The sequence below is a fragment of the Papaver somniferum genome, unplaced genomic scaffold, assembly GCF_003573695.1.
Source record: "Papaver somniferum cultivar HN1 unplaced genomic scaffold, ASM357369v1 unplaced-scaffold_132, whole genome shotgun sequence".
NCBI lineage: Eukaryota > Viridiplantae > Streptophyta > Magnoliopsida > Ranunculales > Papaveraceae > Papaver > Papaver somniferum.
Window position 1 is genome coordinate 12,026,556 of NW_020622381.1, and position 72,089 is coordinate 12,098,644.

General features: G+C 37.7%; 2 protein-coding genes, 1 non-coding gene and 1 pseudogene across 3 annotated transcripts; 2 read left to right on the top strand and 2 right to left on the bottom strand.

Annotated features, from left to right (window-relative positions):
- Positions 1-27,959: 27,959 nt before the first annotated feature.
- On the top strand, positions 27,960-37,746 carry LOC113332769 (annotated as a pseudogene).
- A 375-nt stretch (positions 37,747-38,121) lies between these two features.
- TRNAR-CCU lies at positions 38,122-38,194 on the bottom strand. The gene has a single exon. It is a non-coding gene; the product is annotated as a tRNA-Arg (tRNA).
- Positions 38,195-38,829: 635 nt separating this feature from the next.
- On the bottom strand, positions 38,830-41,930 carry LOC113332617 (protein disulfide-isomerase-like). The gene is made up of 11 exons (XM_026579139.1): positions 41,709-41,930; positions 41,564-41,594; positions 41,190-41,477; positions 40,902-41,087; positions 40,672-40,797; positions 40,452-40,589; positions 40,246-40,365; positions 40,039-40,156; positions 39,761-39,873; positions 39,394-39,615; positions 38,830-39,127 (listed from the first exon to the last, which is right to left on the bottom strand). The coding sequence occupies exons 1-10, from the start codon at positions 41,897-41,899 to the stop codon at positions 39,400-39,402; spliced, it is 1,527 nt and encodes a 508-aa protein (XP_026434924.1). The 5' UTR covers positions 41,900-41,930; the 3' UTR covers positions 38,830-39,127; positions 39,394-39,399.
- Positions 41,931-52,557: 10,627 nt separating this feature from the next.
- On the top strand, positions 52,558-54,682 carry LOC113332829 (protein FAR1-RELATED SEQUENCE 6-like). Its single transcript, XM_026579335.1, has 3 exons — positions 52,558-53,354; positions 53,475-53,656; positions 54,075-54,682. The coding sequence occupies exons 1-3, from the start codon at positions 52,558-52,560 to the stop codon at positions 54,680-54,682; spliced, it is 1,587 nt and encodes a 528-aa protein (XP_026435120.1).
- Positions 54,683-72,089: the final 17,407 nt, after the last annotated feature.

Here is a 72,089-nt window from a genome sequence, read left to right on the forward strand (position 1 = left end):
GCCAATGAGGCACCTTGGTGATCACCGTACGACACTGTACCATAGGGAGTGATCGGCCAAGGGATGGCCCTCCCATGCGGCCTTCGAACGATCCCTTGAAGATGTTTGAACATGCTGCTATTTTAAGACGCTTAATCCGCGACTTACTCCATTAAGCTTTAATACAGCGATGCTTCATACATATTGATTGTTTTCAATGCATTACATGCATCGAGCATACACGATATTTCATGAATATCAATTTCTTAAATAACTTAGTTATTTAACTTAGCAACGTATGTTATTTCCTGTGGGTCCCACTAGCCACTCATTTGAGACATCAAGCATGTCACAAACTGGGGGATACTTACCGGGGTATTGGTCTGGCGGTTTACCACGTGCAGCGTGCAACACGCCCATTTACAAGAACGTGTCAGGAGGCATGGACGGTTAAGGTGATGAGGTAAGTGGGCCAATATGTGATCATGTAATCACCTACACGACCCCACTACTCCATTACTCAACTTCCTCCACTTCCTACGAGATGAGGATTTGCGCTCAATGACTTGTATAAATAGGACCTTCACCTATTTCCAAACAATACAGACACAGAAAAATCAAGTATTGTCACAGTATCAAGAAAACACCCAGAACTGATAGCTTACATTGTGCAAGCCAGTTCGACGTTCTGATACAAGTCATAAACAGCCAACACCTTCACAATCTCAACGCCTTCTTCGCTTCCATCCCTAAGATCAACCCCATCTCCTTCACGTTATGACCGAAGAAAGTATGGAATGACCATTTCTTGGTTTAGGCCAGAATTTTATAGATTGATATCTCGAATCAAAAGCACTCCCGTGTAGTGCATTTGTTTAGGGTTTAGATTCGTTTCTCGTCCACACACCCAAATTTACCAAAAACCAGTAGAAAAAGTTTTCACCTATAAACAATCATGTACTTGTTGAAGATCCGTCATAGTATTATTACACAACATCAAAGTTTCATTGTATCACAACTTTGACAATAATACCACGGTGATATGTATCACTCCCCCTTAGTCAATACTCCATCTCACATGGAAACCACTCCCCCTTACACAATGATCCGAAAACCATATGTATACGTAGTAGAACTACACATTAATTCTCCCCCTTTTTGTCAATATAAATTGGCAAAGGTACGAAAACTAGTGGGATCCTCATGAAATTTTCACGAAGACACTTCATGACCAAAAGAAGAAAACATATCAACTTTGTTTAGACGATATCAGAGAGTCGAAACTTAGTGACTTCATCAAGGAGTTTATTAAGATACAAGTTAACCCCTACATGTTCCACAACCGCTTCTCCCCTCAAAATATAGCAATTAAGCACAAGTTCAACTAAGAACTCTCCCCCATTAAATGTCATTCCCGAAAGAACAACAAGAGTTACCTTACTCCAGAGATAAGGATTTATATATTGGATTTTAGAAACCCCACAAGGAGATACAAACTAAGAACCAATCATTGAAAGTCTCTCATGAGATCATGTTACTAAAAAATAGAACTATCTCATGGTAATAATACACAATATTTAATCATGAAGATCAAGTATTGTGATCATCTTTCTAAGATACAAACTTGTATAAACAAGAATTGATATGCTTGGAAGGAAGAATAGCCTTTTCCATAAGGATTTACACCAAGAATGGTTACCATAAGAGTATGAAAAAGATTCTTTGACAATAAAAACCAACATCCAATGGTTTTGATTATTGCTTCTAACCTGTTATGCTTAAGAATTTTAATCACAAATAAAGTTAGGTAATTAAGAATCATACGCGTGGTATTTAACCATATTCATATTAACCATAATTAGTTCAAATGACTCAAATGAACTAGTTAGAGAGTTGCTTAGATCTTTGTAATAGACACAATTGAAGCAAAAACGATTTGATTCACTCGAATCGATTCATGAACTTTATAGCCACGGTTTGCAATTATGCATTCCTTAGTTTATATAAGTTTAAGTTCACAAATAATTGTTTTTAGAAAATAACTAACTTAAGTACGCATACTGGTACGCGGACTTAAGTGCACGAAATAAGTTTGTAAATAGTTCACAAACTCCAGCAGATTTTCTCGGGAAGAGAACCTCCGATAGTACGTGGACTGGGTTCGCGGACTCTGTTCCGGTTTTCCTGAAAAGCAAAGTACGCATACTTTGGTTCAAGGAATAAGGACTTATACATGTATGTGTTTCCACACAATGCTTATATCCAAAAATGGTTATATAATCTAAACTCTCATTTCAATCATTGAAACATTCTTAGAGGATGTTATATAGTTGTTATTCACAAACCATTTTTCGTCAAAGCCATTTCAAGTGATTGAAGCATAATATGACTTTCGTCACTAGGTAAAGATGAACTTGGCCAAAGCGAAAGCTTACCAACACATATTTCGAGAAATAGATAAGTGAGTTAGACTCAGCTCGAAACAATAAATTGTTCCTCATATTCAAAAATTACCCAACACAATATGTGAGCCCCAATTCTTTTGCAATCCTTACCGCATTTCCTAGGGCTTCTTGGTGAGGATACACTTCCAACACAATCAGGTTGTGATGAGGTGAACAAAATCTTGCTCACTACAGGTATTCGAAACAAAAGTATGCATGGACCCTAGGAATTTAACAACTTCCTTGAAACTTTCAATAATTGTTCCATACCTTTTTAAGATGTTATCCCTTGTCGAACTCTTATCTGGGAGATCCTTCTTAATAGTACTCGTTGCTTTATTGATCTTCTTTGGTACCCATTTTTGAGTAGCTTTTGGAGCAACGTATTTCTTTTTCTCCCCAATATATTTATGAAATTTCTTGGAGGGAATACTAGAAGAACTAATATTATGAGACTCAGTTTTTCTCCAGTTTGGAACATCAGATCTTGTCATCTTAACAGAATCAGATCTGGTTTTATCTCGTTTAAGATATCTGCAATTCCTTTGCAAGTGACCTTGTTTTCCACAATAAAATCAATGTTTAGTAGAATGGAAAAAGTTATGTTTAGTGTTACATAAATGTGTATGTGCTTGCTTTGGAGCTTGACAGAATTTCCTCTTTTCGTCATCGACAGTTGGTAGAGATAATTTACTTTTGTCAATCGTGGAAGGTTTTGGTTTAGAAGAATCTTTAGCTTTGACAAATTTTACCTCTTTGTAAATACCAGGAGCGTCTATTCCTTCATAGCCCAGTCCTCGTGTATCACGATGAATTCTACATGCTCCCAATATCGAGGTTAATTTTTCTGAGCTGTTATTTCTAGAAAAACTCTCTTTTAAGCTTGAGTTTTCTTCTTCCAACCTTTTGACCTTTTCGAGCGCAATAACTAGATCATTCTTGGATGATTCACATTGAACTTTGAGATCTTCTCATTCCGAATCAAATAATAAAATTAATCTCAATTTTCTCCAAGTTATCTAGCTTTGCTTGCAGAGTAATTTCCCGATCTCGACTTTCGGCAATTTCTTCTTTAAGCATTCGTATTTCGTTGAGATAATCTCTTGCACCACTAGAATCAAGTTGGTCTTGCAAGTCTTTATTCCAACTACGAAGTCTGTCATATTTAACTTTCTCACTGAAAATGGTGCTTTCAGCTTCAGAAGATTATTAGCAACTTAAGAAGATTATTAGCAACTGGATCCACATGGAACACTTCTTCGTCAGAATCAGAATCAGTATCCGAAAGAATTTTTCCAGAAGCTAATGCAATCTCGTCTGCGTACTCTTGGTGATCATAATCGGTCCATCATCAAGAGTAGGCAAAGCTGCTGCATATGCCGATTGTCTACGGCTCCAGCTAGGACATACTGAAGACAAGTGCCCGAAACCACGACAGTTATAGAATTGTACATCATCATAAGGAGATGTTACACCTTTAGAAAAACTCTTTTTCCTGTCTCTCAAGAATTTTGTAAATTGTCGTGGAGTAACATCTTTAGTATCTGGCAAACCAGATTTATCCTTAGAGGTTCAGAATTGTTTGCAGCTTTAAGAGAAATCACCTCTTTTCTAGATGCATGTTCATTATCAAAGATCTTTAACTTTCCAACAAGAGTATTTCTGGAGAGTGTAGAAAGATCGTTTGCTTCTTCAATGGCATGTTTCTTAGACTCGTATCTTGATGGTAGAGACCTGAGAATTTTGCACATAATAACTTTCTCTGGAATAGTTCTTCCTAATGAATATGAGGAGTTAACTATTTGAGAAAGTCTTTGGTTAAACTCATCAAAGGTTTCATCATCAGACATGCGAAGGTTTTCCCAGTCAGAAGCTAGATTTTGAAGCCTTGCTTCTTTCTCTGCGGCATTCCCTTCGAATACGGTTTCTAAGATATCCCAAGCATCTTTAGACTTATTAAACGTAGTCACGTGGTGCTGAAGATCTGGGGTAATGACATGGATGATAGCATTTAATCCATCAGAATTTTGTTTTGCAACAAGATTCTCAAGATCATCGCAATCACCAATATCCTTTGCAACAGTTACACTGTCTACTGTAACTAATAGAGGATTATAGCCATTAACAATACGAACCCATGATTGAAAATCTCGCGCTTGAATAAAAGCACGCATAGAAATTTTCCACCATAAATAGTTCGTGTCATCGAAGGCTGGCGGTACGTGTATAGAGATAACACTTCTGTCCATAGAATCAGATTGCTACAAACACATACTTATGAGGTCTTAGTGTGTTTACCTGCTCTGATACCAATTGAAAAAGCGGGGGTCTAACAACCACACCCAATAATTCGTTTGGAAATCTGTATGGACTAACCCCAATATACTTTCAAGAGAATCAACTAGACAGTCAGACTCAATCTTAAGAAAAGTATATCAAAGAGTTATATCTCAATTTCTCAATTCAATCCGCAATCAAACAAATAGGAATTTGCGAGCCAGATTGAATATAAGAAATAACTTGTACGGTATCAAAAACCAATATCCAAGTGTCAATCAATTTAATCAACAACCCAAAGGTCGGATTCACAATTGATTGAACTTACGTACTACCTGTGATATTTCAATTATTTAAACAAATATAATGCGGAAAAGAAATAACACAGACACCGGAAATTTTGTTAACGAGGAAACCGCAAATGCAGAAAAACCCCGGGACCTAGTCCAGAATAAACACACACTGATTATAAGCTGTTACACCAATTTCCTACTACCTATTCGGACTAGATGTAATACCTGCTTCAGCACTAACAAAACTCCTAGCACAACGCCAATTGTATTTAGGAATTCTTCTCGTAAATCTTCTAGCAAAACCCAAGGCTCTCTTTAGAAAATACAACAACACGATTGATACGATTCAATATTTTGTTTGCAAAAAACACCGGTTTGATTTCCCTTTAGATGTAAATAAAGGTTTTGGAAATCTTGTGTTTATTTTGATAAAAAAAATTACTAAGTAAAAGTAACATCAAAACAAACTTGTAGATTAGGGATTATTATACTCTTCAATAAAGGAAGAGAAACCTAATTATTCTACAACAAGAACAACTAGAATAAATCTAGAGATGTCTTGTTTAAAAACTTCTTAAGGATTTTTACGAGATACCTTAATCGAAGTTTTTTTCTATCTTCCGATTTCGACTAACAAGTGTTGGTATACGATCGGAAACTGAAATCTATCAAAACCTAGGGTTTATGATCAACAACTCTTGAATGGTTTTATATCAGAAGAGAAAACCTTAGAATAGACAATAGGTGAAAAATCTAGATTACAAGTTGTATAATCAATCACGAAGATTAATCCAACTCGGCTTTGTGATCCCCAATACAAAGACTTTTATCTCACTCTTGTTCACGAAGAACAAAAGACATGGAAAACAACCTTACGAAGCTTACACCAATTTTCCAAAAAGGGATGAAAAACGTGTAGCACTCATGAACCTTTTATTTATAGTGAACAATAACTTGGAAGCTACGCAAAGCTATTTTCCTTTTTCAAGACTCTCCTAATTTTGGGAGTCTTTCCTAAGTTACAACTCTTGCCAAAATAACTAAATAAATAAATAATTAGCAAATATTGTATTTATGTGAATAAATCACATTTTAACTTAGGCAGGAAACAAGAATTACTGTATCACAAACACTTTAATATGACAATGAAATATGTTTGGATTAATAGCCATCTTGCCTAGATAAGGAAACATCACCAATTTGACTAAAAAAGACCTCTAGTCACGTAATTGGGCCCGAGTCCGTGAACTGGTAGGCCTCTAAAAAGTGTTAAAAATTATGCGCAATGAAAACGGGGGCCTACAGTAATACCGCAAGTGCACGGTCGTCAGTTGTAGCTCGTGCAAGTACGGGTCGATCCACAGAGATCGGGAGTGTTTTGAGTGTTTCTAGCTAATTGGGTTCCTAAATTGTTGTTGGGCTTTGAAGCCTTTTGGCTTAAATTGGGCTTTGAGCACTAATGGGTTTGATAATAATAAAATGAACTGAGCTTGGGCTCAGTTGGTCTTTGAAGTGTAAATGGGCTTTGGCCTTTGATTGAGTTCAGGCTTTTGGGTTAAGCCCACAACTGATTGAATTGGGCTTTAGCTTTAGCCTATCAGTACACTAGGCTTTGGCCTTAAACTTAGGCTTGGGCTGAACTGGGCCTTTTCTTGTTCTGAACCTATTTCTGGGCCTTAATGAACTAAACCTTGGGCTTTGTCTCTTTGGAATTGCACTGGGCCTTGGGCTTTAAACCTTTGGTTTCAATGAACTGAATTGGGCTCAGCTTTTGAAGTGATCTTTGGGCTCAGTTGGCTTGTATGAGGACCTGGGCTTGACAGTGACAGGGAGGCAGTGAAGTGATGCAGAGGAAAGCAGCAGTGGAGCTGCAGCAGACAACAGCAACAGCAGCAGCAGAAGGGCAGCAGCAGCAGCTGCAGGGGAAGCAGTGCACAGAAAGCAGCTGTACAAACACTGAGTGGCAGGGTAGAGAAGCAACAACAGGGCAAAAGCAATGGAAAAACTAAACAGCAAAAGAAAACTAGACAGCTGCACAAGCAATGCAGTAAACAACAAGATAACAGCAAGCAAAGATGACAATGAAGAAAACAGTGTGAACAAGATAATGAGTAACAAAACAGTGAACAAAAACAAAACAAAAAGGAACAAAGTGAAAGTGACACAAAGGCAATTAGCCTAAGGCATGGAAGATGGTGAAACTAACAGTGATAACAATGCAAGTAGTAGCAGTGGCTCTAGGCATACCAATGGAATGGGAGGAGAATTAGCTTGCTATGAGCACTAATTCCTCCCATTGCTCAATCACAACAATGCAAGAGAGTTAAGCATACAAATGGAGTGGGAAGAAAACTAGCTTGCTCATTGTCACTAGTGAGCACTAGTTTCTCCCCACTGCTCAATCAAAACAGTGTACTGAAAGCTCTAACCTAGCATACCATCACTTCTTGACAATGAATTGAAACACAGTTGAACAATGAAGGAACAAACATCACAAGAACATGAAACAACTGAAATTAAACCTTAACAGACATCACAAGGAACAAACATCACAACTGAAATGAAGGAACAAACAGGATATTAAGAGTAAAACAACTGAAATTGAAAATTAACAGAAAATTGAACTAAAAAACAACATTAACAGAACATGAAAAGTGCATGAAACAGCACAAAACTGAAGAGAAAAAAAACACATTAACAGGACATGAAAGTCCTGGACGCCGGCTAATCCAAGCATAGCTTCTCACACCACACCCATTCTCTATTTATAGTTCACAGACACAATTTCCCTAAATTACAAAATTAGGGTTCTTCCCCAAAAATCAGTTGAATTAGGTTTACCTAATTTCTTTGAAATTGATCCTTGAAATCGTCGACCCATGCTTTGTAATTGCTCCCTGACCTCTTCTCATGCGCCAATTGCAACTCTAGGTTACCTAATTTATCAGTCTTTCACGCCTAGGGTTTCAGGCAGAGAAGCGTGAAAAAGTGAGAAAATAGGGAACTAGAGGGCTAGGGGGGAGATGGGTTTTGGTTGTTGGGTGATAGGGTGATGATGGTGGAGGTGTGGTGGTGGCAGTGAGTTGGTGGCAGAGGTGGAGAAGGTGGTGGCGACATGGTGTCTCTGCAGAGGAAGGGGATGGAAGAGGGGCTCGACTGTTTGGGAGAAGGGGGGTGTTTGGTTAGATGGTATAGGTTCGGTTGCTAGGGTGTTAGGCGGCTTCATCGATTCTTGATGTTCTGTGACTCTGAGCTGCGAGATGCGAAGCTGGTAGGTGGATCGGATGGCTATCCCTGAAGAGGCTGGTAGCGACCGTCGGATGCTTTGATACAACAAAATCAACGGCGAAGATCGAGGTTAGGTGTTGTAGTGTTAACCGGAAGTATCGATATTTGATGAACAGGCAGAGAAGCGACCGTAGGATCTAAATATGATCTAATCTGAAGGCTTGGAATTTAGGCACTATGGTGTTTTGCAGGAGCTTCAGATTTTGATGCGCGATGAAGGAGCGACCATCGGATGCTTCTGAGAACTGATCTGATGGCTGAGAACGGAGGTGCTTTTGTGTGTAGAAAATGAGGTTGTGCGCACCATTCTTCGCGGTTTCCTTGCGTGATTTCTCCCGGCTTTTCACTACTTTTCTGCTCTTTTTGCCCCGCGACTCATCCGAACTTTATTTATTACCTAAAAATGCAAAATTAAGTAAGAAAAATATTTATTCTTGAAAACAATGAAAATACAGAATATGGGATAAAATGTAGAATTAATGCACAAAAGATGAGTTAAATGCCAACAAAAAGGGATAATATATACAATATTTGGCACTCATCAAATACCCCCAAACCTGAATTTTACTTGTCCTCAAGTAAAACAAAACTAAGGAAATCCTAACTATACCACTGTCGCTGGTCTCTCGAATGCATTTAGCGTATGCACTAAGCCTTTTAAACCACTAAGTGTCCCTAGTGGACGAGTTGAAGTCTCGTGAAGGTTTACCAGAGGTGTGCCTACAAAACCTAAGGACAAAATATAAGCTCAGATTCCATCAAATGTGACATGTGCAAAACAGTTAAGCTCACAGCAAAATGGAGATGTCAATCTAGCTATCAAAGGCACAATCCTAGCACTGATAACAAATAAGGACATGTGATAAGAGTGTAAAGTGTATCTACACATGTGTAAAGAAAGATCTGAAGTCATGACTACTAATCACCAAGAGATAGTTTCTCAGGCTAAGAACTGAGGTCGAAATCTAGCTAGCTGTCCGGACTTTACGAGAATTGTGAATGAGTTGGAGGTATTTCACAATTACTCGCGTTGTACATCAATGGCATACACCCTCCTTGCTTATTACAAAAAACAACAAAATAACTCTTTACATGACTCTTATTTACATTGACTATTCTCTTTTATTTTTGGAACAAGAGATGATGGAATTGATAAGTACTTGATTTTTTGGTTTTTTTTTTTTTTTTTTTTTTTTTTTTTCTGAATATATACATCGATTTTTTTTTTTTTTTTTTTTTGAACAAGGAAACACTTTTGATACAAACACAAAAGGAAACAAAAGATTACATGACACTTTGCAAGAGGTAGCCCTTTTGATGCACCCAGTTAAATTCGATGGTTGTCTTTCTTAATGTAACCTCCACCTTCTATCCCAACCAACCAAAGAACAAGCTAGACAAGTTTCGTTCAGTATTCTAAAGTGATTGGCAATCGTAACTTCCTATCAAACACCTTGAAGATCGAGGCCATACATGTATTGGTAGATCGTGCGCGTGCAAATTTCTTATCACTATGTGAATTGTGCTAGAATCAGGGTGCCTAAATATCTAGACTAAGACTCCTAATAATTATACATATTTGCACAAGAGTCAACATTTCAAGGTAAATGAGCTCCATTTTTTATGATTTTTCATTTTTAATTTTTTTTTTGAATTTTCAATTTTCAATTTTTTTGGAATTTTTCAATTTTTTCAAAAAGAAGAAGGAGTTCGTTTTCAATTATGGCAAATTATCATGGTATCTACTCTATACCCCCAAACCTAAACTAAACATTGTCCTCAATGTTTCAAAATATGGAAAGAATTAAAATGCAACATATGGAAAGGGACATGCTGAGTAGAGTAAAAGGAGAGAGAATACCCGATTTCGGCGAAAGCAGAATTAAAACTCCGTTATTCAAGGCAAAAATCCAACATATTTCAGCCGAGATCATATTGGATTAGCAAAATATATACAAAAGGAACAAAAGGGTTTTTAAGAAATTTTATCTACTGGATTATATACAAAAAAATCACCATACACCAAAAGTCTAAAGAGTTGAGGATCAACCCAAAAGAAAAAGTGTAGAGACATGGAAAGTTTCAAAACACTAAAATTGGACTTAAATGGGAGAAAAATAAAACTTTTTTTTTTTTTTTTAACAAAGAAAATAAAATTTGGTTTTTGAATGGGAGCAAAAGAAAATTTTGGTTTTTTTTTTTTTTTTTTTAAAAGAAAATAAAATTTGGTTTTTGAAATGGGAGCAAGCCCACTGTTTGTCCTCTTAAGTAATGGAAGGAAGGCTGCGGCCCACGAAACACTAAGTTTTAATTTTGAAAGTTTAATTTGGCCCAGTTGGTTAAGGCCCGACGTTTGTTTTAAAACTTTGGTTTCGAGGTCTACTCTTGAGTGGAAACAAGCCCACAATCGGTTACAAGCTCAGCTGGGTTTAAACCCAGAGTCCAAAATACAAGTCCAATGAAAGAATTTAAACAAGCCCACACAAAATAAATACAAGCCCACAAATTAAACAACAAGCCCAAAAATAATTAATTACAAACCCAAAATAGAAAAATAAAAAGCCCAAAAATTGGGTTAATTATTACAAGCCCACAATTAAAGAATTGGAAGCCCACAATTCGGGTTCTCTCAATGAATGAGTTTAGGCTTACCTTTTTAGCACAGCCCAGCTGCTCTGATATTGTTGCAAAAACCCAGTTGGGTTTTGGTTCTTTTCCTTGGTGGCGTCCCAGCAGAGGAAAAACAGGTTCAGATCAGCAGGTCCAACAGCAAATGAAGTGAAGCAGATGCAGATGCAAATGCTATGAAATGAAATACAAAATAGCTACGAAAAACACAGATAAAACACAGCACCAATCCCCGGCAGCGGCGCCAAAAACTTGATAGGCTTTGAAAAGGTGTAAAAATTATCCCCGGCCAAAAACTTGGTGGGCCCGGAGATATGTATAAAATTAAAGCGCAAAGGGGCTCGATGGTTTGGGAGAAGGGTGCGTTTGTTTGAGGTGTAGGTGCTCGGTCACTAGGGTGTGAGGCGGGTCCATCAAGAGATGATGTTCTGTGACTCTGAGCTGCGAGATGCGAAGCTGGTAGGTGGATCGGATGGCTATCCCTGAAGAGGCTGGTAGCGACCGTCGGATGCTTTGATACAACAAAATCAACGGCGAAGATCGAGGTTAGGTGTTGTAGTGTTAACCGGAAGTATCGATATTTGATGAACAGGCAGAGAAGCGACCGTAGGATCTAAATATGATCTAATCTGAAGGCTTGGAATTTAGGCACTATGGTGTTTTGCAGGAGCTTCAGATTTTGATGCGCGATGAAGGAGCGACCATCGGATGCTTCTGAGAACTGATCTGATGGCTGAGAACGGAGGTGCTTTTGTGTGTAGAAAATGAGGTTGTGCGCACCATTCTTCGCGGTTTCCTTGCGTGATTTCTCCCGGCTTTTCACTACTTTTCTGCTCTTTTTGCCCCGCGACTCATCCGAACTTTATTTATTACCTAAAAATGCAAAATTAAGTAAGAAAAATATTTATTCTTGAAAACAATGAAAATACAGAATATGGGATAAAATGTAGAATTAATGCACAAAAGATGAGTTAAATGCCAACAAAAAGGGATAAATATATACAATATTTGACACTCATCATGAACCGTTACAAGCAGTCCATGGATTGTTTCCTACTAACGAACTTTAACAATTACAGCAACACTTATAATTGTTACTTTAATAAATCACTCATAACTTCATCGTTATAACTCGTAATTGAGTGATTCTTGGCTCGTCGAATTCGTAAGCTCATTCACTATAACAATAGAACCTTTCCAGGGATAAAGGTTATTGTCACAAAAGTCGTGGCTCAAATAACCTCGAGTATATATACATAAATATACATTTAATGTGATAGGAATTGTTCCATAGAGTGAGCATTTGTTTGGATAGATTAGAAAGGTAGAATTGAAAAAGAATCCAAATGAAATCAATTAACTCATACCTTTGTTGATGAAGTACTTGTTGATGTCTTCTTGTAGTCTTCAATCTTCATCCTTTAAGGATAGCTTCGATTCAATCTTCTTAGACCTAATCTAGTCCGAAACTATCTTTAGTATGCTAAATCAAGAATGCATTTTGGCAACTAAAATTGACAACTAACTTGACATACCAACTCTAGTGGGTTCAACCGAGCAATGCTCTAACAGATTCTAATAAGCATGTCATCCTTGAAGGAAATAACCTTGATACTCTTTCCAGAAGTACTCTTTTGGGAAAGATTAAATTACTTGATCTTGATCATAATACAGTCAGAACTTCTGCATTCAATGTTGTAATCATTCCAAGCAACGCCTCTAATTTGTCATGGGCTGATGAATGTTATTCTAGTCATGTTGATTTTAATAAATCACTGATAACACAAAAGATCAAGGATATGGTAATGAAAAGCAAAAGATGTGTGAGATTGTCTTCTCTCTCTATTGCTTCTGATGATTCAAGTCAAGAAAAATCTCAGTGTTACAATGGGTTACATACTACTGCAGTGTGTACGGGAAGTTCAGCCTTTTCGGCAGAAGTTTCTTGTGATTCAAACTCCAGTTTGAAATGCGAATCTGAACTGAGATCCTATAATTTCTGGATAAGTTTGAAGAAATTCACTAGGAAAATATTCAACTAAAAGAATTGTTGAATAAACTTGAGTCATCACTATAGGTGAAATCTCCTGAGAATGACTGTCTTAATGATGAATTCACCAAAACCCTATTACTAAAGGAAAAAGAGATCAATTCTCTCAAGCGTGACCTGCAAAGGTTGTCAGGAAGCTCAGACAAAATTTCAACAATGGTATTTGGTCAAAAAGCTTTCGGAAACACACAAGGTCTAGGGTTCAAAGGAAAGACTGTAAGTACAACAAACTCGGTTATTCCAACCAGCTTTGGATCAATCAAACCTGAGCGTTGTGATAAACCGGTATCAAATATACAAAGCAAATCCTCTTTGATCTGCTCTTTTTGTGGAAGTACAAGCCATGTCCAGAGTAAGTGCTGGAGATTCAAGAGGAACTGTAAAAGAATTACCAAACTTCAAGATGACATGCAAATGATGAATCTGACTATAGAGAAGCAGTCAGAGACGTCTAGGTACAAGAAGAAATCTAAAAGAATCAGAGGCAGACGAGGTAAGTCCGTTTACTCAACAAACCTTGAAATGTCACCCGGTGACACAAGATGTGAACACTCTGTTCACTCTATTACTATCTAAACCATAGTAATAAATCGTATCCTTATTTTGGACTTAAAAAAATAAGGATTAGTTCAAGGTTGATTCAAGTCTTGTAAATCTTTTGTTGATTTTTCTGTTCTATATTGAGCAAGTAAATATTTTATTGTTAATATTGATAATGGATCATTTGTGAACATCACTGTTCTTTACCGTGGAGACTTTTTCAAGGTCCTTTAGGGTTTTGCTATCCTGAAGTTTATTTATGTTCATTTGTGAACATCACTGTTCTTTACCTTCTTTTTTAAAGATACAGTCTCATGGCCCCTATAACTAGAGGTACCACAAAAAGAGATGTTGTAGAAGCAGTTAATGTGTATCTGTGTGAAGGAATTGTTTCTTCAAGAAAAGGGAAGGCGAAAAACACGGCTGATGATCCAGGTTCTTCCTCTAACTGCCTATTGTCTGTCTGTCATTCCGATAATAACTTTAGGGCTATGGTGGAGGATTTCATAAAGAAAAGAAATAGTTTAAAATATCGAATCATTTCTGCTACAAGAGATATCTCTCACTATGAACAAATGTTGTCTCTAACAAAGAACACTCTGCGTGAACTGAAAAGAGAACTTAGTGAGTTAACTGATATTTCTGAAGATTTGGAGGAGTTGAATGATCCCATTATCAATAGCTTTTCCAATAATGAGAAGGAATTCTCTGTAGATTCCCTGAGAAAGCTCTACAATGTCTAGTAAATCTTCTTTTTATGTTTTTAGAAGAATAACTAGGTTTGGAATAGCCATTATTGTGAGTACACATAGTTATGTCCAACGATTTTCATCTTCAATGTTTTTAGATTTATTTATTTAAATTCTAAGTTTTTGGAAGATGATTTTTGCAATTTTAATCTTTATGATTTTATATATTGCAAACGGTTATGGGATAAGTTGTTTACGTCCGCGAACCAGTGACTGTCCCATACTTGTTCAAAAGTTATCTCTATCGTGTCGGTATGAATGTATTGATAGAAGATAGAATGAAATTTTGACATTACAAAAGTTAAAGCCTTTTATGTCATTGTTTTGATGGAAGAAAGGATAAAACTTTTGTTTACCGGGATTGAGTTTATTATATGTCAGTGTGCAAATAGTGATGGAAAATAGAATGAATCCTTGTTTATTCCGCAGTATTGGTCGATCTCCGGTCCACATTTTTGTGCATATACTGTGTTGTTCCATAAGTTTTCTTATGTTTGAGCATAACCAATTGAATTGATCATTCTCTTGTGGTCAGTTTAGTTGTTTCTTCGTAAGTTCTCTTATGTCGAGCATGACCAACTGAATTGATCACGTTGTGGTTAATTTAGTTGTGTATTCCAATTAAATTAATCGTGGGTTTTCTTGTGATTAATTTGGTTGTATTTTTCGATTGGATTAATCATGAATTATTTTGTGGATAATTCAAATGAATATTTTGGATGCAAATTCATGTTTTCATGTAATTTGAGTTATCCAAAAGAAATCCTTTTTTTCCTGTAAAAGCAAGGTCGCTTTTGTTGTTCTTTCGGGAATGACATTTTATGGGGGATAGCTCATTTTGAACTTGTGCTTAATTGTCAAATCTTTGTGGGGAGTGCGGCTATGGAATATTAGGGGTTATCTTGTATCTTTATAAACTCCTTGATGAATGCATTTAGCTTCGGCTTTATGATGGCATCTAAATAAGTTGATATGGTATTCTCTTTTGGTCATGAGGTATCTCTGTGAAAATTTCATGAGGATCCCACTAGTTTTCGTACCTTTGCCAATTTATATTGACAAAAAGTGGGAGAATTAATGTGTAATGTGATACTACAAATACATATGGTTTACGTATCATTATGTAAGGGGGAGTGGTTTTCATGTTGAGATGAAGTATTGACTAAGGGGGAGTGATACATATCATCATAGTATTGTTGTCAAAGTTGTGATACAATTGGAATCTGATGCTATGTAATATATTATGACACTGTATAACAATGATTGAGACATTTTGTTTTCTCATTGTTATCGCTACGGATCTTCAACAACTGTGATGTTGAACTTACAACCTTTAGGATCATGGAGTACTTGGAAGTGACGAAGATTTCGAGTCGGGTTAAAGATGCCAAGGAGATTAAGCATTTGGATGAGAAGCTACAATTTCTATCTATTTTGTAATCCATATGCATTGATAGTTTTCTCACTAAAATTTACAAAGGGGGAGATTGTTAGAGCATTGCTCGGTCGAACTCGCATGTGTTGTTATCTCAAGCATGTTTGTCAATGTTAGTGATCAAAAATATAAGTCTTGATTTCTAGCCTATCTATAGATGTCTCGGACTAGGACATAAATAGTGTAGTTGAGCTTAGATTTCAGAGTTCATCATTTGAAGACGAAGAACTACTAAGGGGAGCTTGTGGAATTTCTTCTACAAAAGGTATGTGGAGACTTGAACTCATCTATCACTTGGAAAGTCTATTTCTACTATCTCCTATACTAAGATATGAGTCGTGTTAAGATATATTTTTCTCTATACACATTTGAGATTTCGAGCTGAGTATATCTCGCTTACATATTTCTCGAAATATGTGTTGGTAAGATTTCGCTTCGACCAAGTTCATCTTATATCATGAGAAAATTTCCGAGTAACATCTTATATGGTTCGTGTGATACAATCATTTGATGTAGGCTTGGAATGTTTCGATAATGATTATTTCAATATCTTGAAAATTGCTTTGATGCTAATAGTGTGTGAAAACGGCTACTGTCATTATAGAAGAATGTTTGAATGATTGAAATAAAGAGTTGAGAATGTAACCATGTTTGGATATAAGCATATATAGTGTGTTCGCACATTAGTGTATAAATCCATAAACCGGGAGCCAAGTGTATGCATATGTGTGTAGACGAAATTGGTGAAGGAGTCATGTTAAGTATGCCTACCCGTACGCATACTGGCGGAAGTTTTCGAACCGAAAATTTCTGCTGAGTTTGGTTTTGACAAAACTCTTAACTAGTCACCTTAAGTATGCGTACACGTACGCATACTGGCGGAAGTTTTCGAACCGAAAATTCCTGCTGAGTTTGGAAACTAAACAAACTCAAATCCGGTTGCTTAAGTACGCATACCTGTACGCATACTTAAGCTGGTTACTTTGTCAAATCGGTCAGTTCATGAACTTAAACATTTAAATCATAAGGAATGCAATCTTTGGAAACTGTGGCTATAATGTTCATGATTGATTCAAGTGAATCAAACCGATTCGGTTTCAATTGTGTTTTCAATTGCAATTGAACAACTCTTTAATTAGTTTCATTTGAGTCATTTGAACTAGTTATGGTTGAGATGAATAAGGTTGATATGAGAGTAATCATATGGCTAACCTCGGTTAAATATTTGTGAACCAACATGGTGTACACGTTTAGGTACGGTTACATAAACCTAAATGAGGGTACATTTCATTTGTGTGTAACAAGCTAAGTTCGATCTAACGGTTGAAAGATATTAGCTTGGTTGAATCAGATTTTTCATCTAACGATGATTATTGAATGCTTTGTTACCAACGTAACTTGGATTGCAAACCCTGATTTGAAAACTATATAAAGGAGATTTCTAGCAACTGGGAAACCTATTCCCCACACCTCCTGTGTGTTACTAGTTGCATAACTAGAGTCGATTCTCATTTAACCTTAGGTTTCTTCTCGAGACCCTGTAGGTTAACAACTTGAAGACTTCATTGGGATTGTGAAGCCAGACCCAACTATTATCTTTGTAGTTGCGTGATCTGATCTTGTTGTTTCTATCGTGTTGAGTACAATTGAAATAATTGGCTCGAGATTTTATATCTCCGATAGGCAAGATAGAAAAGTAATCACAAACACCTTCGTCTCATAACTTGTTTCACTAGTCGATTAAGTTTATTGTGAGGCGATTGATAATTCTAGGCTGTTCTTCGGGAATATAAGTCTGGGTTATCAATTGGTTCTTGTTCACCTTGATTTATCAAAAGACGGAATAAAAACTCTTGGGTATTTCTGTGGGAGACGGATTTATTCAATCCTATAGACTTTTATGTGTGAGACAAATTTGTCTATAAAGTCTTCAACTTTGGGTCGTAGAAACTCTTGGTTGTGGGTGAGATCAACTAAGAGAATCAAGTGCATAGTATCCTGCTGGGATCAGAGATGTAAGGAGCGCAACTGTACCTTGAATCAGTGTGAGATTGATTAGGGTTCAACTACAGTTTAGTCCGAAGTTAATTGGTAGCAGGCTAGTGTCTGTAGCGGCTTAATACAATATGGTGTTCAATCTGTACTAGGTCCCGGGGGTTTTCTGCATTTGCGCTTTCCTCGTTAACAAAATTCTGGTGTCTGCGTTATTTCTTTTCCGCATTATATTTTGTTATATAATTGAAATATCACAGGTTGTGCATTAAGATCAATAAATTAGAATATCCAACCTTGGGTTGTTGATTTACATTGATTGACACTTGAACATTGGTTTTTGGTACCATTCAAGTTACTCCTCTTATTCAATTGGGCTCGCAGATTTCTATTTGCTGATTGCAGATTGAATTAAGAGTTAGAGATATTAAACTCTTTGATATACTTTATTCCATATTGAGTCTGACTGTCTAGTTGATTCTCTAGAAAGTGTATTGGAGTAAGTCCTCTCAGATTGCCAAACGAATTGTTGGGTGTGGTTGTTAGACCCCGCATTTTAAATTGGTATCAGAGCAGGCAAACACGTTAAAGACCTTACAAGTCTGTGTTTGTAGCGATCTGATATGGACAAAGGTGTTATCTCTATAAACGTACCACCAGTCTTCGATGGCTCAAATTACTTGTGGTGGAAAATTTTTATGCGTTCCTTTCTTCAAGCGCGTGATTTTCAATCATGGGTTTATATAGTTAATGGCTATGATGCTCCTGTTGTGGCAGTAGGGAATGCAACCGTGCCAAAGAACATTAGTGAATACAATGCTGCCGAGATACTTGCTGCAAAGCAAAACTCGGACGGTTTGAATGCAATCATACATGCCATTACCCCAGATCTTGAACACCATGTGACAATGTGCACTAAGTTTAAAGATGCTTGGGATATCTTAGAAACCGTATTCGAAGGAAATACCAGTGAAAAGGAAGCTACAGCTCAACTATATTCCAGTCCAAAGTTAACTTGTAGTAGGCTAGAGTTTTTAGCGGCTTAATACATGGCGTTCAAATCTGGACTAGGTCCCGTGGTTTTTCTGCATTTGTAGTTTCCTCGTTAACAAAACTTCTGGTGTCTGTGTTATTTCTTTTCCGCTTTATGTTTTCTATATAATTGAAATATCACAGGTTGTGCGTAGTTCAATCAATTGGTAAATCCAACCTTTAGTTGTTGATTGAAATTGATTGACGTTTGGATATTGGTCTTTGGTACCATCCAAGTTCTATTTGTTCGATTGCAAGAAATTGAGATATAACTCTTGGATATATTTTCCTTGATTGAGTCTGACTGTCTGGTTGATTCTCTGGGAATTATATTGGAGTTAGTCCATACAAATTGCCTAAACGAAATATTAGGTGTGGTTGTTAGGCCCATCCTACAGACTGTCCCTATGAGAAATCACTTTGGGAAACTTGTTCTGAGCATCTGTGACGCATACCAGAAACCCTCAAAGATTTTTCAGAGTTTATTCTTCTCAAGACTGCTGGTCTCTCAAGATAATCTCACATCATCTAAGACGTTGGAAATCCTAGATGATAGAAAATAATCTGAAGGAAAAAATTAAAGATTCCTTTAAAAAGGTTCGTTGCCGGAAATGTGTGAATAAAAGCTCAAGGATATGGAACCTCACTAGACTTCTTATTAATCTTTTTGAGGAATACTATCGTGATGGATCAATTGACAAAGAACTATTTATGGCTTTTGAAAACATTTTTAAATCTCTAGAACGACTTATCTTGATTAGAAAAGGCTTGTACTGGAAAAAATTCTGATTTTGTCATTCGCATACATTCGAATTTTGGCAACAACTCAGTCAAAATTGATAAAATATTTTTTTACTGGTGGTGTTGCGAGTTCCAATATTGGAAAAATCCTTCCTTTAATCATAATAAAAATGAGTCAAAAATTTCAAATAACCCTGAGTATCATCATTACTATGATTATACTTCTGGTACATTTCACAAATATCGACCGGAGAAGGTGCATGAGGTTTCCTCTGCTCATCTTTCCCACCCCATTTGTATATAACTTGAAGTGGGGCAAATAACTGTATGGTTTGTTTTGTATTAAGGGTTAGTTTTATTTTTGGAATTGTTTTTTTTTTCCTTTTTGAGGAAAATCTCTCTAAATGGATTTCTCCCGCCCACATGAGGTTAATTGATGTTTTGCAGTTATGCAATATGTTCTTCATCGCATTGGTTCCTCTCGGTGTGCAAACCTCTTGGTTCTGGTTTAAAATTAGAATCCTATTTCCCTTTATGGTTACCGAAACAGTATGGGTCCAGGCCCACTACCAGGTTATTTTAATGGTTCTCGTTCGCGTACCCCTTCATCTTCATCTCTTTGTCCGAGTTCGTAAGCAAGGGCGTTTCTAGGGTTCAGGAGTTTACTCCATTAAATTCCTTTTGGAGGTCAATAAGGGACAAAGGGATGTCAAAAAATCATGGTTCTTCCTCTCTTAGAAGTATGAACATACCAAGTGACCAAGATTCTATTAGAATTAGATTCATCAATGGTTCTAGTAGTAAGATCTTTGAAAAGATTTCTTCCACTGATTTCATTCTATAAAAGAAATTGGAATGTGGTCATAAGGAAGACTTGATTTGTTTTGAGAAATATAATCTTGGTAACATCTTTAATGGTCTTGGTGAAGGTTTTGACACTCTCACAAGAATCTTTTATGCTAACATCCATGATGTTAAATCTTGATGATTTAGAATTCAAGACTATGATAAATAGGAAAAGGATTCTTGTTGATAGAGAGTTGATTTCAAGAATTACTAAAATTCCTTTGGGTAATTTTCGCCTTCCTTGACCAAGAGGAGAAAGACCATCTTATGAAATCATTTCTAATGGTCTTTGTGGCAAGAATGTTTATTGGTTTGAAGGGAAACTTCCTACAAGTAATCTTAGTCTTGCTTTGATGATTTTCGGAAAACTTGGCATTTCTAATCTTTGTTCCTCCACAATTGAGAACTCTCGGTGGAGTCGTGATTTTGTGGAGTTAGTATATTTCCTTGAATTTGGTGCTCAAGGTCTTGATATTTGTGGATTTATCATTCGTTAAATGATCTCGATGACGTCATCCAAATAAGAAGTTAGGCTTTCCATGCTTATTGAGCAAATATTTCGTGCACAATCCATTGCTCCCATTGGAAATTCTATTGGAACTCCCAAAATTGTTCGTTTGATTACTTTCAAGCGTATGAAGACGAATGCTTGCAAGAGACAAAGATGTGATTCCCTTGATGGTTCTTGTGATCCTACCACCTTGGGTCTTCTTCATCAAATTCGCAAGGGTGTACGTAAGATCAATTCCAAGGTAAAATGTGTGCAAAAACAATTACATGTGATTGCTACAAAATTTCCCGAAATCAAGGAAGAAATGGAAAAAGTTCGAGCCTCTTGGATGGATTCCGATGATGAAAATGATTATTAGCTTCTCTATCTCTTACCATTTTTTATTTTTGTTTAGGAAACTTCTCATGAGAATTTATTCTTGTGTTTTAAGAAGGATGAATAGGGTTTGGAATATCATATATTGTGATTACACATAGCTATTACCAATGATTTTCATCTTGCAGTGTTTTTAGATTTATTTATTTAAATTTGAAGTTATTTGGAAGATGATTTTGCAGTATTAATCTTTACTGGTTTCATATATTGCAAATAATCTTATGGGATATGTGTGTTTACGTCCATGAACCATGATTGTCCCATATATGTCAAAGATTAAGTCTATGGTATCATTATGCAAATATTGATGAAAAATAGAATGAATCTTTGAATATTCCGCAATATTGATCTTTTCCTGATCCACTTCTATGTGAAAGTACTGTACGGCTCCGTAAGTTTTCTTATGTTGACCTTTCCGATTAATAAGGTCCCTTTGTGGTTCATTTAATTGAGTTTACTGGATACAAATTCATGTTTCATGTGATTTGTTAATGTCCAAAGAAATCCTTCTTTTCTTGTAAAAGTAAGGTCGCTCTTGTTGTTCTTTAGGGAATGATTTTATGGGAGAGAGTTCTTAATTGAACTTGTGCTTAATTTCCAAATCTTTGTGGGGAGTGCGGCTGTGGAATATTGTAGGAGTTATCTTGTATCTTTATAAACTCCTTGATGAATACACTAAGTTTCAACTATGTGAAATCATCAAAACAAAGTTGACATGTTCTCTTTTAGTCACGAAGTATCTCTTTGAGAATTTCATTATGATCCCGCTAGTTTTCCTACCTTTGCCAATTTATATTGACAAAAAGGGGGAGAATTATTTGTAGTTCACACTACATATACATATGGTTTACGGATCATTATGTAAGGGGGAGTGGTTTTCATTGTGAGATGAAGTATTGACTAAGGGGGAGTGATACATATCACCGTAGTATTATTGTCAAGTTGTGATACAATTGAACTTTGATGATTTGTAATAATACTATGACACTGTATAACAATAATTGAGAACGACAGTTTTCTTATTGTTATGGATAAGGATCTCCAACAACTATGATGCTGAGTTGAACACGTTCAGAATCACTGCAGTACTTGGAGTGACGAACAATTCAATAAATGTTGAAGAACCAAGGAAATCAAGCATTTGGATGAGAAGTTACAAAGTTTATTTATTTTGTAATCCATATGTATTAATAGTTTTGTCACTAAAATTGATAAATGGGGAGATTGTTAGAGTACTGCTCGGTCGAACTCGCAACCGTTGCTATCTCAAGCTTGTTTGTCAAATTTAGTCATCAAAACTATAAGTCTTGATTTCTAGTCTACTTATAGCTATGTCTCGGATTAGGATAAAATGTGTACTTGAGCTTTAGGCTTCACATCGTTCATCGATTGAAGACGAAGATCTACTAAGGGGAGCTTGGAGGAACTTCATCAACAAAAGGTATGTGAAGACTTGAAATCATCTATCACTCAGAAGTCTATTCTATCTCCTATTGAGACAAAATTCGTATAGCTATATAGACTTTACATTATACACATTTCATATTTCGAGCTGAGTTTAACTCTGTAATGACCCGTCCCTCCACCGATACTGTACCCACTTAGCCACTGCGGATATCCGACAGTGTGGGATTTTTCAATGGGCATCGCTGGGGTTATCCATCAGTAACTTCCCGGGAGGTCACCCATCCCAAGATTGTTCCCGTCCGAGCACGCTTAACTGCAGAGTTTTCTGCCAACTCTGGAGCCAATTGTGCTGAAAAAGCCTCGGTATAATGTAGACGTTCCTTGTTTCCTGTGGGAGCAGTATCTGGCATAATCGCCCATCATACACCCCCACCCGAGCACAAGCGAACGACCCCTACTTGTATCCCAACTAACACCGATATTGTTCCCACTTACCCACTGCGATTATCCAACAGTGTGAGATTTTTAACGACACTACTGCAATTATCCAGCAGCAGCTTCCCGAGAGGTCACCCATCATGTGACTACTCCCGGCCGAGCACGCTTAACTGAGAAGTTTTTCCCACAACTCAGTGAACACATTAGGCCTCGGTGTTAAGGAAGGACATACCATTACCTATATTCTATTCCATTGACGAACCACTGCCGAAATCGGGGTATTACAATACCACCACCTTAAATTGGATCCGTCCTCGGCTCCGGAATACATATACAAGCCAAGATCTCTGACGTTCCATGCCCCTAATGAGAAGCACCTGGACCAACCCCGTCCAGCGTACCTTCTCACTCTCGGCAGGTGAACCGTCGTCGGCTCTGATACCATTTATAATGACCCGTCCCTCCACCGATATTGTCCCCACTTAGCCACTGGATATCCAGCAGTGTGGGATGTTTCAATGGGAATCGCTGCGGTTATCCAACAGTAACTTCCCGGGAGGTCACCCATCCCAAGATTGCTCTTGCCCGAGCACGCTTAACTGCAGAGTTTTCTGCCAACTCTGGAACCAATTGTGCTGAAAAGGCCTCAGTATAATGTAGACGTTCCTTGTTTCCTGTGAGAGCAGTATCTGGCATAATCGCCCAGCATACTCCCCCACCCGAGCACAAGCGAACGACCCCTAGTTGTATCCCAACTAACACCGATATTGTTCCCACTTACCCACTGCGGTTATCCAGCAGTGTGGGATTTTTAATTGCACTACTGCGGTTATCCAGCAACAGCTTCCTGAGAGGTCACCCATCATGTGACTACTCCCGGCCGAGCACGCTTAACTGAGAAGTTTTTTCCCACAACTTAGTCAAGTGAAATTGTAATACCCCGATTTCCGCAGTGGTTCGCCGATGGAATGGAATATAGGTAATGGTTTGTCCTTCCCTAACACCGAGGCCTTTTCAGCACAATTGTCTCCAGAGTTGGCAGAAAACTCTGTAGTTAAGCGTGCTTGGGCGGGAGTAATCCAGGGATGGGTGACCATCCAGGAAGTTTCTGCTGGATTACCGCAGCGATCCCCGTTGAAAACCCCACACTGCTGGATGACCACAGTGGCTAAGTGGGGACAATATCCGTGGAGGGACGAGTCATTACAAATGGTATCAGTGCCGACGACGGTTCACCTGCCGAGGTTGAGAAGGTACGCTGGACGGGGTTGGTCCAGGTGATTCTCATCAGGGGCATGGAACGTCAGAGATCTGGACTTATATATGTATTCCGGAGACGAGGACGGCTCCAATTTAAGGTGGTGGTATTGTCATACCCCGATTTCGGCAGTGGTTCGCCGATTGAACGGAATATAGGTAATGGTTTGTCCTTCCCTAACACCGAGACCTTTTCAACACAATTGGCTCAAGAGTTGGCAGAAAACTCTGCAGTTAAGCGTGCTCGGGCAGGAGCAATCCAGAGATGGGTGACCTCCCGGGAAGTTGCTGTCGGATGACCGCAGCGATCCCCGTTGAAAACCCCACACTGCTGGATAACCGCAGTGGCTAAGTGGGGACAGTATCGGTGGAGGGATGGGTCATTACAAATGGTATCAAAGCCGACGACGGTTCACCTGCCGAGGGTGAGAAGGTACGCTGGACGGGGTTGGTCCAGGTGCTTCTCATGAGGGGAATGAAACATCAGAGATCTGGGCTTGTATATGTATGCAGGAGCCTAGGACGGCTCCAATTTAAGGTGGTGGTATTGTAATACCCCAATTTCGGCAGTGGTTCGCCGATGGAATGGAATATAGGTAATGGATTGTCCTTCCCTAACACCGAGGCCTTTTCAGCACAATTGGCTCCAGAGTTGGCAGAAAACTCTGTAGTTAAGCGTGCTCGGGCGGGTGTAATCCAGGGATGGGTGACCATTCGGGAAGTTTCTGCTGGATTACCGCAGCGATGCCCGTTGAAAACCCCACACTGCTGGATGACCGCAATGGCTAAGTGGGGATAGTATATGTAGAGGGACGGGTCATTACAAACTCACTTATATCTTTCTCGAAATATGTGTTGAAAAGATTTTTGCTTTAACCACGTTCATCATTATTCTTGACGAAAGTCAAAAGATGATCATGTGAAAATCACCTTTTAACTGTTTAAGTCAGGGTACTTAAGTTTGCATACCCGTTCGCAAACTGATTTAACTGTTGAAGTCCGGGAACCAAGTTTGTACCCGTTTGCAAACGGTTTTAACTGAATTCGGTCCGGAGCTAAAGTTTCTGTACCCGTTTGCAAACTGTCGGCTTGTGAACAATATCTAAAACTTAAGTTCGCGTACCCGTTTGCAAACTTAAGTGGTTCAAGTTCTTAAATTGGTTAAGTATGATTTCATACTCATGAACAAATACATTTATAAATTATGGAATGCAATCTTTGCAAACCGTGGCTAAAATGTTCATGAACTGATTCTTTTGAATCAATCCAATTTTTATTCAATTGTGTCTTGCATAATTTTATGATTATATAAACAATTGAACAATTCTATGAGTAACACAATTAGATTCATTTGATTATAAATTGATCTAGAAGTGTTAAGATGAACAAGGTTAAGAGAAAAGTGTTCATATGGCTAACTTCAGTTAACTGTTATTGAGCCAACTCAATATACATGTTTAGGTACGGTTATCCATATCTCAATGAAGGTATATTTCATTTGTGCGTAACAAGTTAAAGACTATCTAACGGTGTAAAGATATTAGCTTGAATCTTGAATCAGGTTTCATCTAACGGTGAATATTGATTGCTTTGTTCCAAAGTTATCAAACCCTGATTTGAAGACTATATAAGGAAGAACTCCAGCAACTGGGAAACCTAATCCCCACACCTCCTGTGTGATACTAATTGCGACTAGAGCCGATTCTCCTTTAACCTATGTTTTTCCTAAAACTATTATAGGTTAACGACTTAAAGACTTCATTGGGATTCTGAAGCCAGACCCAACTATTTTCTCTGTAGTTGCGTGTTCTAATCTTACTTTGTTATATCGTATTGAGTACTATCTTCTCTAAGAGTTTCTCGAGATTTATCTCCGATAGGTAAGATATAAAAAGTAGTCACAAAGCCCTTCGTCTCATTCTTTGTGATTCCACAATAACTTGGTCTACTACTGTATAGTTAAGTTATTGTGAGGTGATTGATATTTCTAGGATGTTCTTCGGGAATATAAGACCGAATTATCAATTGGTTCCTGTTCACCTTGATTTATCAAAGACGGAATAAAAACTTCGTAGGTATTTCTGTGGGAGACAGATTTATCTATTCTAATAGACTTTTCTGTATTAGACATATTTGTTTATCAAGTCTTCGACTTTGGGTCGTAGCAACTCTTAGTTGTGGGTGAGATCAACTAAGGGAATCAACTGCGTAGAGTCCTGCTGGGATTCAGAGACGTAAGGAACGCGACTATACCTTAATCAGTGTGAGATTGGTTAGCGCTCAACTACATTCCAATCCGAAGTTAACTTGTAGTAGGCTAGAGTTTGTAGCGGCTTAATATATCGTGGTGTTCAAATCTGGACTAGGTCCCGGGGTTTTTCTGCATATGCGGTTTCCTCATTAACAAAACTTCTGGTGTCTGAGTTATTTTTTTCCATATTATATTTTCTATATAACTGAAATATCAAAGGTTGTGCGTAGTTAAATCAATTGGTAAAAATCCAACCTTTGGTTGTTGATTGAAATTGATTGACGCCTGGATACTGGTTTTTGGTACCATCCAAGTTATTTCTCATATTGATCCGGCTCACAGATTTCTATCTGTTCGATTGCAGATCGATTTGAGAAATTGAGATATAACTCTTGGATATATTTTACTTGATTGAGTCTGACTGTCTAGTTGATTCTCTTGAGATTATATTGGAGTTAGTCCATACAAATTGCGTGATCGAAATATTGGGAGTGGTTGTTAGACCCCCGCTTTTTCAATTACTATAAACTGTGACGCCTCCTTTAAATTAAATTTAAGGCAAAGTGGAATTGGCTTACTAATTCATGATTTTGCAGGTGCTCATCGACATTCAAGATGCATCCACATATATGACGATCTAAATGCTGAAGAAGCAGAGTGTCATGTTATTCTGAAAGGTGTTCAATGGGATGTATCCCTTCAACTACAACATATCATAATAGAAACCGATTCACAGAATGTAGTTTCAGCAATAAACGGTGACTGCTCTAGTTTGTCTCGGCGGAACCACATTATTATTCAGGATATCGTATTTTATTTAAGCTGTGTTAGTGGTTGGCGATGTATGCATGTTGGTAGAGAGTGTAGTAAGCCAACAAACATGTTGGATAAGCATGTCAGAAAGTATGTAGTCTCTAATATTTGGAACTCTAATCCTCCACCCTCTTATTGGCAAGATTAATGGAGGATAAAACTAATGTAACTCTTTCATTAGATTCTTAATGAAAATTTTCTCTTAGTATAATTTTTTTTTTTTGACATGCTTACATAATTACAGATTTTTAAGCTTATATATATAAAAATTAACGTTTAGCCACATAGATGTTGGACTCTAGACAATTTAGTCCCGCCCTCTTAAATCTGGGATGGACTAATCCGTACTTTTTGACGCGTTTTTCGACTAAACCGTTTTGTTCCCCATATATACACGACCCAACGAACCAGGATTGAAACACTAATTGAACCGTTTGACTTAGACAGATAACTTTTCGAGTCGCTCAGGCCCGTTTTCAGAACATTGCATCCATCGGTCTGGCACGTCCTAAATTAGAAAGTTAAACATCAGTTGACTAACATAGTTGGGCTGAGTTAGCAATAATATTGGGTTGTTTAATCAAACTCCATTGTCAAATGGCGCGATCTAAAGACTACTAGAGTAGAGAGACAGGGGCAGAGAAATAGCCAACAAGAAAAACACACACAAAAAATCCCCCTTTTCATTTGATATTCCACAGTTAGGTATGTGATCTCAAACTTCCCATTTCTTCAATTTCCTCACTCACATTCTTATTTTTATTCCCAAATTCATCTAATTAAGCTCAGATTTCGGGAATTTTAGGTCAAGATCGGACGTGATGGAGCCAGACGTGAGTATAGAAAGCGGATGTATGATAAGAATCGCTGTAGTACCAATCGGAAAGATCCCACAGGCAGAGCTAAGAGAGTATATTTCCATGTTATCCCGGCATAGCAAAGTGGAACTCTCAGCCATCAGTTCTTTCTACACAGAACACCAGAAAAGTCCTTTCTCACACCAACCTTGGGACAATGGAAGTCTTAGATTCAAATTCGTGATTGGTGGTGCTGGTGGTGGTGTTGTTGGTTCACCATGGGAGGATTTCCAGTCTAATCGTAAGATCTTAGCTGTTATTGGTCTATGTCATTGCCCGTCATCTCCAGATCTTGATCTTGTCTCTGAGCAGTTCTCAGCTACTTGTAAGGGTTATACTTCTGCGCTGGTTGAGCGGTGCTTTGCGTTTTGCCCGGGGGATTCTCAGGTAGGATTTTTTGGATTGCATTTTGGAACTGTTTCACGTGAAATCAACTAATTTATGATGGTTCGAGCTGTTGCCATATTAGTACAGTTATTACTAATATGCTTAAATTTGAAGACGATTAAAATTGAAGACGAATTTGTTCATTACATGTTGATCTGTTGTATATCTGTGCAAGGGATTAGCTTAGAATTATATGTTATTATGCAAGTGCATACAAGCACCTGCCTAGACGCTGTCTCTATGTCCGGTGTTGACTGCAAATTGGGTTATCCTACTGATTTAGCATAAGAACCCTGACATATATTGTTTTGCTTGCAAGTAGAATCAAGTAAAATAGTTATTCTTCGGGACCTAAATCCTGTCAGGCTTTCTTTGTTCCTTCCCACTCCCTAGATCTATCAAACCCGAAGAAGTTAGGTGTTAACTAACCCACCTATAATCTTAAATTGATTCTTACATTTCCTGGTATAACCATAAGACGAATGAGAAAATCATTTTTTGGTTAATTGTGGGAACTTATGTGGAGTAAATATTTATACCGTTAGTAAATCATGTTCAAAAATAAATTTATGAAAGTTCCTAATTCGATCTCAGTCAAGCTGTCCACATGCATCACTATTTTCTTACATTATATTCCATTTATGTTTTTTGCCTACCTAGTAACTGGGTCTCCGCAGAGATATTGATATTTTGAACTTTACATTTATCTATGTTCAACATTTACTAATCTTGCTCCAGGGGGTGCTTCTTATCTGTTCATTGATCTTTCAGCTAACTTATTCACCTTACATGAGAGCCTAGCCAATTTTCCATTTCCATCTGTTATTTATTTGGATCTTATTTTCTCTTGCTTCAGTTAGAGAATGGGAGCAAAAGGGGTAACAATTTGGTCTTGTTCCCTCCTTCTGATCAGCGAACTCAAGAATTCCACTTGAATACGATGGTACAAGACATTGCGGCCTCATTGTTAATGGAATTTGAAAAATGGGTTCTTCAAGCAGAATCGGCTGGAACGATTTTAAAGACACCTTTAGACTCTCAAGCCAGTCTCAGCTCAGAGGAGGTCTATATTTTAGGTCTCCTATAGATTTGACTGTATTTCTTACTCTTTTGGAACTGAGCCTTGACAACTGTAATGAGATGTGATTCAGCACTGCAAATAGATCAGTCTAAATTGGTAAAACTGCAGGTAATCAAAGCTAAGAAACGAAGGTTGGGAAGGGCTCAGAAGACCATAGGAGACTATTGTTTATTGGCAGGGTCACCAGTTGATGCTAATGCACACTATTCCACAGCAATAGAACTTGCAAGGTTAACGGGGGATTTCTTCTGGTATGCTGGGGCTTTGGAAGGAAGTGTGTGCGCTTTACTGGTATGGTTATTATCTTCTAAAAAAATTTAGTGTATTGTGCATCTGTAGAGCATGGTTGATAATTATAATCCTCTTATAAAGTATTACCTGTTCTTGTGGTACATATGTAAAAAGAATCTTATTGTCTCTGTAAAGACCACAGTTGATTGGTTTTAACCATCCGGTCCGGGTGAAGTACCAGTCTAGAACACAGTGTTATGTGTTAGGTTTACTTCTAACCTGAGAATCTTCTGGTTGGACTCGTTGCTCACTAGATGCTTCAGAATGGCTTCACTTCTTTGTAACAGTGCCATGCTTGTCCATATTTAAACAAACCAACATGTTTTTTGAGAGCATTGAGTGACATGTCAAACAAACATAATTAGTAAGGAAATGCCCTGCACCCACTCCTGAATTATAATGTTAGACACCTTTGCCGCATCGGCTACCAACTAGCCAATTCCTTGTTATGAAGCTCAGAGGCCGTGTTCCTCTATCCATTTCTGATACTTTTTAAATTTTGATTCGGTAATTATATCAGTCCGTACTTCTTAACATCGTAAATTTACCATCTATAGCCGCATCCATGTGCAACTCCTAGCCACAGTTATTTTGTGTTAAGAAACTGAGGTTGTTAAGACATAAGGCATTGGGATTTTCCCCCTTGCGCACCCATCTGCTCCAAATTTCACTTTATTTTGTTTGAGTTATCCATTAAGTATCGAAGCGGATCGTTTTTCTTTCAATTAATTTCCATCTCTCACATTTATTCTGAATACTATCAGATGGATCGAATGGGTCAAAAAGATCCGGTTTTGGAGGAGGAGGTGAAATATCGCTATAACACGGTCATCGTGCATTATAGAAAGTCATTTATGCAAGACAACGCTCAAAGGTATAGATTGACTTTTAAATTTAGTTTTGTTGTAGTTAGCTGCTTTGATTTGTCAAAAATGTTACCGCTTTTAATTATGACTACTTGGTTCCGACATTGAGGGTCTGCTAAACAAATTTTGTGTGAAGAGATACATCGAATAGGTTACACTTGTAAAATTTTAAAGTAACACGCAACATCCGATATGCCTCTTAATATTGAAGTTTGATGGGGATGCTATTCTGTTAACGCCGATGTTTTTCCTTTAAACAATAGCAAATTCTTATTAATCGACATGGTTAAAATGCTGTGGAGACTTCCATAATTCTTACGAGGATTGAAAACTAAAGGTTTCCACCCAAAAAACAACAAAAATCTTTTAGATACCAACATACATTCTGCAGCATTCATCTTATTACACTCCCGAGTAACTTGGCACATCAGTGATCTTATGGTTTTCTGTGTTACATATATACGAAGTAGCTTTTCTTATTAGTAGATATTGCGATCTTTCTTACGTTTTCAATACTTTCTTATAGTTGTTTTACGATGGTCAATTTAACAAAAAAGATACTTGTTCCAAAATACTCTGCTTCTAAAGCAGTTGTTACTGCTTCTCTGCCTGGTAAGTTACCGTGGGTGGAATGGTGAAATGGGCTTAATATGATCATATGTTTTTACTACTTTTTAATAGTTGTTTTAGAATGCTCAATTTAACAAAGAAAAATATTTGTGCTGATATACTTTGCGCAGTTACTGCTTTTCTGAGTGGTAAGTTACCATGGGTGGTAACGCTGAAATCGGTTTGAATCTCTAAGTGTCTTTCTTGTATTACATTTACGCTATTTAGTTACTAAATTTTCACTAATCTTGCAAAATAAGTATATTTCACTAATCTAGTTACTAGATTTTCGCTGTGATATCACTTCCCCGGTCCCCCCTCTCTTCATTGATTGAAACCTCTTTTATTTACCAACTAATTTCGTGTTCTTCTTTACCTATGAGTATAGCGGTACACATATAGTTTTCAAACCCTAAAGAACAAGTGAATCCTCTATATCCAACATATGTTCTTATACGGTTATACCACGATCAGTTCATGAAAAGGTTGGCATCATTGTCCTCGGCCAAAGTCTGTTGACATAAGTTGTATATCCAAACAAAACAGATCCTTGTGGCACCAATTGGTATGATGGTGATGATAACATTTACCTTCATGCTCGCTAAGATATGTCTGTACAATTGATAATGTTTTATACTGCCTTAAGGAGAATGTAGGGATTTGAAGTCTTTTTTTTTCAATTCTGCATTGATATTGTTTGCGTCATGTACCCCTTCATTCGCTTTCTAATACCAGGATGGCTATTTGTTTGCAGAGTTTCGACCCTGAGCTTTGAACTAGAGGCAACTCTTAAATTGGCCAGATTTCTTTGCAGGTAACATTGTATGATTTTCTTTGTTTTGTCTTTTATATCTATTTCTTACCATATATTTTGACCAAAAGAGATTGTGATACTTTCTAAGCATAATAGCCACACCATTCTATTTTGGTTAGCTTGAATATTGTTGATTATCGCTATTTTGATTTTTGACAGACCTGAGCTAGCTAAGGAGGTGGTAGAGCTGTTAATGACTGCTGCAGATGGTGCAAATTCCTTGATTGATTCCAGTGATCGTCTAATATTGTATGTTGAAATAGCTCGTTTGTTTGGGACACTTGGTTATCAGCGCAAAGCTGCATTCTTCTCAAGGCAGGTTGCTCAGTTGTATTTGCAACAAGATGATTGCTTAGCTGCTATCAGTGCCATGCAAGTGTTGGCAATTACGACAAAAGCGTACCGCGTCGAAAGCAGAGCAAATAGCTCGAAGTCACCTTCTCTGTCTAATGTGAGTTCATGTGAACCTTTCCTTCTTGTCCCACATGTTCTCTTTTCCAATTTGATATGGAAAGATGGATAAAATTATGCCTAAAGTCGTTCATAAATCTATTTATTTTCGTTGTGCTTTGTTTGCACACTCCTTGAGGTCTACCCTTTCTTTTTCTTAGAGTGCATGCTTTGATAAAGAAATTTCCAAAGAAGAATACAATAGAAGAAGAAACTTAACTCACGTATCATATCCACTGCCATAGTGCCCCTACACCGTGATACCATTAAGAGTTCATCCCTTAATAGACTAACCTGAATGGCTAAAGGGTCTATCTACTCTGGCCATATTCTTTGCAGAAATCGAGGGTTAAGGGTCAGCCCTGTAGCCTATTATTGGTGGTACTCTATGTTATCAAAGGTGCCCTAGGCGCGCGAGTCGCCCAAGGGGCGCCTAGCAATAAAAGGCGCCAAGGCGCCAAAATATGAAAGATTTTTTTCTTTTCCCCTGGGCACCTAGGCGATGGGCTTGGCGCCTCGCCTCGCCTAGCGCCTAATACAACATAAGCGGTACTGATAACGTCCACCATATTCTTATTGTAGATCAAAAGCGCTAAACAAGCATGTTTTTCCTGGCCCTCTCTTTTTCTCTGCTCTTTATTGTTTTCTGGATTTCATGGGAACAGTAGTTTAATTATGTTCACTTCTGTCTTCTTATTGGAAGGAAATTAGGTTGAATCCTATTGACAATGGAAAAGTGCACCCGCAGTGCGTAGTCTCGCTGTTTGAATCACAATGGAGCACCCTGCAGATGGTTGTACTGAAAGAAATACTACTTTCTTCTATACGTGCTGGAGATCCTTTAGCTGCATGGAGTGCGGCAGCTCGTTTGCTTAGATCTTATTACCCTCTCATTACGCCTGCCGGGCAGAGTGGCCTTGCTAGTGCCCTTGCAAATTCTGCAGAGAGGCTACCATCAGGAACTCGCTGTGCAGATCCTGCCCTACCTTTCATAAGGTATCTCTGTCACCTTATTTTATTACTCCAGAAAACAATACAAGTTCATGTGTTCTTTTTTTCATACAGAGAATGGTATATCTGCAGTTGGTTTTTAGTTTTTTCATATATATTCACCAACTATCTAGGCTAAAGAGCTTAAAACCCAAAATTCTTATCATTGAGACCATCATTGCTTATATAATGTAATCGCAGATCTGGTGATGGAGCTCGAATGAGATTTATAGCATAAAGACATTGTAATGGAGCTCCAATGAGCCTAGGTGGCATCTTAGTGTTATGCTCTTACCATCTTGTCTTGTCATAATATAAAGTGTGCCATGGCTAACCTCTTCTAATGTGGACCACCTTTCGCTCGACGAAACAAACATAACTAGGATTTAATGATCAGGGTGATACATTCTTCTGATTTCTTTCAAGTCAAGATAACTTGCTAGGTATAGTTATTCACCTTTTGGTAAACATGGGAACTTCAATAAATTTCTTAGTTTGGTAAGATGATTTTCAATCAGTCTTAGAGATGCAGGCTATTAAAAATTTAAAAATAAATAAATTAGATCAATAATAAAGAACACGCAAAAAACTAGGAAACATTAGACTCTGGAGAGTTTAAAAGAGGGAAGCAATGGGTGAAATTTGAACGCAGCAGCTGATGCTGTAAACAATCACTTTTAAGAGCTCCATCAGTAGTTGACTGAACTAGTTCTGTGAGTGTGTGTTGCAAATGAGATCATCCCAAGACTTAGCCTCATCAGAGCCTTGTTGTTGAAGGGAATTCACTGTTAATTTTAAGCAAATTTGGGAGGTTCTTGTTGGCGTTAGAAACTTAGAATGATGGGATGTTAGGCGAGGATGATGATCTACCTGGTGAGCAGAAAATCCTTACCAAAACCAGCCTCTAGATAGTCTCCATCTGGGTATGCTGGTCAACTTCACCTCTTCCCTGTATGTATATGGTTCTTCTACTTTGCTTGTGGAGTTGGTTAATTAAGTTGGTTTCTTTCCAGGGAATAGAGATATTTCGTCTCTTACTTCTTGTTATTTTTCTTCCCTTCTCCTGCATATGAAAGATATATGAGCAACTCTTCATGCAAATTGCAAATGCTACACATATTTATGTTGTAAAGTGAAGAATATGAATGATCACTTCGAAATTAGTTATAGAAATTGGTAATACTGACTTTTGTTTTTCATTGCTTCAAGGTTACATTCGTTTCCTCTCCATCCTTCCCAAATGGATTTAGTAAAGCGCAATCAGGGTAAAGAAGAATGGTGGCTGGGTTCTGCTCCTTCTGGACCTTTCATTTACACACCATTTAGCAAAGGAGAGCCGATAGATAGCAGCAAGCAGGACGTGGTTTGGATAATAGGGGAATATTCAAGTGTTGGTTGAGTTGGCGAATCCTTGTGGTTTTGATTTGATCGTCGACAGCCTTTTCTTTCTGTCCACTCTGGAAATTTTGATGCTTTTCCCATAAGTGTGAGTCTTCCACCCAATTCAGCAAAAGTGATCACTTTATCAGGGATTCCAACTGCAGCAGGCTCAGTGGCAATTCCTGGCTGCATTATCCACTGTTTTGGTGTTATTACAGAACATCTTTTCAGGGATGTTGATAACTTGCTCCTTGGAGCAGCACAAGGGCTTGTGCTTTCTGATCCTTTCCGTTGCTGTGGCTCCCCGACTTTAAGAAACGTATCAATTCCGAATATTTCTGTGATACCTCCTTTACCTCTGCTTGTGTCTCATGTGGTTGGAGGCGATGGTGCGGCGATCTTGTATGAGGGTGAAATTCGTGATGTGTGGATTAGATTTGCAAATGCAGGAACAGTTCCTGTTGAACAAGCACACATATCACTCTCAGGCAAAAATCAAGATGCTGTTATTTCTGTCGAATACGACATTATGAAATCAGCCCTTCCAATAAAACCAGGTGAGGAAGTGACAATACCTGTGACTATAAAAGCCTGGCAACTTAGCATGGGGGATCCTGATTATGCTTCTGGCAAAAATACCTACGGGAGCAGGGTGCCAAGGGATGGAAGCAGTCCCATGTTGGTAATTCATTATGCAGGTTCACTTTCCACCATTACCAATTATAAGGAAATTTTGTATCTGTTTTTCTTGCCAGGGTCAATAGTGTTTGCTGGGCCAATCAAAAGGTTGTTTTCAATGTTTAACATCATTCTGCTTTTCTTGCCAGGGCCACTTGCACTTCCTGGGGAAGCCTCAGCGGATGGGTCTGCTGTCCCCCCTGGTAGACGTTTAGTCGTGCCTTTGCACATTTGTGTTTTGCAGGGCCTGTCTTCTGTAAAGGCTCGTTTGCTTTCAATGGAAATTCCTGCTCATGTAAGTGAAACGCTTCCAAAACCAGCTTATGTGGAGGAAAGTTTGATTGAAGAACACACTTTTCCTGGAAATACAACTGATAGCTTGGTAAAGATTGACCCCTATAGAGGCAGTTGGGGTCTACGCCTTCTTGAACTGGAGCTGTCCAATCCAACTGATGTTGTGTTCGAAATAAGCGTATCTGTGCAAGTGGAAAATCCTAGTAAAGAGGATAGCTTGACTTCTGTCGAGCATGATGTTGCTGACTTTGGTTACCCCAAAACTAGAATTGACAGGGATTATTCTGCAAGAGTATTGATTCCATTGGAGCATTTTAAACTTCCTGTTCTTGATGGATCCTTTTTCTTAAAGGATTCTTCAAACATAGACGAAACAATTGGTAGCAGAAATTCAAGTTTTTCGGAGAAGAATATAAAGGCTGAACTAAATGCTTCTATCAAGAATTTGATTTCTAGAATAAAAGTCAAATGGCAATCTGGGCGAAACAGTTCGGGGGAATTGAATATCAAGGAAGCAATACAAGCAGCTCTGCAAACATCTGTCATGGATATACTGCTACCAGACCCGTTAACATTTGGATTCAGGCTGAATAAAAATGAGACTGTACCTGCCGATCATTTGGGTTCCCCAAAAGAACCCACCCTTGAACTTAACTCGAAGGGCTGCAGAGGCTCTATATTAGCTCACGACATGACTCCCATGGAGATTCTTGTTCGTAACAACACAAGGGAATCGATTAGGATGAACCTAAGTGTTACTTGTAGAGATGTAGCTGGGGAGAATTGTATTGAAGGTGACAAAGCTACTGTCCTTTGGGCCGGTATGTTTTCTAACACGTGGCCAATATCCTTGAATATCGCACCTATCCTCTCCTTTGATTTTGCGAAAAAAACATCCTTGTTTTCATACTGTTTGATCTTGGGCTACACTCGAACTGAACATGCTGTCTTTATACACTGGGAATTCCCCACATGTTCTTTCTTATTCTTTCGAATTATGGATTTTGAATGTCCTGAGTGTCCCTATACACTGGGAATATTGCTCTTATGTTTGTTAATTCCTTCCAATTACGAATAATATCTTTTTACATTTGCCAACCAACAATTATTATTAATTCATTTATCTTGATTCTCTTGTAGGAGTTTTGAGTGGGATCAGTGTGGAAGTTCCGCCTCTTGAAGAAATCAAGCATTCCTTTCGATGTATTTCCTTGTACCTGGTGAGTACACATTGCTGGCTGCTGCTGTGATTGATGATCCGAATGACATCCTCAGAGCCCGCGCTAAAACTTCTTCTGATGAACCTGTCTTTTGTCGTGGACCTCCTTTCCATCTACTTGTCCTCGGCACTGCTTAATACCATCATCATTTTCTCTCTCTTTTTTTTGGGGTGGGATGGGAAGGAAGTGAGTTGCTTGCTGTCGTGTTTTTGCCGGTTTGGGGGTCAGTTATGCCCATTTAGTAGTTAGTACGAGAGCGTGTAAATGTAGAAGAAAAAAAAGGTTATCCATTCTGCAGGAGACCTATTTGAAGCACCTCATTTATAATTGTAGGAATTACTGGCTAGTCCAGTTCTAGCACACCCAGTTAATGGCTAGTCCACCCGTGGAAAAGATTTACTTTCTAGTACTCTCCAGTCCAAAAACTTCGTGGAGACTATAAAGTGTATTTTATAAATTCCTAAAACATCCTTTCAGGTCTAATTAGTATCAACACATGTAAACGTTAGTAGTAGTATGTTACTACAAACTAGTAGTATCAATACGGTGATACTACATATTAATATGTACTGTACTAGTAGTAACAAAAATATCTTATTGTTACTAGTAAATTATGTAACTACTTTACTATACTAAACTAGTATACTAGTAAACTAGTACTAGTAGTAAAATATGTAGTATCAATACATAACAATAATATGTAGTATCAATATATAACATACTACATATCAAACATACTACATATCACTACATAACATATGTATTATTATAATAAGTGTTTGATAAAAACTGAAGTGTTCTCTCTTTGCAAATTCTTGACTACAAGAATAAGTTTATACGGCATTAACAACAGCGTGCCGCGCCAGGTAGGGGTCGAACCTACGACTTTCTGCTTAGGAAACAGACACTCTATCCACTGAGCTACAGGCGCTAGTGCGAGCATACTACTTCCATTTGATAATAGTGCATCAGGATTACAAGACGCTGAAGATTTGTACGACTTTCTGCTTAGGAAACAGACGCTCTATCCACTGAGCTACAGGCGCTAGTGCGATCATACTACCATTTGATAATAGTGCCATCCGGATTACAAGACGCTGAAGATTTGTCCACTGAAGTAACGAAAGCATATAAAGTAGTAGGAGGAAAGATATTATCACCGTTAATATGCTGAAGTCATTAGGATACGTCTGGCTTTATACGAATCTAAAATTTCGAGGATAGCAAACTAAGAGCCAAATTTTCTTGAATTTTACAGATATTATTAAGCAGTTGCTTCTGTGATCACTGACAGCTCGACTACGAAAAGAGGGAAGTCTGATGTAGTTCGTTAAGCCGCGTGCACTTAGTGAAGTTATTGCTTCTCTGATAACAGTGTCCCTCAAACCAAAACTGGACACCTACTAACCTCCTACGAAGATCAGCTCAAGTATACATGAGATGAGTAGTCTTCAAAGAGATTTGACAGGTATTTGTTGCTAGCTCTCAATGTCGATTTTTCATAATTCATCTACTCCGCATTTACTAACTGATTGAGATGCCAAAAGATTTAAGTAAGAAAAGAACTAAGCAAGCAAGAGATGATTTATATTATAGCTCAGACAAAAACGGAAGGTACTTTTGCTGTAATAGAAGTAAAACTACTAGTCTAATCTAAGAACTAATGTTACAAGCGTAAAACAATCTCTTCATTTATTCAGAAACAACAATAATAAGAGATTTGCTTGAGAAAAATTTGGTGCGCGCAAGCTTTCCACTACTGGTAGTTGAACAAATACCCCATACTAGCCATTGTAGCTGGACTAGCGGATGTGTCTTTCTATTGGATTCTCTTCTCTAACTTACAGCAAGCCACTACCTCTACCTGCAAAGAAATAAAAAGAGATGCAAGGTCAGCGGAAGCTTCAGATGCTCTGTAGTACCAAAACTAGCCGAAAGTGACAAAAAGTATGGACATGTATCTATCTGTTGCCCCTTGGCGTTGTGATGCTAGCAGATCAAAAATGCTGGAGCAAAGCGCGAGCAAATTTTTTTCACTAGATAAACCATCATTATTGCGCCTGGCAGCGCCCCTAACAGTATAAAAAACGTGTATTCTGTTTTAGCAGGACATTAAGATGGAACACACACCTCTGATTACAGCTCATCTTTAACGGCGTCAAGCTCCACAGGCTTGGTAGCCTCATCTGGCTTGACAGTTGTTTCCTTATTCTTCTCAATAAAGTCGATGATATCCTCCTTTGTTCTGCCCCCATCGTACTGCACTGCGATGCCAGATGGTGATTTAAAGTACAAAGTCGGGTAACCTTTAACCTCGAATTTATTGGCAGGGAAGTCATTGGTAGTGGCATCCTATGGAGCAAATGATAGGAGAACAAGATTGTTAGCAAAAACCATTTGACAGTTTATATAAAGAATTACAATTTATATGCAATGCGGATTTTTCTTACTACATTAGAGAACTGCTTTATTTATAACAGGTCTAAAAAGAACTTACGAGCTTAGCAATAATAACATCGGGATCACTTTGGAATGATACAGCAACTTCCTCTAGGATCGGAGCCAATGTCTTGCAATGTCCACACCATGGTGCATAAAACTTGAGCAGAACTGCAAAATAGGAAACATTAACTTGCTGAATGCTACAATACACACATGATGGATAAGAAATTAGAGTGTTATGTTTTGAGTGCTAATTCCATTCGTTATAAATCACTCCAATAGAAACAAATACTACAATTATTATCAAGGCAATAAATATCCGTATGCACGCACCATTCTTTCCAGAATTGAAGAAAACATCTTCGACATTGTCTCCAACGACCACCTTGACTGGTTCATCGTTAACCTTTGGGATAGGCTCTGACTTTCTGAATGGCTTCACATTGCCGTTCTGCTTGTCAAATCAGAAAAGTTACAAATGGATGTAACCGCATATTAAACACCAAATGCAGGAAATAAAGGATGAAGAAAAACAATCACCAGGTATTCCTTAATCCAAGGTTCAATTTGATCTGCCTCCAAGTTTTCTTTTAGATACTTCTCCTTATTGGTATTTTGTACGACGATGAGAGGTACCTGGTCTGCTTTCAGGCCAAAATACTGCCCGTTCACATACAGTCCACAAGTTAACAGACGTTCGGTATATCAACATATATGACAAGTGAATGACCAAGATTTTAACTAACCTGGAGAGCACGTCCACTAGTTTCAAGATCACCCATTAAAAAGCTTACCCCTTTCCCTTTTTGGTTCTTGGCAACCTCTTGGAATTTCGATTTGATAGCATCAGAAAGCTCACCACTGAAGTTGAGGAACAACATAACCTATCCATTTTCGGCACCAATTAGATAACCTCAATTGCAAGAATGTTATCAGATTAGCACTCATTTAAAAAAAGTAATGTACCTTGGCATTGGGGTTGTTAAAGAATTTGCTAACATATGGCTGGTTTTTAGGGTCACTGTCGAATTGAGTAACAAGAGGCACATCGGCTTCACCAAGGAACTTCTCCAATGCATCCACATTAAAATCCTACAAGAATAACCGCAAAATTAACTTCACAAGAAAAGAAGCAGTAAATCAAGCACATGAAAGGAAAAGGCAAATAGTTTATGAGTAAGATCCAGAGATCGTACCTGCGAATCAACGAAAAGTTCGTCAAAAGGCTTCAAAAATCTAACAGTTGGCACTTTCACATCACCTCCTCTTGGAAGAAACTTAGCATCTAGTGTATGACCAAAATCATATTCGGACCGCAACTTCTCAGCTAGAGTTATGAAGTTCTCAAATTCCTTCCCAGAAAATTTTGGAAACACCCCAACCTTAAAAAGAAATGCAAAAACATTAGGAATGCGGATCAGGTAATGCGGATCAGGTAATGCGGATCGACCAAATGAAAGAGGCGCGCGGGGAGAGTATCTTACCACAAACACTTTGCTGTCACTGATTAGACTGCTAGCATCTTCTGCAGAACTTATTGCAGCTGATGCTGGGCCAACTTGTTTCTTCAAGTATTCAACGATACCATCTGCTACTCTTGGACCCTTGTAGTCAGTTATATCCTTTCCTCCATTTCTTGCGATCTTAAGAGTGGGGAAACCACCAACATTAAATTCAGTTGCTAGTGCTTTGTTTGATTCTTCGTTGGCGTCAATCTTTGCAAGAACAATTGGAGGGTCGTGACTGCTCAATAAAGCTGCAGCTTTCTCGTACTGCAAAAACATAAAACCAAGGAGAAAATCTGTGTCAAATCTTGAAAAAAATGGATCCTTCAAGTTTTCTTATATTTGAAGGTTACCTCTGGAGCAAGACTTTTGCAATGCCCACACCTGTCATGGATGTAAAGAAAACACAAGAATCACATCAGAACTCACACTGTCATCAGATCGTAATAAGACAAAGATTTTGAACTCAAGTAACTAAATAATAAGAAGAAACCTTACCAAGGAGCATAGAATTCAAGGACAATGAAGTCATGTTTCTTGATGGTGTCATGAAAGTTAGTGTGATCAAGTGTCAAAACAGATTCAACAACTTTAGCACCACCTTCTTCTTCAGCAGCAGAGATTAATCTTGGTGATGAGATACATAGGATTAAAGCTAATACCACACTGAAAAAGTTTGAGAGCTTCATTGTTACTACTGTGCTAAGTAGACAACAACCAGTTGCAAGTGAGATTTATATAGTAAAAGTCAGCTGAGAGAGAATATAGCAAAAGGGTAGAGACTGGACAGTAACGTTTTAACGGGAGGAAAGACCGTTCTGGCATTCCCCAAAAACGCCGTTACAGGCAATAACGGCCAGTTACTGTCAGGGGTCATTACGGCCTTTATAACCTGTCGATAACATCTGACTAATAGACAGTTGTAAGGGCATTTTAGACTAGTTGGCATTTGGCGGAGATAGAGATGATTTTTGGAGGTAGGACTTGGATGCTTTCTTTCCCTATGACCTCGTGCTTTTCATCTTAACCCTCTATCTGGAAATTGTGATCTTTGAGTTGCGCAGCGGTCAGTTAAACAGCTATGAGCTATGGATCAGTCCTTTGTGATATGTCATAGGGAAAAAAGATTGGTAGCAAATTCTGGGAATGGGGTAACTGACATTTTCGGCTCATCACCACACAAGGACCTTAGCACCGGACTATAGAGTCACCTGCACTATACACGGTTAATATATAATTTATCAACTTCGACCGCCGTGAGGATTCATTTTTTTCTCCCTTGTGGTCACTGCACGTGAAATCATTTAATTGTCTGTTTGTTTTTTTGTTTTTGTTTTTTTTTCTTTCTTGGGTCTTTCGAGAAACTGAGATCTAAGCAGACTGCTAGTTTGATCCCCATTGTCTGCCATGACTTTTCATTTATGAAGTCAGTCTGTGTAATGGATCATCAATAGTAGTTTTGGCCAACCCATGGGAGATGCCAAATTGGTCAGGGCTGACTCGTAGTTGAGATTAGTAGGCAGTAGCCCTTGCACACCCTTTCTTAGAGAAAACTGCATTCATACATCCCAAATTTTGCTCAAGAATTTTGTCTTGTGTTTAGCATTAGCTTTGGGGTTTTCTTCTCTTTTTGTTTTGTTATTTAAAAGTCATTTTGATCCCACCGTAACACTGTTCTTAAGATCCATTTCAAATTTGGAAGCATACGCGTCCTCACCTCGAGGATGTCAAAGCTTTCGTGGATCACATGTCTCGATTTAAAATCCATCAACTAAATTAAAAAACAGAGATGGATTTTGGACAACTGATTAAAATAACCAAGGTCACACCTACCATTTTGGATATATGCTGGGCTCATGAAGCTCGTTTGTTGGAAATACAATTAAAAATGAAAGATCCGCTTTTGGAGCTGCAGCCCAGGGATAAGAGCATATGACTCGAGAATATTTTATTCCAGCCAAGTATATGATTTTAAAATTTTCATTTTTCATCTTCCAGTAATACCTGGTTAAACAGTGGGAATTATATAATTGACCTCTTTTTGACGGGCTTCAAAACCCATAAGGGGTCCATTAAGAATTCTGCGAGATTACATAATTACCCTTTGTATATATTTGATATTCTAAAACCGAAAAACAGTTAATCAACGGAAAGAAAAATGAGAGAGAGAGAACTGTTCGTCCGTCAGCTGAAATCAGGAGAAGAAAAAATTCGAATTTTTTTTCGATCTAGAGATTCAATCACCAGAAAATCATCTTCTTCTTCTTCTTCTACTGAATCTCTTTTCATCAACATCGTTCGTATCTCAGATCTGAAAGTTGTTTCTTCATCAACAACAAAATCAACAAAATTTTCTCGATCTGTTTTTCTGAAACAAATTGGTAATGGTGATTCGTGACTGAAGATGAGTAGAAATTTATTTTATATTTGCACGTTCGATTTGTAGTATCTCAATCTTCAAATTTGATTTCAGTTTTATTTGTATTTTCTGTTGCAGAGATCGAGATTTTGGAAGCTTGATTCTTTGTGTTTGATTCTACTTGATTGATTGGTCCATTTACATATTATTTGAATTCGAGATCGTTATTCATATCTTAAACAGGTATTCTTCAATCTTCGGTGTTTGATTTTTGAATTTCTGTTGTTTTATTTAGATCGGCTCATAATTCAATGTTAGGTTTGAGTTTTAACTTCAATGTACTTTGCATGAACCAATTCTCGTTTTGAATTATTCTGGAGAATTTCATAGTGTTGATGAGTTAGTATGAGAATTATTTGGATAATATTGATTGTTGAAGAATAATTTTGAGTATACTGAATGTTGATCAGTTTTGGTATAATTAGAAGTTAGAAGTTAGTGTAATCAATTAGAAGTTACGAGTTAGTGTTTATATACTCAGTTTACATATCTAACGTTCGACATTGAATATATCTTTCACGAGGGGGCGCATCCCCCAAGTGATGTGCGACGTACTTTGAATTTGTATCTTAGGTTAGGTTTAGGCTTTTTCTTATGGTTTGTAGTGAATTTTTTAACATGGAGCATGCGGTGGACCCGGGAAAGCGTATAAAATTGAAGTGAAATGAAAACGGGCCTACAGTAATACCGCAAGTGCACGGTCGTCAGTTGTAGCTCGTGCAAGTACGGGTCGATCCACAGAGACTGGGGGTGTTTGGAGTTTCTAGCTATTTGGGCTCTAAATTGCTATTGGGCTTTGGTAACTTCTAGGCACAGTGGGCTTGGCTTTGGTTTTGAAGTGCACTGGGCTCTTGATTGAGTTTGTGCTTTGGCCTTATTCTATAAGAATGAACTGGGCTTTGGGCCTTTGGACTACAGATGGACTGAACTGAGCCTTGGGCACCCTAACAGTGATCTGGGCTTTTGCTTCACCCTAGCAATGAGCTGGGCTTTTGGCCTTAACCTAACAGTCTACAATGACAAAGAAACAGAGAACAAACCAGGAAGGACAAAAAAAACAATGGCAAAGAAAGAACAGTGAAGGTAAAGAAACAGTAGTGAAGAGTAACAAAGATATAGTGTATCAAAGAGTGACAGTGAAATGAAAACAGAAAAGAAACAGAGAAAGAAAACAGATGAAGTGAATAAGAAAACAGTGAGACAAAAACACTAAAGTGACAGTGGTAAAGACAATGAAACAATGGAAGCATATACAATGGCAGTGAAATGGTGATTGTTAACAGTGGCGAAGTGCCAACGAAGCAAAGTAAGTTACAAAAGAAAGTGGTAAAAGAAAGGTGGCAGTGAAGATGATGTGAAGCAATGGTATTGAAGTAAACCAAGGCTATGAGCCAAGGGCAGAGAGGAGGTTGCAGTTGTGGCTAAGCTAAGGCTTAGAATCCACCTTGTGTCCTAGCTAAACAATGCAAAAACTTAAGCATCCAACTAGAATGGGAAGAGAATCAGCTTGCTCACTGATTTGCCCCTAGCATTGACTGTCTTTTGAAAGCACAGTCAATCACAGGCATATCAGAGCACCAACTTCTTCCCATTACTCAAGCAAAACAGGCCTTCCTAGCAATTCATCATTCATTAGTGCACTAAGGTTTCATCTGAGCCTCAACAGTGAACTCAGAACATAATTAACACTACAATGGAACTAAACATGATTAACAGGAACAACACACATTTAAACTACAATGGCAAAACAGTAACACACATTTAAACAACACATTTAAACAACACACATTTAAACAACACACATTTAACAGGAACAACACAACATTTAAACTACTAAACAGTGAATGAAAATTGCAAAACAAGAACCCTAAAAAATTAACAGTGAAATTAAATTAACCCAATTAGGGGGTGTCTCGGCTAACCAAGAACAACCTTTAATATCCTACATCACTTCCCTTTTATAGCTTACAACAAAATACCTAATTTCACCAAAACCCTAAATTTGCAAACCCTAACTTTTGGGGAAAATCAAATTCGACATACCCATGTGTAAATTGGCTTCGACCCATGCCCTGTTGATGTTCTAATGCTCCTCCTCTATCTCTTGTTGCGCTGTTGGCCTAGCCCTAGACGTCTGTGAACCCTAGCTTCTCTCACTGTCGAGTTTGTAGCATCAGGACTCGATGCTACAGACGAGAAAGGAAGAGACAAGGGTGGTGATTGAATCCTGAGTTTGTCGGGGGAAGGTGGTAGTGGTGGTGTTCGAGGTGGAGATGGAAGAGATGGTGGTGATGGAGATGGCAGAGTTGCAGAGAATTTGGGAAGAAGAGAGGAAGAACCCGATGGAGAAGAAGGGTCCGTTTGGTTGGGTAATAGGATTCGGTGACTAGGGTGTGAAGCAGGGATAGCGAGGTTTGATGATCTGCGACAAGGAGCGATGGATGGGAAGATGGTAGGTGGATCCAACGGCGATACGGAGGTAAGCGTGGAGCGACCGTCGGATGAGGGGATGTAGCAAAACGGACGACCCAAGATGGAGATGGGCGTTGCGATGTAAAGCGGGGGCTTCGGAGTTTGATGTGCGATGATGGAGCGACCGTAGGATGCTGAGATGCTTCGATCTGACGGCTGAAATCCGAGACGGGCTTGGATAGTGGAAATGTGTTTGAGTAAGGATTTTGGGCCTTGGGTATGCCAAGCCCATATCTTCTTTAAGGACAATTCTTCTTCTTCAAGCCCACTTCTAGCCTTTTGGTCTTGTGCACAACATTCTTCGCGGCTTCCTTGTGTAATTCCTCCCGGCTTTTCACTACTTTTCTGCTCTTTTCCGCTCTGCTATTCATCCAAACTTTATTTATTACCTAAAAATGCAAAATTAAGTAAGAAAAATATTTATTCTTGAAAACAATGAAAATACAGAATATGGGATAAAATGTAGAATTAATGCACAAAAGATGAGTTAAATGCCAAGAAAAATATATAGAAATATGCACTTTTTAGCACTCATCAAATACCCCCAAACCTGAATTTTACTTGTCCTCAAGTAAAACAAAACTAAGGAAATCCTACCTATACCACTGTCGCTGGTCTCTCGAATGCATTTAGCGTATGCACTAAGCCTTTTAAACCACTAAGTGTCCCTAGTGGACGAGTTGAAGTCTCGTGAAGGTTTGCTTAGAACGTACCTACAAAGTTCTAGGTCAAAATATAAGCTCAGATTCCATCAAATGTGACATGTGCAAGTCAGTTAAGCTCACAGCAAAATGGAGATGTCAATCTAGCTATCAAGGCACAATCCCAGCACTGATAACAAGAAAAGGACATGTGATAAGAGTGTAAAGTGTATCTACACATGTGTAAAGAAAGATCTGAAGTTATGACTACTAATCACCAAGAGATAGTTTCTCAGGCTAAGAACCAAGGTCGAAATCTAGCTAGCTGTCCGGACTTTACGAGAATTGTGAATGAGTTGGAGGTATTTCACAATTACTCGCGTTGTACATCAATGGCATACACCCTCCTTGCTTATTACAATGAAACAACAAAATGACTCTTTACATGACTCTTATTTACATTGACTACTCTCTTTTATTTTTGGAACAAGAGAAGATGGAATTGATAAATACTTGATTGATTTTTTCATTTTTTTTCATTTTTTTTTTTTTTTTTTTTTAAAAAAGGAAACACTTTTGATACATATACAAAAGGAAACAAAAGATTACATGACACTTTGCAAGAGGTAGCCCTTTTTGATGCACCCAGTTAAATTCGATGGTTGTCTTTCTTAATGTAACCTCCACCTTCTATCCCAACCAACCAAAGAACAAGCTAGTCAAGTTTCGTTCAGTATTCTAAAGTGATTGGCAATCGTGACTTCCTATCAAACACCTTGAAGATCGAGGCTATACATGTATTGGTAGATCGTGCGCGTGCAAATTTCTTATCACTATGTGAATTGTGCTAGAATCAGGGGTGCCTAAATATCTAGACTAAGACTCCTAATAATTACATATTTGCACAAGAGTCAACATTTCAAGGTAAATGAGCTCGATTTTTATGTTTTGTTTTTTCAATTTTTCATTTTTTATTTTCATTTTTCATTTTTTTCAAAAAGAAGGAGTTCTTGTTTTCAATTATGGCATATTATCAAAGTATCTACTTTTCACCCCCAAACCTAAACTAAACATTGTCCTCAATGTTTCAAAATATGAACAAAATTATAATACAACATATGAAGAGGATCATGTTGAGTAGAGAAAAAGGAAAGAGAATACCCGATTTCGGCGAAAGCAATATTAGAACTCCGTTATTCAAGGCAAGAATCCAACATATGTCAGCCGAGATCATATTGGATTAGCAAAATATATACAAAAGGAACAAAAAGGTTTTTAAGAAATTTTATCTACTGGATTATATACAAAAAATTCACCATACACTAACAATCTAAAGAGTTGAGGATCAACCCAAAAGAAAAAGTGTAGAGGTTTCAACAGCTTCACACAAATATAACAGGAAAGAAACGCAAGTGAAACTGTGAAACAAAATGAGCTACCCCCAAACCTGGATTTTTCAACGGATAAAATTTTGGAAACAAAATCTCGCAGTTTTGGGGGTTCATCATGTACAAGGTCTAACTCAAAATGAACTTTGCTAGGGACGGGTACACATGCTAATTCCAACTGTGGTTCCTCAAAGATATTATACTTAGATGCAAAATAGTCCAAGAGGACTTGAGAGGCACACAGTTCCAGGCCTAGATTAGGTATTCTCATGAAAATTGGTTTGACAATATTGTGACAAACTAAATCTAGGTAGGATACAAGGCTATCAGATTGTGACTTAGGCAAGAAAGTGACATCTAAGCGTCTCACATGCATGAGATCAAGAGTATCAATATTATCAGTCACATCAGCATTATCTAAGTCACACTCAAGATGTGTAGCATGCTCATCATCACAAAAAATTTGCACAAGTCCTAATTCAGAATCATGGTTATCCAATATATTCAAATTATCATCAACAAAAGCAATATATTGTGGCTTAAGTATGGAATCAGACACATCAACTATGTTTTCATGCATAGGATCATTAGTGTCAACAGAAGATTTACCTAAGTCATGCTCTTCACAGGATAATTGCACAATATCTAAATCAGTATCAACATCACATGCATATGAAATACTAGAAGAAATATCATTCATGAAGGTCGGGGCAGAAAATCCTAATGTATTTGAAACCAAAGGTTCCACAACATTTTCAGCATAGACATATTCTTCTAACATAACATCATCATCATCATCATCATAGTAATATGCATACTTGTCCCTATTAGCAGTTGTGGTGTCATTAGTCAACTCATGTTCCTCTAGATTAGGTTCATATTCAATATCATACACATGAGAAGGACTAGACATGCTATTTCCAAAGTTCAATTCATTACCACCTATATCATGTGATAGTGTCTCAGTTTCCCTAATGGATTCCCAGTGACGGGTTTTCTCTGCAATCTCAGCTAAAAATTTCCATGCATCATCCACAGTTTTATCAAGAAATTCACCATTACACATACACTCAACCATGGCTCGAGATTTAAAGTCTAGTCCCTCATAGAGGATAGCGACAAGTCTCCACTTCTCAAATCCATGGTGTGGACATTCGCTCAACAAATCATTAAAACGTTCAAAATAGTCAAAAACAGTTTCCTCATCCAATTGGACAAAACAATTGATACTTTGACGAATAGCGATGGTCCTATGATGTGGAAAGAATTTTTTGAAAAATTGATTAGTGAGTTGTTCCCAAGTGGTGATTGATTGTGGTCTCAAACCGTAAAACCATGTTTTGGCCCTTTCCTTTAGAGAAAATGTAAACAAACGCAATTTCAAAGAGTCTTCGGACATATGATCAGGTTGCATAGTCCGACAAATTTGTTCAAACTCTCTTACATGAGTATAGGGGTTCTCAGAATCGAACCCTCGAAATAAAGGAAGTATTTGTATCATGCTTGCATTTATTTTAAAAGGGTTATTGGTTTGAGGTAAGACAATACATGATAATGGAATTTTTATTGTGGGATACATGTATTCATGGAGAGCACTAGGTTGGCCCATATTGTAAAGACACAAAGCCCACTATTTGGTTTTAAAGGGTTTGGATTTTTGGGAAAAATTTGGTTTTGGTGGGAGACATTTTTTTGGTTTTTTTTAAAATTTGGGAGCAAGTTTGGTTTTAATGGGATAGAGAAGAAAAAATTTGGTTGTTAAAATGGGAGCAAGTAAAATTTGGTTTTTGAATGGGAGAAAAGTTTTGGTTTTTGGAATTTAGGAGCAAATTTTGGTTTTTTTTTTTTTTTTTTTTTTTTTTTTTTTTTTTTTAAAAGAAAATAAAATTTGGTTTTTGAATGGGAGCAAGCCCACTGTTGGTTTTGTGTTTGCTTTGGCTCAGCTGGTTTGAAAACGTTTGGTGAAACTGAGTCCAAAATCTCGGCCTAGAATTTGGGTACTCGGCCCACTAACGAGTTAACCTAGCGTGATCGGTTACAAGCTCAGCTGGGTTTAAAAACCCAGAATACAAAATACAAGTCCAAATTAAACAAGCTCACAAAAATTAAAAACAAGCCCACAAATTAAACAAACAAGCCCACAAAAATTAATTACAAACCCAACAGAAAATAAAAAGCCCAAAAATTGGCTTTAATATTACAAGCCCACAATTAAAAATTGGAAGCCCACAATTCGGGTTCTCTTAAATGGGTTACCTTTTAAGCACAGCCCAGCTGCTCTGATATTGTTGCAAAAACCCAGTTGGGCTTTGGTTCTTTTCCTTGGTGGCGTCCCAGCAGAGGAAAAACTGGTTCAGAACAGCAGGTCTAACAGCAAATGAAGTGAAGCAGATGCAGATGCAAATGCTATGCAGTGAAATGCAAAATAGCCAAGAAAAACAAGAAAAACACAGCACCAGTCCCCCCGGCAGCGGCGCCAAAAACTTGGTGGACCCGGGAAAGCGTATAAAATTGAAGTGAAATGAAAACGGGCCTACAGTAATACCGCAAGTGCACGGTCGTCAGTTGTAGCTCGTGCAAGTACGGGTCGATCCACAGAGACTGGGGGTGTTTGGAGTTTCTAGCTATTTGGGCTCTAAATTGCTATTGGGCTTTGGTAACTTCTAGGCACAGTGGGCTTGGCTTTGGTTTTGAAGTGCACTGGGCTCTTGATTGAGTTTGTGCTTTGGCCTTATTCTATAAGAATGAACTGGGCTTTGGGCCTTTGGACTACAGATGGACTGAACTGAGCCTTGGGCACCCTAACAGTGATCTGGGCTTTTGCTTCACCCTAGCAATGAGCTGGGCTTTTGGCCTTAACCTAACAGTCTACAATGACAAAGAAACAGAGAACAAACCAGGAAGGACAAAAAAACAATGGCAAAGAAAGAACAGTGAAGGTAAAGAAACAGTAGTGAAGAGTAACAAAGATATAGTGTATCAAAGAGTGACAGTGAAATGAAAACATCTCACTGTCGAGTTTGTAGCATCAGGACTCGATGCTACAGACGAGAAAGGAAGAGACAAGGGTGGTGATTGAATCCTGAGTTTGTCGGGGGAAGGTGGTAGTGGTGGTGTTCGAGGTGGAGATGGAAGAGATGGTGGTGATGGAGATGGCAGAGTTGCAGAGAATTTGGGAAGAAGAGAGGAAGAACCCGATGGAGAAGAAGGGTCCGTTTGGTTGGGTAATAGGATTCGGTGACTAGGGTGTGAAGCAGGGATAACGAGGTTTGATGATCTGCGACAAGGAGCGATGGATGGGAAGATGGTAGGTGGATCCAACAGCGATACGGAGGTAAGCGTGGAGCGACCGTCGGATGAGGGGATGTAGCAAAACGGACGACCCAAGATGGAGATGGGCGTTGCGATGTAAAGCGGGGGCTTCGGAGTTTGATGTGCGATGATGGAGCGACCGTAGGATGCTGAGATGCTTCGATCTGACGGCTGAAATCCGAGACGGGCTTGGATAGTGGAAATGTGTTTGAGTAAGGGTTTTGGGCCTTGGGTATGCCAAGCCCATATCTTCTTTAAGGACAATTCTTCTTCTTCAATCCCACTTCTAGCCTTTTGGTCTTGTACACAACATTCTTCGCGACTTCCTTGTGTAATTCCTCCCGGCTTTTCACTACTTTTCTGCTCTTTTCCGCTCTGCTATTCATCCAAACTTTATTTATTACCTAAAAATGCAAAATTAAGTAAGAAAAATATTTATTCTTGAAAACAATGAAAATACAGAATATGGGATAAAATGTAGAATTAATGCACAAAAGATGAGTTAAATGCCAAGAAAAATATATAGAAATATGCACTTTTTAGCACTCATCAGCATGTATGTTCATGTAGTATTTCATGTTGCAGGTTCACATTTGCACCGATTGCATACTAATGCGATGCGTGGTAACATATATGATGTTGTTTATGCAGTTTTTTTTTGTATTAAAGTCCTTGTTGTTGACATAGAATTTTCATTATTGACACTTAAAATTTGTACAATATTCAGATTATTTGTTTCAAATATTTGTTGTTGATTCAGGTTTGTTGGATCAACTTTCATTGTTGATGTAAATAACCTGGATAAATTTCTGATTATGGTTGTTGATAGCTGTTTTATTGGATCAACATTAGTTGTTGATGCAGGTTTGTTGGATCAATTTCATTGTTGATGCAATAACCTGGACAATTTTCTGATTATGGTTGTCGATGCATGTTTGTTGGATCAACTTTCATTGTTGATGCAATAACCTGGACAATTTTCTGATTATGGTTGTTGATAGATGTTGTTTTATTGGATCAACATTGGTTGTTGACAGATTATGGTGTCAATATTATTTTTATGTTTTATTAGATTTGTTGATCCAATTTGACTGTATTACTGTTGCAGGCCAAAGATGGTTGTTGCAGAGTTCACTTTATCCAATTTGACTGTATCACATGCTGTTTCGGAATCAACTACTGTCAGCGAGATGATTAGTGTGGTGAAACAATACTGGCCTTATGTCCCTGAAGACCTCGTACTTTTTTGTTACACTGTAGATGGAATTTCACATGTGATTAATCACGATTTGGAGTTGAGGTTTTTCATTGACTACTGCATCTCGAAAGGGATTGGTGTGTTGAAGTTTAACATCCAATTTAAGATTTGTGTTGATTCTGTTCCTTCTTCTTCTTCTTATTCTGTTGCTCCTTCTTTGTCATCATCAAGTTGTGTTTCAAACAACGATGTGGCTATTGTAGAAGATTTGACGGATGATTCATCTTTGGTCAAAAGGGTTCCCAAGAAGTCTGATGCTTGGGCCAACATCTTAACCGGAGTAGGGCAGGTTTTTGAAAGTAAAAACGATTATCGTGATACTGTTAAGAAGTATGAATTTCATAGTGGTTACAAACTTGACGTACGTAAGAGTGACAAGAAACGTTACACTGTGGAGTGTAAGAACAAGGAAAGTCAAAATTGTAGTTGGAGGTTTCATGCATCTGTCGTTGCAAAAACTAAAGGTGTGTTTCAGTGCAAGAAGTTTCGTGGAGAGCATACATGTGATTTAGCTTCTTCTGATCCAGCAAAAGTCAGGATGATGAAGTCTTTTCCGAAGGATATCTTAATGGATGAATTTCGAGCATCAAAGAAGAAGAAGACTGCAGCTGATGTCCAAGATCTGCTTCATCTGGAATATGGTATTGATCTCAAGTATAGTCAGGCATAACATGGTTTACAGTTCACTAAAGAGTCTCTTTGGGGTGATGACATCGAGTCATATTCAGACTTTGTTTGGTATAAAGACTCAATTGAACGTTATAATCCTGGAAGCGTCCCCAACTTTGAGTATGATGGTGTAACGAAGCAGTTCCAGAGGTTTTTTGTTGCTTTCGAAGCTTCCATTACTGGTTTCAATAATTACTGTCGTCTGATGTTATTTATTGATTGTACTTTTCTCACTGGGAAGTTTAAGGGAGGTCTTATGGTTGCTTGCGGGAAAACTGGTAACCAAGGTATGTTTTTTAATTATTAATTTGTTTCAACTTTTGTTGTTGAATCACACAATATAGTCTGATATGTCCCTGGATTTCAATTCTATGGATCACATAACTTTGTTCATCCCCTAATTATTGTTGTTGATTTCTGTTGATCCCATAACTTTTGTTGTTGATCCCATAATTGCAGTTGTTGATCCCTTTTTTTGTATCAACTTTTGTTGTTGGTCCATAATTTCAGTTGTTGATCACATAACTTCTTTTGTTAATCCCATAAGAACATAATTCTTGTTGTTGATCCCATAATTTCAGTTGTTGATCACATAACTTCTGTTATTCATTCCATAATTCTTGTTGTTCACCCAATAACTTGTTCATGCATTTCAGTTTTTGTGTGTCATTTTTTGAATCTTTGTTTTTTTTTTGTTTTTTCTAGAGATCTATCTAGTTGCTTTTGGTATTGTACCTTGTGAAAGTTGTGAGAGTTGGGAATGGTTCTTAACCAACTTGAAGGGTATTATCAAGGAAGACCGTCCACTGACCATAATATCAGACCGTGGAGCTGGCTTTTTGAAACATGTCCATGTGATTTTCCCAAAGGCTTACCATTCTTACTGTTTGTACCACATGAAAGGGAATATTCCGGTTCCAAAGGGAAAGAGCAGGCAAACTGATGTGAAGTTGTTTGAAGAGTGCTACACTTTTTTAACAAAGGAGAAGTTTTATGCTGCTGCCAAGAGTATGAGCAATTTGAAGCTTGATTCGGTGATTGATTGGATGGTAAAGATTCCATTCCAGAACTGGGAATCTCATGCTTTTCAAGGAGAAAGGTTTGGTGAGAACACATTGAAAATTGCGGAGAGTTTTAACAGTGTGATTAAGCATGATAAGCGGCTTCCATCACTTGATCTTGTGGATTGTATTCGTGCTAAGGTAGTGGAGCAGAACTACAAGAGGTTGGTGGAGTCTAGTAAGTGGACTTCAAATCTTACTCCCCGGATGCAAGCTAGGCTCAACAAGAGGGTGACCGACTGCCTTTTTTGAAAATGTGGGGGTCTAACAACCTCACCCAATATTTTGATTAGCAATCTGTATGGACTAACTCTAATATAATTTTAAGAGAATCAACTAGACAGTCAGACTCAATCTTAATAAAAAGTATATCAAGGAGTTAATATCTATATCTCTTGATTTAAATCTTAATCAAGCAATCTGCGAATCTAGATTAAATACAAGAGAGATAAACTTGGATGGTACCAAAGACCAATATCCAAGGATCAATCAATATCCAATCAACAACCAAAGGTTGGATTTCACTATTGATCGATACAACGCACAACCTGTGATATTTCAATTATATAAAAAAATATAATCCGAAATAGAAATAACACAGAAACTAGAAATTTTGTTAACGAGGAAACCGCAAATGCATAAAAACCCCGGGACCTAGTCCAGATTGAACACCACACTGTATTAAGCCGCTACAGACACTAGCCTACTACAAACTAACTTCGGTATGGACTGTAGTTGAACCCTAATCAATCTCACACTGATTCAAGGTACAATAGCGCTCCTTACGTCTCTAATCCCAGCAGGATACTACACACTTGATTCCCTTAGATGATCTCACCCACAACCAAGAGTTGCTACGACCCAAATTCAAAGACTTTAATAAACAAATCTGTATCACACAGAAAAGTCTACAAGGATAGATAAATCTGTCTCCCACAGATAAACCTAAAAGTTTTGTTCTGTCTTTTGATAAAAATCAAGATGAACAAGAACCAATTAATAAACCAGACTTATATTCCCGAAGAACAACCTAGTATTATCGATCACCTCACAATAATCTAAATCGTATGGTAGCGAAACTAGATATTGTGGAATCACAAACGATGAGACGAAGATGTTTGTGATTTCTTTTTATCTTGCCCTATCGGAGATATAACCTCAAGTCAATTATTCAATTGAACTCGTACGATAGAAAATGACAAGATCAGATCGCTCAACTACAAGAGAAGTAGTTTCGTCTGGCTTCACAATCCCAATGAAGTCTTTCAGTCGTTAATCGACAGGGTCTCGAGAAGAAACCTACGATTAAAGGATAATCGACTCTAACAAACCAACTAGTATCACATAGGAGGTGTGAGGATTAGTTTTTCACAGTTGCTAGACGTGTCCTTATATAGTTTTCAAATCAGGGTTTGCAATCTAAGTTACCTTGGTAACAAAGCATTCAATAATCACTGTTAGATGAAAAACCTGATTTATCCAAGCTAATATCTTTCAACCGTTAGATCGAAACTTAGATTGTCACACACAAATGAAATGTATTCATTTAGGTTTGAGTAACCGTACCTAAATGTGTACATTGGTTGGTTCACAAATGGTTGACCAATGGTTATCCATATGAGTGCTTTCATATTAACCGTATTCATCTTTCTCATAACTAGTTCAAATGACTCATAAGAACTAGTTCAAGAGTTGTTCAATTGCTTAGGTATTTATACATAGACACAATTGAAACAAAATCGGTTTGATTCATTTGAATCAATTCATGAACAATATACCTACGGTTTGCAAAGATTGCATTCCTTATAATTTTTTTGTTTTAAGTCCATGAACTACCGATTTGAGAAATAACTAGCTTGGGTACGCCTACGGGTATGCTATACCTTAGCTACCGGATTTTGAGTTGGTTTTAATTTCCAAACTCAGCGGACTTTTTCGGGTGAAAAAGTTCCGCCAGTATGCGTACGGGTACGCATACCTAAGGTGACTGGTTTTTGAGTTCGTAAACTTCAAACTCAGCAGAATTTCACGGACGTGAATTTACGCCAGTACGCGTACCCAACCTGTCTCCTTCACCAATACCTCATGCACACATATGCACACACTTGGTTTCCGGCACATGGATTTATACACTAATGTGCGAACACACTATATGCTTACATCCATAGGTGGTTACATATTCTCAACTCTATATTTCAATCGTTGAAACATTCTTCTATAATGTTATAATAGTCGTTAGACATAAAGAATCGACTATCATCATCAAAGTTATTTTCAAGATTGAAACGTCATCATGACTTTCGTCACGGGTAAAGATGAAGATGGTTAAAGCAAAAGCTTACCAACACGTATTTCGAGAAAAAGATAGGCGAGTAAACTCGGCTCGAAATAGTAAATGTGTGTATGAAAACTAGCATACTTATACGACTTTTGTCTCAAGAGTAGGAGATAGAGTAGATAGAATTTTGAGTGACAAGATGAGTTCAAGTCTCCGCATACCTTTTGGTCGGATAAAGTTCCACTGGTTCCTTGAGTAGTTCTTCGTCTTTGCAAGATAATCGCCATGGAGTCTGGAGCTCAACTATTCCTAACTATCCTAGACCGAGACTTAGTCATAAGTATACTAGAAATCAAGACATACAGTTTTGATCACTAATATTGACAAACATGCTTGAGATAGAAACACATGCGAGTTCGACCGAGCAATGCTCTAACAATTTTTACAAGTTTCCAAGATCAAGTGATAAAGTCTTTGAAATAATTTCTTCTACTGGATAGCACACAGTCGACTTGGATGCTAAGATTTGCACTTGGAATTTTTGGCAGAAGCATAGTTTCCCTTGCACCCATTCGATGAAAGCTATGTTGCAGATTGGGCCAAATGAACCTTATAAGTACATTATTTCGTATTATACCACCTAGTTCTACAGAGGTTTGTATGCTCGTCCTATCTATCCTATTCCGGACAGTGAGAGGCCGCCTAATGTTTCTGAGCATGGTTATGTTTTGCCTCCCAGTGGTGGTCGAGCGTCAGTTGGAAGGCCAACTACTTCAAGGTACAGGGGTTCTCGAGAGAAAGTTCGCAAGAAAAGGAAGTGTGACCAGTGTGGGAGACTTGCCTTCCACAATCGTCGTAGATGTCGCATAACTCCTTTGGCTCCTCGTGCACCAGTGTTTCGCAGGGAGTCTAATTCCAGGATGATCAACTTTTTGAGGAGGATATTGTTCTGAAGTTTTAGTGAATGATTTACTATTTTTCTGAACTTGTTTTTTTACCTTTTTATGCTAGTTCTTGGATAATCAACATGGATGTTAGTTATTTTTTATGCTTTTCCTATTTTTATTGTTGGATTTGTTGTGTTTTTAATGACATACATTCTGTTTTATTTGTTTATGAATGTTATTCGTGTCAGTATATGTCAGTTTGCAGGTCCCAGGTTTACTGGTTTTTTTACAGAAAAAAGTATTATGTCAACAGTATCAACATATCAATGTTGATCCAAGTCATGTGATCAACTTCCATTGTTGATCCCCCATTACTGGATCAACTTCCATTGTTGATGCTTAATGAAAAGAAAAAAATTGCATGGTTACAAGTTAACTCCATTAGTTATGCATACCTGAAATCTTTACTACCAACATTCATTCACTTGATGAGAAACCAATCACTTATTCATCAATTTTTTTTGACCCATTGATTTTTTGGATCAACTCCCATTGTTGATCCTAAAATGGATCAACTTCCATTGTTAATGCTCAATAAAAAGAAAAAAAATTCATGGTTTTATCTGTATATACAAGTTAACTCCATTAGCTGTGAATACTTGTAATCTTTACTACCAACATTCATTCACTTGATGAGAAACCAATCACTTATTCATCAATTTTTTTTTTGACTCATTGATTTTTTGGATCAACTCCAATTATTGATCCCTAAAATGGATCAACTTCCATTGTTGATGCTCAATAAAAAGAAAAAAATTTCATGGTTTTATCTGTATATACAAGTTAACTCCATTAGCTGTGCATACCTGCATTCTTTACTACCAACATTCATTCACTTGATAACAAAACCATTCATTCAATGTTTTATAGATGGATATAAATCAGTAAAGCAAACTAATAATATTATTAATTCATAACAAACTAGTACTAAACACATCATCCCAATTGTTTCAGAACATAAACAGACCTTCAGACATTTCTTCACAGTAACTATAACATGTCTTTTCAAACTAACTTCCAACTAGCAGACCTACACAGATTAACTAAATTACTTACACCTAAGAATATTTCTTTGTTAGAGCATGCAAAGTGTGTTTGCACTAATCTAATGTTTCAGCAAAATCTTGTATATTGAGTACTTCTTCGAGTGAGTCGGTAAGTTCTTGTACTTGCTTAACCTCTTCGACTGAATCTGTAAGTTGTTATACTTACTTACCTTCTTCCGGTGTGTCAGTAATTTCCAAAGTTGGTTTCCATGCATCAAATTCATCTAACATCCTGACAGCCATCTTCACTCTCTTCTTGTTTATCTTCTCATGGTATTGGATGCTCTTATCATCTAGATCCCAGCAGTTCCCACGCTTCACCAAACATTTCATGAATAAGAAGATGTGGATTGCGCAGTCCAAACCCTGTTGTTGTGGTACATGGTAATGGTCTAAATCTGTAGTTACTGGTCCACCTGTCTCAACATCTTTTTTCCCCATTTGGTTCAGGACAACAGTCAATGGTTGTACCATGACATTGTATTGGTCGTTGTATCATTTTTCGTGATATATGGTGTTGAGAATTAACCATCTTCCACCTATTAATGTAAGCAGCACCCAATGGAATGGTTTCTTAGCCATGTCTTGTAGACACATTGGTATGAGCAGTAATGTGTCATCGCCATCCACTTGGTAATTCTTCCTTAAGATATCTGGAATCCCACATTCATCCACTTTCTTTGCATCTTTGCTAGCTACTGCGCCCCCTCATTATTTGCTGCATCATATTCTTGACATTTGTTTGTTTTTGACAGAAAACAACAATAATTCATTCATTTATTCATCATGTATACTTGAACCATCCCTAGAACACTAAATTGTTTCATCTCACCTAAATAAGATTTCAACTACGATAATATAGAATTAAATAAGTTGATGTAACAAGTTATTGAAAAGACATATTAAGAGTTTTCGTTACTTACATAAGCATTTGTAGACAGAATTACGTGCTTCTTCCCGTAGTACTCCGGCTTAGATGGATTTTGCATCTTTGATTGCAGGATGTTGATGTAGTAATCAACAATCTCGCTGTTAATGTTCTGGTTATCCATTAAATCTTGGATATGCCTTCCATAGACGATCTCTTCCACTTCATTGTTGAAATAAAAGCTACATGCTCTGGAACTGCATTTGTAAAGAATAGGTTAACTCCGTGACATAATATAACATATTATTGTTGAAGCATTATTATCTTGACATAACATATTAGAAATTCTAACTGCAACTTGGATTTACAATCGTTATTTCGTCTAAGTTGCATGGCATCAACTTTCATTGTTTATACCTATGAATAAACAGGAAATTTGTTACAGAGTTACATACCTTTCTGTAGCTTTCTCAAAGAATGGACGAAGGACTGTTAGAGCACTTCTCGGTTAAACTCGCATGCGTTGCTATCTCAAGCATGTTTGTCATTGTTAGTGATCAGAACTATAAGTCTTGATTTCTAGTCTCTTATAGCTAAGTCTCGGACTAGGATAGTAAGTGTAGTTGAGCTCAAGGACTTCAGGAAGATTCATCATACAAGTAGAAGATCTACTCAAGGAACCGGTGGAACTTCTCAACAAAAAGGTATGTGGAGACTTGAACTTATCTGTCACTCAAAAGCCTATCTATTTTATCTCCTACTCTTTGCAACAAAAGTCGTATGCTATATATATAGACTAGATCATACACTTTGGTATTTCGAGCCGAGTATACCTCGCCTATCTATATCTCGAAATATGTGTTGGTAAGATTTTCGCTTCGACCAAGTTTATCTTTACCTAGTGACGAAAGTAATGAATGTTTCAATCACTTTGAAAATTGCTTTGACGAGAAATAGTGTAACAACTGTATAACGTCCTCTAAGAATGTTTAGATGATTGAAATGAGAGTTTAGATTGCATAACCAATGGATTCCATGAACCGAAGTTTTCGAACTTTGTTGATCAAGAGATCCGGAAGTATGACAAGTGCCAAGTCCGCGAACTCAGTCCGTGAACCGTCGAAGTTCTCAAACCCCGAGAATTTCTGCTGGAGTTGACAAACTACTTGCGTGAGCCAAGTCCGCGAACCCAGTCCGCGAACCGACGTAGTTCTCGAACCCGAGAATTTCTGCTGGAGTTTGTAAACTCTATCCGGTGTCTTAAGTCCGCGAACCTAGTCTGCGAACTTGAGAAGGTTATATATCTAAAGATGATTTCTGAACTTAATCTTAAAAGACTAAGGAATGCATTTGCAAACCGTAGCTATTAAAGTTCATGAACCGATTCGAGTGAATCAAATCATCTTTGCTTCAATTGTGTCTTGTGTAGTTACATATGATTTCCTTGCAATTGAACAACTCTCTTAACTAGTTCATTTGAGTCAATTGAACTAGTTATGGTGAAGAAGAACATGGTTGGTATGAAACGCTCATATGGTTAACCTCTTTGGGTAGACTATTGTTGAACCAATAATGTACACGTTTGGGTGCGGTTAACAAACCTAGAAGCGTACAGTAATTTGTGTATGACAAGCTAAGTTTTCGATCTAACGTTTGAGAAATATTAGCTTGAATCTAAATCAGGTTTTCATCTAACGGTGAATATTGATTGCTTTGTAACTAAGGCAAAACCCTTATTTGAAAGGCTATATAAAGGAGACATATAATATTGTGCAAAACTAATCCCCATACCTTACGTGTGATACTAGTTTGCGTGCTAGAGTCGATTCTCCTTTAACCTTTGGTTTTCTTCTTCTAAAACCAGGTTAACGACTTAAAGACTTCATTGGGATTGTGAAGCCAGACCGATACTACTTTTATCGTAGTTGTGTGATCTGATCTTGCATCTTCTATCGTAATAGTACAATCATATTGATTGGCTTGAGATCGTGAGAGTTCTCCGATAAGCAAGATATAAAAAGTAATCACAAACACCTTCGTCTCATTGTTTGTGATTACACGACATCTTGTTTCGCTACCATACGATTAAGATTGTTGTGAGGTGATTTATTAATCTAGGATGTTCTTCGGGAATATAATACCGGATTATCAATTGGTTCCTGTTCACCTCGATTATTATCAAAAGACGGAACAAAAACTTTTAGGGTTTTTATGTGGGAGACAGATTGATCCTTTGATAGACTTGTCTGTGTGAGACAGATCTGTTTATTGTTAAAGCCTGCGATTTTGGGTCGTAACAACTCTTAGTTGTGGGTGAGATTGGCTAAGAGAATCAAGTGCGCAGTATCTTGCTGGGATCAGAGGTGTAGGGAGTACAACTGTACCTTGGATCAATGGGAGACCGATTGGGGTTCAACTATAGTCCAGTCCGAAGTTAGCTTGGAGCAGGCTTGTGTCTGTAGCGGCTTAGTACAATGTGCATTCAATATGGACTAGGTCCCGGGGTTTTTCTGCATTTGTGGTTTCCTCGTTAACAAAATTCTGGTGTCTGTGGTATTTCTATTTCCGCATTATATTTGTTTATATAATTGAAATAATACAGGTTGTTCGTTTGAATCAATCAATTGGAAATCCGACCTTTGGTTGTTGATTGATATTTACTGATCCTTGGACATTGGTCTTTGGTACCGTCCAAGTTATTCCTTGTGTTTGATTAGGACTCGCTGATTTCTATTAGCTTGAGTAAATCAAAACAAGAGAGAGATATTCACTCATTGATATACTTTTAGTTGATTGAGTCTTGTTGATTCTCTTGAAAGTATATTCGAGTTTTTACATACAGATTGCTAAGCGAAATATTGGGTGGTGTTGTTAGACCCCCGCTTTTTCAATTGGTATCAGAGCAGGCAAACACGTTCAAGACCTTACAAGTCTGTGTTTGTAACGATCTGACTCTATGGACAAAGGTGTTATCTCTATTAACGTACCACTAGTCTTCGATGGCTCTAATTACTTATGGTGGAAAATTGCTATGCGAGCTTTTATTCAAGCACGTGATTTTCAATCATGGGTATATGTTGTTAATGGATATGATTCTCCCGTTTTGGCAGTTGGAGATGTAAACATTCGCAAACCTATTGGTGAATACACCCCTGCTGATATAAATGCTGCAAAGCAAAATTCCGAATGTTTGAATGCTATCATACATGCCATTACCCCAAATCTTCAGCACCATGTGTCTAATTGCACTAGGTCTAAAGATGCTTGGGATACCTTAGAAACAGTTTTTGAAGGTAACTCCAGTGAAAAGGAAGCCATGCTTCAAAACCTTAACTCCGATTGGGAGAACCTTCATATGGCAGATGAAGATACATTTGATGAGTTTAATCACAAAGTATCTGAAATTGTTAATGCATCTTTTGCATTGGGTAAGACTATTCCTGAAAAGGACATTGTGATGAAAATTCTTAGATTGTTGCCATCTAGATACGAGTCTAAGAAGCATGCCATCGTTGAGGGAAATAACCTTGATAATATTTCCAGAAATACATTGGTTTGAAAGCTAAAGATATTTGATCATGAGCATACATCCAAAATCGGAAAGGATGTTGCCTTTAAAGCACAGAAGAACACTAAATTACTTGATAAGAGTAAAAGTGTTTATGTCTCTGAGGATGATCAGTTTGAGGGTGATTTTTCAGATGAAGATCTTGACAAATCAGTAGTCTCCTTGATCACAAAACAGTTTAGGGATCTTCTATTGAAGAGAAGTAAACGGTTTTCAAGAGACAAACCTAGGTCATCGGATAAACCTCACAATCGTGTTCCTCCTAAAAACAGGGATGCTAACGAGGCTGATGATGAGGATATGCCACAGTGGTTTAAGTGTAAAGGTTTTGGTCATTTTGCAAACGAGTGCCCAAATCGTAGAAAATACACTGGGAACAAAGATCTTGCTGTAACACTTGATGAGATGTTTGAGATATTTGATTCTGATGAAGATAGGAAATCAAGTGTCGGTCTTCTATGTAAAAACATTGATTTTGATAACTGTAGCAATACATATATCAATCTTGATGGTTTCGGTGAAGATAAGAAGCCAATCATGCTGGAAGAATCAATTGACCCAACCTTTGGAAACCCTGTCTGTAATGTTTCAGGATCTACCGTGTGTTTAGCTGTTGTTGCACCACAGGTGCCTGATTATTATCCAAGATTGACGTGCTCGTTTTGTTCTCATAAGAGTCATGAACTATCAAGATGTTACAAGTACAAACATCAATTGAGGCACGCCAACAAACTTCAACGAAGAGCAAATCAGTTAGCAGGGAAGCTTAAACTTGCTCAGAAGACCGCCGAGGTATGTAGGATTTTATCTTCGTCTAAGAAGTTAGTTTCCAAAGACAAAACAAGACCATTTGGGAAGAAAGTATGGTCAAATCGCTTTGATAGACAGAAGTCATAGGATTCCTCTCGTGAGGAAAATGGTGGAAAAATCATTGTTCACCACAACACAAATTAATTGTGTTGTTTGGTAAATCTTGTCGCATGTGCCTGTTCAAAAGAGACAAGGTTGTGAACGCACAGGCTTTAGGAAAAGTGTTCTTAGGTTTATTTTTTTCTGTCTATCAAATAAAAGGAAAGGTTACTTTCAAAAATTATACTCTTTATAGGGTTTAGAGTTGGACGTCCACGAACCTGTATAAAGGTTTCGAACCCTACGTTCCTTTTTACTCTTTGATATTATTTATATTCCAAGACTGCTTGTTGAGATTGTGAATTCCAATCACAAAAATCAGTTGGTTATAGCTGTTCTCATAAGCATCATGTCTTTGGATGAAAAGGATGTCAACATGATTGTTAAGCTATCAATCAAGGAAAAAGAAAAATCTCTAGTAATTCCGTCCTTGAAAAGAAAAGGGAGGAATATAAGAAAGCCAAGGGTTCTTCCTTCTAACTCTCAGAAATTTTCCGATGTTCTTGATGAGTTGAAGGAGGTAAGAAAGGAGATTCGTGGTATAAAAGCTTGCGTTTTAAGATCTTTGGAAATTCAGAAAGGCTTGGTTCAGCCAAGAAGGTTTGTTGATATTAACTCCTATCTTCACGAACCTGATGTACCAATGGCTGTTGACGACAAGGAGTTCGGGAATGATAAATAATTTCTCAAAGACATTGTTGCCTAGTATGTCTTCTTTTTGGCTTAGTTGGAAGAATAACCAGTGCTTTGAATAGCGATGATTGTGACTACACATAGCTATTATTTTCATCTTCATGTTTTTAGGCTTTTTGGTTTAAAATTCTAAAACTTTTTTGAGGATGATGTTTTGCAACATTTTTGATTTTGTTATATTGCAACTTGTTATGGGATATTTGTGTTTACGTCCGTGAATTTTGTTGTCCCATATTTTTGTCAAAAGTAAAGTCTTTCACGATCGGTATTCGTTTATTAGTTTAAGAATGAATGGAATTTTGACATATACAAAAGTTAAGCCTATAGTGTCAACCCTTGACGGAAGATAGGTTAAAATCTTTTGTATCCAAGGATTATTGCTATTGTATATGCTTATGCAATAGAATGAATCCTTGTGTATTCCATGGTATAGATCTTCATTGATCCATCTTTTTGTATTACCGTAAGGCTCCGTGATGTGTCTTATGTTGAGCACGATACAACTAAGTTTATTATTTTTGATTAGCTTGGTTGGTTGTTTCGTGAGGTATGTTATGTTGAGCATTTAGAACTAAATTAATCATCTTCTTGGTTATTTAGTTATTACTCCATAAGTTCTCTTGTGTTGAGTACATGAACGATTAATCCAATCACTCTCTTGTATGATTAACTTAGTCGTTGCTCCGTAAGTTTACTTATGTTGAGCAAATGAATTAAATTGATCACTTTTGTGGTTAATTTGATTATGTATTCCGATTAGATTATTCATGGGTTTATTATGAATAATTTGATTGAGTGTTGGATATAAAAATCATTCTCATGGTTTTGGTGTCCAATAAAATCCTTCGTTTCTCTTGAAATTAAGGTCGCTCGTTGTTGTTCCCTTGGGAATGACAACAAATGGGGGAGAGTTCTTTTGAACTTGTGCTTAATGGTCATATCTTGAGGGGTGTGCGGCTGTGGAATTTTAGAGGGGTTATCTTGTATCTTTAAACTCCTTGATGAATGTTGTTAGCTTCGGCTATATGATTGCATCTAAATAAGATGATGTGTGTTTCTTTCTCTCAGTCATGAAATGTCTCTTACGAAAATTTCATTATGATCTCGTTCTTGTACCTTTGCCAATTTTATTGACAAAAAGGGGGAGAATTAATATGTAGTTCACACTACAAAAGGTTAATTAGTGTTTTGGTCGTAAGTTGTGGTATGTTTTAGTGTTTGGGTCCTAAGTTTGTCCGTTTTAGTGTTTGGGTCGTTGACCCGTTAGTCAACGGGTCAATCCGTTACAACATTAACGTTCGTCAACGAATATAAATTTTATCCATTTAAAAAACGCACCACGGTATTAAATTCATTATTTTTCTTTTTTATCATGTATAAATCTAATGACAGTTAGTTGGGGTGCTACACAATCTGAAAACTCGAAATTAAATTGTTAGCCAGCTTCGCAAGTTTGGTTTTAACAAGTTAATTAATACTCTCAAACTCGATTTGGGGTCTTCTCGGACTGAGATGATGGCGGATGTGATGATGAGATATCGATAATGGAGTTGATCGTGGTGGCAGCAATAGAGGTGGGGTAGCTCTGTAATGGGTATTTAAGATTCACGAATGGAAATCTTCCCACCATTAGATGAATTTAGTGAATTATATGGAAACAAATTGAAAGTTTAATAGTGGTTCTGATTAAGAATTTTTCTGTTATTGGGGAAAGTAGGTTGATGGTTTTGGTGCAGAGAATTGGGGGACATCATTAGGTGAGATTTGGGGCAAAATTAGGGCTAAGATTGGTTGGATTGGATTCTAATTGATATTAGGATAAAGAAAAACAAAGGGTCCAAGTAAGTGATTTACTAATGTTTTGGGTTAAATCAGGGCACTCTTTTTTGGTTTTTTAGTTTTTGTTGGATTGATAGTGTTAGTGACGTAATTGATGAATTGTGTATTGAAGATAAGACCAAGGGATTCGGTTTGATTTTTACTCCCCTTGAAATTATACCTTTGCCATTTTCACAACCCCATTGAAGAACAATACTATCTATCATTGGTTTTAATTCTTTAGATTAGTATTTCAAACACCTTCAGCTCCCATTCTTCGTAAATCCTCTGCTGTGTGATTTGATTTTGATGACGAACCTTTAGTGTTATTGATTCTGAATCGATTTGTGCTGATGAAAAGAATTAGTTTCTTCTCTCTTTTTCTTTCAGCAAATAAATCTAATTTGACCGACGGGTGTTAAGTACCGTAACGGTTTGACCAATCCACCTAGTTGACTAACGGGTCAACGACCCAAACACTAAAACGGACAAACTTAGGACCCAAACACAAAGACATACCAAAACTTACGACCTAAACACTAATTAACCCCACTACAAATACATATGGTTTTCGGATCATTGTGTAAGGGGGAGTGGTTTTCATGTGAGATTGAGTATTGACTAAGGGGGAGTGATACATATCACCGTAATATTATTGTTGAAGTTGTGATACAATTTGACTTTGACACTGTATAATAATATTATGACACTGTATAATAATGATCGAGACCGATGCTTTCTCATTGTTATAGCTAATGATCTTCAACAACGGTGATGCTAAACTTACAACCTTTGGGATCATTGGAGTACTTGGAAGTGACGAAGATTTCGAGGAATGTTGAAGATTAGACATGTGGAATAGGAGCTACTAAAGTTTCATTATCTTTTTTGTATTCCATATGTATTGATAGTTTTGTGACTAAAATTGACAAAGGGGGAGATTGTTAGAGCACTGCTCGGTCGAACTCGCATGCGTTGCTATATAAAGCATGTTTGTCAATGTTAGTGATCAAAACTATAAATCTTGATTTCTAGTCTCTTATAGCTATGTCTCGGACTAGGATAGTAAGTGTAGTTGAGCTCAAGGACTTCATGGAGATTCATCATACAAATAGAAGATCTACTCAAGGAACCGGTGGAACTTCTCGACAAAAAGGTATGTCGAGACTTGAACTTATCTGTCACTCAAAAGTCTATCTATTCTATCTCCTACTCTTTGAGACAAAATTCGTATGTTATATATATAGACTAGATCATACACATTTGGTATTTCGAGCCGAGTATACCTCGCCTATCTATATTTCAAAATATGTGTTGGTAAGCTTTTCGCTTCGACCAACTTTATCTTTACCTAGTGACGAAAGTCATGAATGTTTCAATCACTTTGAAAATTGCTTTGACGAGAAATAGTGTAACAACTATGTAACGTCCTCTAAGAATGTTTCAATGATTGGAATGAAAGTTTAGATTACATAACCAATGGATTCCTTGAACCGAAGTTTTCGAACTTTGTTGATCAAGAGAACCGGAAGTATGACAAGTGCCAAGTCCGCGAACTCAGTCCGTGAACTGCCGAAGTTCTCAAACCCGAGAATTTCTGCTGGAGTTGACAAGCTACTTGCGTGAGCCAAGTCCGCGAACCCAGTCCGCGAACCAGCGTAGTTCTCGAACCCGAGAATTTCTGCTAGAGTTGACAAACTACTTGCGTGAGCCAAGTCCGCGAACCCAGTCCGCGAACCGGCGTAGTTCTCGAACCCGAGAATTTCTGCTAGAGTTTTTAAACTCTATCCGGTGTCTTAAGTCCGCGAATCTAGTCTGCGAACTTGAGAAGGTTATATATCTAAAGATGATTTCTGAACTTAATCTTAAAAGACTAAAGAATGCATCTGCAAACCGTAGCTATTAAAGTTCATGAACCGATTCGAGTGAATCAAATCATCTTTGCGTCAATTGTGTCTTGTGTAGTTACATTATATTTCCTTACAATTGAACAACTCTCTTAACTAGTTCATTTGAGTCAATTGAACTAGTTATGGTGAAGAAGAACATGGTTGGTATGAAACGCTCATATGGTTAACCTCTTTGGGTAGAATATTGTTGAACCAACAATGTACAGTTTGGGTGCGGTTAACAAACCTAGAAGCGTACAGTTGAATATTAGCTTGCTTTGTAACTAAGGCAAGCTAATATCGATTGCTTTGTAACTAAGGAAAAACCTTGATTTGAAAGGCTATATAAAGGAGACATCTAATATTGTGCAATATTAGCTTGAATCTAAATCAGGTTTTCATCTAACGGTGAATATTGATTGCTTTGTAACTAAGGCAAAACCTTGATTTGAAAGGCTATATAAAGGAGACATCTAGTATTGTGAAAAACTAATCCCCATACCTTACGTGTGATACTAGTTTGCGTGCTAGAGTCGATTCTCCTTTAACCTTTGGTTTTCTTCTTCTAAAACCAGGTTAACGACTTAAAGACTTCATTGGGATTGTGAAGCCAGACCGATACTACTTTTATCGTAGTTGTGTGTGATCTTGCGTCTTCTATCGTAACAGTACAATCATATTGATTGGCTTGAGATCGCGAGAGTTCTCCGATAGGCAAGATATAAAAAGTAATCACAAACACCTTCGCCTCATCGTTTGTGATTCCACGACATCTTGTTTCGCTACCATACGGATTAAGATTGTTGTGAGGTGATTGATTAATCTAGGTTGTTCTTCGGGAATATAAGATCGGATTATCAATTGGTTCATGTTCACCTTGATTATTATCAAAAGACAGAACAAAAACTTTTAGGGTTTTTCTATAGGAGACAGATTGATCCTTTGATAGACTTGTCTGTGTGAGACGGATTTGTTTATTGTTAAAACCTGCGATTTTGGGTCGTAGCAACTCTTAGTTGTGGGTGAGATCAACTAAGGGAATCAAGTGTGCAGTATCCTGCTGGGATCAGAGGCGTAGGGAGTACAACTGTACCTTGGATCAGTAGGAGACTGATTGGGGTTCAACTATAGTCCAGTCCGAAGTTAGCTTGGAGTAGGATAGTGTCTATAGAGGCTTAATACAGTGTGTATTCAATCTGGACTAGGTCCCATGGTTTTTCTGCATTTGCGGTTTCCTCGTTAACAAAATTCTAGTGTCTGTGTTATTTCTATTTCCGCATTATATTTGTTTATATAATTGAAATAATACAGGTTGTGTGTTTGAATCAATCAATTGGAAATCCGATCTTTGGTTGTTGATTGATATTGATTGATCCTTGGACATTGGTCTTTGGTACCGTCCAAGTTATTCCTTGCGTTTGATTAGGACTCGCTGATTTCTATTAGCTTGAGTAAATCAAAACAAGAGAGAGATATTCACTCGTTGATATACTTTTAATTGATTGAGTCTTGTTGATTCTCTTGAAAGTATATTCGAGTTTGTCCATACAGATTGCTAAGAGAAATATTGGTTGGTGTTGTTAGACCCCCGCTTTTTCAAGGACCTCTTTTTCTTCCTCGGTGCAGGATTTCCAGAGTTCGAGTTTATCTGGGTTCTTCAGCTTTACTGGCTCAGGTGGCGTCACATCAATGTAATCATCAAGGTTAATTATTTCCGGTTCTTTAACACCTCCCCCTTCTTCTTCTTCTTCTTCTTATTCTTCTTCTTTCCCTTTCCTCCTTTCTTCCCCTTGTTCACTTTACCTTGAGGTGTGTACTTATCTAGCGGCTTCCTTGAAGACTTTGTGTTTTACCTCACTGCTCTTCCAGTAGCCTCAGATTGATTCCTTTGGCTCTGCGTCGCTTCAGAATCATCATCGTCTTGGGTGGTGTCTTCATCTTCAGTTGTCCCATCAATTTCATCTAATTTGTATATCACTTTAAGCCCTTCTAACACATTATCATCATCTTGAGTTTCAGAATCACCCTCATCTGTTTTCTGTGTAGGAGTATATTCCTTTTGTTGTGTCGGAGCATCTTCCATCTGTTCTGGAGGAGTATGAGTAAATATTCCAGTAGTGTTCACACTGAAGCTTGGAACATCGAAGCTTGGGGTAGTACTTGCAGGGAAATAATCCGATTAGATTAACAGGAAAGAGTCTTATGTTAAACAGTATCAACATATCATTGTTGACTCATTTTTTCTTAGGATCAACAATTATTGTTGGTTCTTCTATGGGATCAACTTCCATTGTTTACCCCATATTATTGGATCAACTTCTACTGTTGACACTTACAAAAATAAAAAAGAATGCATGGTTTTATCTGTATGCACAAAGTTAATTCCATTATCTGTAAATAATCTGCAATGCTAACACTCATTCTCTTCTTGATGTTCAAACCAATCATTCATTATTTGTTAATCCATTGCTTTCATGGATCAACTTTCATTGTTGACACTTAATAAAAAAAATAAAAATGCATATATAGAAATCAATTAGATGTACATATCTCGTATCTTTAATACTAACATTCACTCTTTTTCATTCATAAACCAAATAAATTAATTCATAACAAATAAATAGATTATCCAAACTGTGCATAACACAAACACACTTGCATACAATTCTTAGATTAACTAATATGTCTGTTAAATTGATTACTTCTTCACTGAGTTAAAATAGTGCATGTTGCGACATGATCCGATTTCTTTGGAAGTATAATGTTAATTGGAGGATTTGAATAAACAACTACATCTCCCACAATCTCCGCTTCCTGCATGTTTGTACTTCTTTCTCCTGTTTTGCCTTCATTCCCATCTTCTAACTGTTCAACTGAGTTACCAATATCTGCAACCACATTAGCAATCTGAAGATTCTCTTCCTCTTGTCTTCTTCTTTCTTCTTTTCCTTCATCGAATCCCATCTTCCAGCTTTCCAATAGATTTGGGTCTATGTTTACCTGGAGCTTTAATCCACTTTGATAACCCTTCTGAAAGCTTTTTTTTTAAACCACTTTGACCTGCATCTGAAAGTGACAATGCCACTTGACTTGATTCTTGTTCTTCTTCTACATTCAAGTCAGCTTCATTCTCCTTTTCAAATGGTTCTTCATTTGTAACAGCTTCCAACTCAGCTTCATTCTCCTTTTCAAATGGTTCTTCACCTGTATTCTCCACTGAAGTTAATTCAGTGTCAAACAAATCTTTGGCTGCTCTATTGAATTCCTGTTGAGTACTCTCTGATCTTGCTCTCTGGAGATGATTCTCCTTTTCATTCTATTCCTTCACTTCTTTAGCAATATCTTTAAGTCTCTCTTCATCTCCAGGCTGCAACTGAATCTTGTCCTTGTTACTGTCAATAATTTTTTCTTCATGAACATTATGTTGCTCATTATTGTCTTTGATTGGCTCCTCCTTTGATAAGTTATTTCCTGCTTGTCAAAATCAAGATACATGTTTTGTTCTACCAGCTCTTCATTCCTCTGCCTCTCTACTTCCAACTCTCGTGTTGGTGCTGACAGGTCAATCAAATACATCTCTTCATCTATAACCGGATCAACAAAATCTTCATGAACCTGCAAATCGGTGAGCAATACAGTGAGC

Bases quoted from the DNA above. Each gene is read 5' to 3' on its own strand.
- LOC113332829 (XM_026579335.1), top strand. From the start codon at position 52,558: ATGGTTGTTGCAGAGTTCACTTTATCCAATTTGACTGTATCACATGCT. The intron at 53,355-53,474 runs GTATAGTCAGGC...TAATCCTGGAAG, and splicing joins GAATATGGTATTGATCTCAA to CGTCCCCAACTTTGAGTATG. The intron at 53,657-54,074 runs GTATGTTTTTTA...TGTTTTTTCTAG, and splicing joins CGGGAAAACTGGTAACCAAG to AGATCTATCTAGTTGCTTTT.
- LOC113332617 (XM_026579139.1), bottom strand. From the start codon at position 41,899: ATGAAGCTCTCAAACTTTTTCAGTGTGGTATTAGCTTTAATCCTATGT. The intron at 41,478-41,563 runs GTAACCTTCAAA...ATGTTTTTGCAG, and splicing joins GCAAAAGTCTTGCTCCAGAG to TACGAGAAAGCTGCAGCTTT. The intron at 41,088-41,189 runs GTAAGATACTCT...TTTCTTTTTAAG, and splicing joins GTGACAGCAAAGTGTTTGTG to GTTGGGGTGTTTCCAAAATT.